Genomic DNA, 72,089 nt, shown 5'->3' with positions numbered 1-72,089 from the left:
GCTAGGGTCATAGATGGTTAGATTTAACTAGGAAATACAATTTGGATTATGATATGCACTTAAATTTCAAATTGGATTTAACATGTTAAAAGCAGTTCTCAAATATATATAGAGGTGATAAATATTCCATAAGGATAATTATGAGTAAATGATTGAATTTTTTCAGACTATTATCAAGGATAGGTTTTTAATACCAATATTTGAGACAATAAAATAATAAAGTAAAGTGAAATAAAATAAAATTCCTCAGCTCCTGGTCTTTGTGGGCCTCTCTACTGGCTGCCTGAATGTCGTTCTGACATGGCTTTCATCAAAACAAGTGACAGAGAGCAAGGAAGAAGCCTGTGAAATGGCCTATCATCACCTCCAATGTATTCCAGTTGTTACAGAGACCAATCCAGATGCAGTGTGCGAGGGGACAACACAGGAATGTGAATTCTAGAAGGAAGGCATTACTGTGGGTAATCTCAGAGGCTGGCAACCCATGCTAAATGGTTTTCATTTGAAATAACTGTAAAGTCTTTGGCAATAAAATACAACTAACCCAGCAGTTATAAGTAATAGCTAAAAGTTTGTGACACTCATTGTATATACCTATTCTCTATTTCACACTTTACAACAAAATATTAAAGCTGGAAAATACAGTTTTTAATTTTAATCTTCTTAGACTCATGTAAGTGTTGACAGTATATTTACTAAAGAAAATACTTTTTCATTAGGAACTTAGTTGCGAACATCAATTCTCTTCACATACCATAGAGTTCTCAGATGGAAGTACTTTTAAATAATTGTTAATCTCCACTGTGTAGAAACTTAGATGTAACAGGTTTCAATTAATACCTTTTGATGATTCTTCCTCTTAGGTTTTAAAATTCCTAATTTCACCTGAAAAATGCTCTCAATCACAGAAAGAAAAAAATTATAATTATAGATAGATCTATTTTCTGCTAGGATCATTCAGTAGGAATTTTTCCATACGTAGGGCAAACTGACTTTGCCCAAAGAAGAAGAGAAAATATTAACAATTATCACCTTTTAAAAAACATTATTGAGGGGCGCCTGGATGTCTCAGTCAGTTGAATCCTACTTTGGCTCAGGTCATGATCTCCCAGTTCATGAGTTTGATCCCCGCATGGGACTCTGCTAACAGCTTGGAGCCTGGAGCCTGCTTCATATTCTGTGTCTCCCTCTATCTCTGCTCCTCCCCTGGTCACACTCTGTCTCTCAAATATAAAGCAATGTTAAAAAATTATTTAAAAATACAGTGATGAGATATTAAAGAGTTGTTGAGGGAAGCACTAAGAATTGTGCTATTTGGGGTAATATACTTCACTCTTTGGGGTAATATACTTTTGGTATTTCAGAACCCAGTTACTCTCATCTAAACTCTTCCTTTAACTTGAAAAAAAAAAAACACAACAAAATGGGGTGCCTGGATGGCTCAGTTGGTTAAGCTTCTGACTCTTGGTTTTGGCTCAATTCATGATCTCACAATTTGTGAGTTTGAGGCCCACATGTGGCTCTGTGCCTGGGATTCTCTCTCTTTCCCTCTCTCTCTGCCCCTCCTGTGCTCTCTCTCAAAATAAATAAATGAACTTAAAAAAAAGATAAACAGGACACTTGGCTGACTCAGTTGATAGAGCACACCACTCTGGATTTCAAGGTTGTGAATTTGAGTCCCATGTTGGGTGTAGAGATTACTTAAAAATAAAATATTTTAAAAAAGTAAAAACAAACTCTTCCTTTAAGTTGTTATTTAAATTTCAAAGTCTTAATTAACATTAGAATTTGTGACATTTTACATAAGCCATCTTTTTCGTATTCGGTAATTTGTGGTTCAAATCACTGGCCTTCATGATCAAATAGCTTGACTAAACTCTTCACTGGATCAGCTTCAAAGGACAGTTAAAAATTGATCCTTTCAAACATTTGAAGGCTTCGGTTATTTTAGCATTATATCCCCCATCTTCACACTCATAATGGCTCAGTAAAACATATCATGTTTATAATTAAAAAGAAAAGATGAGTGTTCTGTAACTTTTATGAGCAAAGGATGCTTAAAAATTCAAACTAACTTGGTTTCTTTCCAAGCAAAATGTTGGGAATGAAGTTTACCCTTAGAACTATATTAATTTTTAAAAGTATAGGTAATATCCAAAATCTAGTATGTAGGTTTCTTTGTTCTTCCTTCTTTAACAAGAGAGCAGGTCCACTTAATACATTATCATCCACTATTACCTTTCACAGCACAGCTACGGATCATGAGGTGAGAAAGATATTAGTGCCATTAAGTATTGCACTTTGATATTACAAGCCTAAAATATAATAAGGAGAATGGTATTATCCATAATAGTTTATAGGAGTCCCTGTCCAGAATTAAGTGAGAAAATCTTCAGATTTTTATCATCTCCTTCCAACACATGTACTATTTTAGAAATGGAACTGGCTCTTTCAGATTCATTAGCATATGTAAAATCAAAACAATTTTCTGGATCAGGAGCTTCATTTGTTTTACTTTTTTGATTATTTGATTATACAGTGACATTCTCTGTGTTTATTCCCCAAATCTGCAAATGTGATTTCTGGCATAGGTGCGGTTCTGTTATGAGCTGAATGTTTGCATATCTCCCAAATTCACAGATTGGAGCCCTAACCTCTATGGTGATGATATTGGGAAACAGGGGGCCTTTGGAAGGTAATTATGGTGAGATGTGGTTATGGTGGTGGGGTCCCCATGATGGAATTAGTGCCCTAATAAGAGGACAGACCATAGACCTTGTTCTTTGTCTACACACAAGGAAGTCATGTGAGCACACAGCAAAATGGTTGTCATACAAACCAAGAAGAAACCAACTATGTTGGCTCCCTGATTTTGGACTTCTAGCCTCCAAAACTGTGAGAAAATAAGTTTCTGTTGTTTAAGCCACCCAGTATATGGTGTTTTGTTCAGGCAGCCTTAGCTAAGACAGAGTCCAAGAAATCTGAATAAAGGAGAGAACAAAGGTATTCAAAAGAAAGGAGAGAATAACTGCATTCCGTTCTCAAAGTGAAACATTTTAATAGGAGCAATGTATTGTGTCCTCCCTCCTTGGAATGTATTCTGTGGTTGAAAAAGCACAAAACAGCTAAAGCAAGTGGAAAATTAGGGTTGTATGGTATAGATTCAGAATCTTCAATTTTGGGTTTGGGTCCAGGACCCTGCTCTGATCAGCATCTGAACCAGTTGTGAATTATCCATTGTTGTGGACTGAATTGTGTCCCCCCAAATTTATACATTGAAGTCCTACCCCCTAGTACCTCAGGATATGGCTGTTTTTGGAAACAAGGCCTTTAGGTTAACAAAGACATGAGGGTGGGCCCCTAAACGAATAGAACTGATGTCCTAAGAAGAGGTAGAGACACGTGGGATGTGTGTGTACAGAGAAAAGGCCAAGTGAGGAGACAGTGGGAAGGCGGCCAACTGCAAGCCAAGGAGAGAGGCCTCAGGAGAAACCAATCCTACCAACACCTGTATCCTGTACTTCCGGCCTCCAGAACTGTGAGGAAAGAAATCTCTGTTGTTTAAGCACCCGCAGTCTGTGGTATTTTGTTATGGCAGCCCTAGCAAACTAATAACCTATCCTTTCTAATCCTGCGTCACTAAGCATTAGCACAGTGTCATGCAGGAAAGTGAGTCTGAAGACAGATGGCTTGGGTTTATATGCCAGCTCTACCTGCTTCTTGTCCCAATGGCCTTACATGTAGAAAGCGATTACTAGTGGCAGCTACCTCATCAAGTCCTGAGAAGATTCATGAAATGGAATTCCATAATGCATGAAGGGAAGAGATGCAGAGGAATGGGAAGATTTTGATGGGAGGTTATGGAACAGGAAAACATTGACTATGAGCTCGTTTACTAGAATATTAGATTATTAAAATAAGCATTACTATTTCAAATTGTGGTCTCAATAACCAGAACAGGGCCTGGTCCATTTTAGTATTAAAAATCTATTTAGAACAAATGATGAAAGAAAATAGAAAGGAAAGAATGAAAGGAGAAAGGAAGGAAAGGAAGAAAGAGAGACCATAAATAGTAGTTGTTGGATTTAAGTGTGGAGATAAGAAATTGCATAACATGCTCAGGTAGGGTAGAGAATAGAGTGTATTAAAATGAGTAAAATATAAGAATGGAAATTAAATTGGGTCCTAAATGTGTGGCACTTTGAAAAACAATGGTAGACAACTAGAGATTTTTGAATTTTTAATTTTTTGTAGGATATTATAATAAACTATTTGGATTATTCTTTTTGTAATTTTGTGGATACTGTATTAATGTCAAAAGAAACTTTTGACCATCTGTTCCTAAAGCAAAACATATTGAAACATTCCCAATATATGCATACTTATCAATCTAGTATATACACATCGTACTATAATAATATTTCATATGTGTTAAAACATGCAAATGTAAAAATGAAAATAAGAAGATAAAAGTAATTAAAGAAGAAGTTCTGGCATTTGTCTTATAGGTTATCATGATTATCCCTCAGGATGTGTGCATTTCACTTTGGAAATCTTCAGATGTACTATCTTTCTCACCTTTTCTGTAAACTGGTTTTCTAAATATACCCAGGACAAACTTCGTGCATTTAAGCTGCTAGAACTTTGTCCATGCCACTTTCCTTTTAAAATTTAATTTTGTCAGTTGAAGCCCATCTATGAAACAAAACCTGCCCATTGAACCCTGCAGTAAGTGACTTCTGTGTCTTCTGAACAACAGAAAACACTGCTATGTTATCCAAATTATTTCGTACTTAGCATAAACTGTCTTAAATTACATGGTATTAAATGAGTTGCATTGTTTTGTATATGAATATGCCATGTCTTTCCAATTAGATTGCAGTCTTTTTCAGGACAGAGATATTTTTTGTTTGCTTCAAGTTTTTGTTTAAATTCTAGTTAGTTAACATAGAGTGTTGGTTTCAGGAGTGGAATTCAGTGGTTCATTACTTACATATAACACTCAGATTCATCACTTATATATAAACCCAGTGCACATTTTATGCTTTTTTAAAAATCCATGGAATAGATAACTCTATTTAATAAAGACTTACTGATTGATTGTGGTGAGCAATTAACAGCATTTGTAACTCTCCTGAGCTATTCCTTCATTGATGTTTCAGTTGGTGTTCTTTAATTGAAGCAGAAACTAACTCAAACGATGGAAAAGCCAAAGGAATGACAGGAAGAACAGCTCTGATTCAAGTACAGGCTTCCTCAGGAAGATCAGTCTTATGATTCATTTTATCACTTTCTGCTCTTGTACCACCCACTGAAGATCTACATTTTTAGGACAGAGAGTGTGAGATATCTTTTTTGGACCATTTGGGCATTCCCTTGGTTTTCAGTTTAATTGATATGCCATTCTCCCAAATAAAGATTAAAAAGGGGAACAATACCAAAAAAAGTGGGGATGGGTGCTGAAGAGATAGAAACAGACGTGTCATGTGCCATATTTCAGAAACGGTGATGGTATAATTGTCTACCTAAAGATGATAAGTCTTAGTTACAGAAAAATGTCAGTAGTTCATGTAGATAGCTAGACATGCAGATGTACTCTGGAAAACAGTATCTGTAGCTGTGAGCTAAAGTACTGGACAATTAACCACATTAAATATTTTTATGGGTTGCTATGTTGATTTCTTAATAAGACAGAGTAGATTTGTTCTTATTTACAATGGGCAGAACTGCTAAATCATCTGGGCAAGTTATGTAACATTTCTGAACGCATTTTTATAATTCTCCAAATTATAAAATGGGAATAATATCAATATACTTAAATTATTATGAAGATTAAATAAATTAATGCATATTTAGTGCTTAACATAATGCTGGCCTATAGTAATTTTTCAGCTTATGTTAGCAATGACCATTGTGATTATAGAGGTAACATATTCATATGATCAATGCATCCCATATTTCATGTTTATATTTAAATACCCTTATAGGGGCACCTGGGTGGCTTAGTCGGTTGAGTGTCCGACTTTGGCTCAGGTCATGATCTCGCAGCTCGTGAGTTCGAGCCCCGCGTCGGGCTTTGTGCTGGCAGCTCAGAGCCTGGAGCCTGTTTCAGATTCTCTATCTCCCTCTCTCTCTGCCCCTCCCCTGCTCATGCTCTGACTCTCTCTGTCTCAAAAATAAGTAAACGTTAAAATAAAAAATTTGAAATACCCTTATAATTGGCTTATTTGCATTTCAACCAGAGACCCATCTAAACTCACCAGTGATCCCATTTAAACACTAGTTCTCTTGGACATTAAATTACTTTTCTTAGAACCAAAACTTAATAAAGAATTATAAATTTAAAAAGTATTTCTTATCTTTCTCAAATATGCTTTTTTTTGTCTAGTGCAGGGAACTATAGAATAATATGCATTTCAGACAGCTTATTCAAAGATGTTAAACTAACCATTACTGCATAAGGGTTTGAAAAGGGAAGGAAAATAGATTTGGCCAGATCTACCTATAGCTTCATATTAGTCACCAGTGGAAAAATCACAAATTTTCTGAATGCAAAACAGGAAGATCTCATAAGTTGAAATATTTGTAATGTTTGCAATGTTTGTAAATATTTGAAGGAGCCAGAGAAATGGAAAGGGACATATTTATCTTTGAGACATGTACATAAAGTTAAGATTCTAGAGATCTGAGGTTACAGAACTTTAATATTAATAATAGAAGGTGTAATACTTCAGCTTGATTAAAGGAAATGCTGAAATACATGTTTAAATTGCCATAAATGTTTCATTTTCTTTTACGTTGTCCCTGAATGGCCAGAAATTTCATTTAATTCCTTTTTTATTTTCAAGTAATCAAATTTGAAAGTCTGTTCAGTTCTGATATAATTTTGGGGTCCCTATAGTTCTCCCATGAATTACAGAAATAGCAAATAAAATGGTAAAATAAGAAAGAAATATGACTGTATACTTTTTCTCTATTTGGTATAAATAGTCTACTTAGTTTAAGATTTTCATGTGTGCCATTATATGATGAAGAGGCTTTCCTAGTCTCTTCAGATACAATGTGAATGAAAAAATTGGAGGGATATTGGAGAAATAAATATAAGACACAATATAAGATATAAGTTGGAGCTTACAAAATCTTAACAAAAGTTGTTTTTTTCCCCCCCTTTTTTTTTTTAATTTTTTTTTAACGTTTATTTATTTTTGAGACAGAGAGAGACAGAGCATGAACGGGGTAGGGTCAGAGAGAGGGAGACACAGAATCTGAAACAGGCTCCAGGCTCTGAGCTGTCAGCACAGAGCCCGACGCGGGGCTCAAACTCACGGACCACGAGATCATGACCTGAGCCGAAGTTGGTCGCCCAACTGACTGAGCCACACAGGCGCCCCTCCCCTCTCTTTTTGACTAAGACATTGTCTGATTCCCATGGCATGGTGGATGCCAGGGGTCTATCAAATCGCCTAAAATGTTTTGAGCCTAGATGTTATGTCTTTTTCTAACTTAAATAGAGATCCCAATTCAATAATTCTCAAGCTCAAGCGTACATCAAGATTTCATGCTGTGTCTATTTAAAATCCAGATTTCTGTGGTCCATCTTCAGAAGATTCTGATATAGTAAGTCTTCACAGGGACTTAGGAATTTGCACCTTGTAAAGCAGGCCATATCATTGTGATATTGGTGCTCTAGAGGTCACACTTGAAGAAACACTGCCATAGAGATTATGGCTTCTCTCTGCTATTACTATCACTTATTATAATTATGATTATTGTTATTATTTCCCTACTAAGATATGCACTTCCAATCAACTCTATAATTTTCTGAATTAGAGAACAGTAATAAGGAAGATCCAAAGCATTTTATATATTACTGTAATTGATTTTTGTATTTATATATGAATGTGAGTATTTAATTTTGGCTGTGTGTCCCAAATTTTCGTTCCATTGGCCATTAGTGGGTATTGTACAAAAGAATTCCATGGTCAAATTGCTGACATAGTATGTGATAATACTTTGTCTTCTCTTAAGAAATTTCAGACACATGCTTGCACACAGAATTATGTAGCTTTGTTTTAATCAGGCTTCCCAAGATTCTGATTCTGGAATCTTCTTAGTAAGGGTCAACTATTAATATCTTGCAGAATTTCCTCAGAGAACTAAGCCCCATCTTGCTTTCTTGTTAAGCCTGATATCTTTTCAGCAATTCAGGCTACTGCTTTGGTCTAAAAGTCCTCTCATTGGCACACTTGCAGCTTACATGGAGAAAGATCAGTCAGATGGCAATGTCGACAGCAGCTGAGACAAGGTGTCTTCCAAAGTAAATCCGATTATAGGAACTAAAAGATTTTCATATGGCTAAAGATTGTCTGTGACAGGTGCAGGTACTGTAAGAAGCCTTCCTGAGCCCTTCTTTTTGAAAGAGTTGGAAATAAAATCAGGTAGCCTTTGTGAGTGAAAAAAAAAAAGAATTCAACACTTAGTGGATGAAATTAAAAATATGTAAAGTCACATTTAGTAACAACTAGTGTAGACTGGACTATGGTCATATAAGCTTTATAACCATATTTGAAGAAATGTTCCTTTTTCATCACAGGGACCTGCAAAACAATGAACAGAAATAATTGTCAATGTACACAGCATTAGATAGAAGAATATGTTGTCAAACATCAAGAGTAATATTGTCTAGCAAGGTTCTGTCTTTTGGGGGAGAAAGGTGTTAAGTTGAGAGAAGCTTTAAGAATCATCCAAATTCCTAGTGTTGATTCCTTGGATAATAAGTAAATTTCTGGTTTAGTTTTTATGTTATTCTAAAGAAAGCCTATCTTGATCATAGCAATGTATGCATTTTTGTCAGAATAAATTCAAAATTCTTATTGTAAATGAACAAATTAGTATTCTCTATTACATTCCAGTCTCTCAGTTTATAGTAAATTAACATCCCTGAGTTTGATCACATCTAAGGAACTACACAATTGATTTTCTGGGTAAAGAAGTTTCAGTATAACCCAGAATCACTGGGTAATGAATTCATGCTTTAAATGTAACCCCAAGAGATTTTTGGTAAACCATTACAAAACGCATCCCAGGCAAACCCCCATCTCTCTCTTTGCTTCTCTTCAAAATGCAACATATTCAATATAAAGATTTGTATCAGACCATTAGTCTTATTTCTAATGAGGGTATTTTTGTTGTTTGGAGAAGAAAGTAAATTTAGTTTTTGCCATTTGCTGTCAGCTCCATGTTTAACAGGCTTTATTGAAGGGATTATTCACTTGAGAATTGGTGTCTTCGTTTATTGCTTTTTTTCAGAACTCTGGCAAAATAAAGGAATAAAAGGAAGTTACCCTGAGTGAATATCTTATACTCTATTCTTAAATCTTGCAAATATAATTCCCACTGTTCCTCATCTAGAATCATTAGGTTAAACTTGGCTCATTCATGCAATTCCAACGGATATCTCTGTTGGGACTCAAACTGCTTAGTTCAGTCAGTGTTAACTTTAGATGTTTTCTCTGCAGGTCATTTCCACCCAGTGGAAAAATATGTAGTTATTATAGACAATTGTAATGTGAATTAAAGTATACATAATTTTTAATACTTCCAGCGGTGAGTTCTTTCCTAGGAACTTCCTGAGATAAAAAGGTCTTTTCTGCTTTACTTCTCCCTCTAATCCAACATCCGAGATTATATAAAATTTAGAATATTTTTAGTACCTGTCACAAAAATATTAACCCATCAGATTTTACAGGAATTTGTGAAATCTCCTCACATATAACTACAGAATAATCTCAAAACTGACTTTATCTTATTGCATTTCAATTGAAAGATTATTTCATAGTTCTTTAAATACTTTTTATTTTGTTTCCTGGTCATTACTTTTTTATTTTATATATTTTTAAGCATTTATTTTTAAGTTATCTCTATACCCAACATGGGGCCCAAACCGACAACCCCAAGATCAGTCACATGCTCCACTGACTGAGCCAGCCTGGTGTCCCTCATTATTATGTTTTTAAAGAGAAATATCTGCTTACTGAGTTTCCTGATGTACACATCTGAAAATTGGGAAATGAGACTGTTCTTGGTATTTCTCTTAGCTGAGTTAATGGTAAATATCACTAGAGTATTAATCAGTACTATTAGCACTGAGATTTGTGTATAGAGCAATTTAAATTAACCATTATCCCACAGATTTGCTCTAATACTATAATCAGAAAATCTTTATAGCTATTCCAATAGGCAGGAGCCTCTTGACCCCCTCCCACTTGCCACCTGTTCTCTGGAAGGACAACTTATATATTATTTCATGTCAAAATGCAAATTCATTGCTTTCTTTTACCAACTTATAAGCAACTAAATTTATGTGGAATGAAAATTAATATTTGAGTCAACATCTATTTACATAAGTCTTCAAAAATATACTAAGACAAAAATTTATAATCAGATAAACTGCTTGTCAGAAATATTTATTTTGCATAATAAAATAAAACACCTGGGAAACATTTCCAATTGATAACTTTCAAGAAAAGAATCATGAAAGCGGCAATTGAAAAAGTGTCCTTAATTTTCAAGAATAATTTTTCTTAGTGTCTTATTTAACATGGCTTCATTATCACTGTAAGAAATCACTACCCTTTTAAGAAATGAAGAGATATTTAAAAATCAATGGTTAGACCACACAAATAATTCATGATTCACTTTGAAATAACTCAGGGGACTATCTCTTCAGTTATTTTTCATATGTATTTTGAAATGTAATTATTTAGTACTTACATTAGGCCAAGTCCTGGGCATGGAGGTATGCACTAGAGACATATTAATGGATAACGGTCAAATGGGTTTTAAAAACTACCGGAGGAGTCAGAGTATCACACAATGATTTACACCATTCCTAATTACAAGGTCCTTGAGAAGAAGAGTGTGCTCTTTTGTAAAAACTGACAAAGAAGGATATGATTAGAAAATGGTATATGAAGAATAAATGACCTGTAAGACTTAGAGCTCAGGGAGAAATCCAGGCATGTGGAATCTTTATTCCATGTTTATTAATAATTCTAGAGCAAATCCTAAAACCCTATTATAGGGTTTTAAGCATGGAGACAATGCAATCCTGCCAGATTTATACATTTCCCCCCACATATTGTTATGGGAAAATTTCAAATATCCAGAAAAGTTAAAATCATTGTTCAGTAAACTCCCAAATATCCAGTACCTTGATTCTTTAACTGTAAATATTTCACTATATTTACCCTAACCCTCTCATCTATCCATTCATTTAGCCATCTACTGATCCACCTTATCTTTTGAGGCATTTTAAAAGCTGAGGTATAATTTACAAATAGAAAATTTTACTCTTTTTAGTATACCTTCTATGAACTTTGACAAAGCATGGTGTCTTGTTGCCACCACAATCAAAATACACAATTTAGTTTATTTTTAATGCATTTCAAAGTTTTTTGAAACATAAATACATTTCACCCTATGCACATCAGTATGCCCGTGCCTGCACACACACAGATAGACCCCAGGGAGCTAAGCAGTGCCAACAAGTGGAGAATGGAGCCATCACACCAAGCCCCACCCACCTGCCTCCTTCATGCACATTCCTCAGAAGACCAGTGTTTAGTCTACCCACTATAGTGTGCTGCCAAGTTTCAGTTCTAGGGGAAACTGGATGTAACTTCATTCAGCTTTCATTCTGTTTGCTCGTTAATTTGTTCAGTTTCTTTGCTTCTGTTTTGCTTATGTTATTTTTTTTCTTTCTTTTTTTTTCTTTCTCTTTCTTGGATATAGAAAGAGCAAATTTATTTTAGTTTTATTGATTTATTTTATTTTCTTCATTTTATTTCTCTCTATTCTGTTATTTAAAAACTTTTTTAAATGTTTTTATTTTTGAGAGAGGGAGAGAGAGAGAGAGAGAGAGAGAGAGAGAGAGAGAGAGAGAATGAGCATGGAAGGGGCAGAGAGAGAGGGAGACACAGAATCTGAAGCAGGCTCCAGGCTCTGAGCTGTCAGCACTGAGCCCGACATGGGGGTCGAAGTCATGAACTGCAAAATCATGACCTGAGCCAGTTGGACACTTAAGTGTCTGAGCCACCCAGATGCCCCCAATTTTTTAAACTTTTATTTTTCCTTTCTCTTTTTTCCCTTTTCTATCAAGGTTCTCCCAACAAGCAGACAGAATTCCACCTAGGATCTAGCTTCCTTTATTTGATTTTTTGGCTTTGTTTTGTTTTTAATTTTTTTATTTTATTTTATTAATTTTTTTCTTCCTCCAAAATGACAAGATGGAAGAATTCACCCCAAAAGAAAGAACAGGAAGAAATAATGACCAGGGATTAATCACCACAGATAAAAGTAAGATGTCTGAACTAGAATTTAAAACCATAGTAAGAAGAATAGTAGCTGGGGTTGAAAAAAAGCATAGAAGACACCAGACAATCCCTTTCTGCAGAGATAAAAGAAGTAAAATCTAGTCAGGCTGAAATTAAAAATACTATAGCCAAGATGCAATCTCGAATGGATGCCATGACAGCAAGGATGGACAAAACAGAGCAATGAATCAGTGATATAGAAGATAAAATTATGGAAAATAATGAAGCAGAAAAAAGAGAAAAATAAAGGTAAAAGATCATGATACAAGACTTAGAGAACTCAGTGACTTATTAAAGAGGAATAACATTCATATCACAGGAATCCCAGAAGATGAAGAGAGAGGAAAAGCGGCAGAAGGTTTGTGTGAGAAAATTATAGCTGAAACCTTTCCTAATCTGGGGAAGGACACAGACATCAAAATCCAAGAAGCACAGAGAACTCCCATTAGATTCAACAAAGCCCGACTATCACCAAGGCATATCATAGTTAAATTCACAAAATATACAAGCAAGAAAAGAATCATGAAAGCGGCAATTGAAAAAGTGTCCTTAACCTATAAGGGAAGACAGATCAGGTTTGCAGAAGATGTGTTCACAGAACCTTGGCAGGCCAGAAAGGAGTGGCAGGATATATTCAGTGTTCTGAATCAGAAAAATATGCAGCCAAGAATTCTTTATCCAGCAATTAGAATAGAAGGTGAGATAAAGAGTTTCTTAGACAAACAAAAACTAAAGGAGTTCATGACCACTAAACCAGCAGTGTAAGAAATTTTAAGGGGGACTCTTTTTTTAATGTTTATTTATTCATTTATTTATTTAATTTTTTAACATTTATTTTTGAGACAGAGAGAGACAGAGCATGAACAGGGGAGGGTCAGAGAGAGAGGGAGACACAGAATCTGAAACAGGCTCCAGGCTCTGAGCTGTCAGCACAGAGCCCGACGCGGGGCTCGAACTCACAGACTGTGAGATCATGACCTGAGTCGAAATCAGACACTTAACCGAGTGAGCCACCCAGGCGCCCCTAATGTTTATTTATTTTTGAGAGGGAGAAAGAGAGAAAGAGAGAAAGAGAGCAAGCAATGTGGGCATAAAGAGATAGAGACAGAGGATCTGAAGCAGGCTCTGTGCTGTCAGAACAGAGCCTGATGCAGGGCTCAAACTCATGACCAGTGAGATCATGACCTGAGCCAAAGTCGAATGTTCAACTGACTGAGCCACCCAGGCATGCCTAAGGGGGACTCTTAGTGGACAAAACAAAACAAAACAGACCAAAAGCAACAAAGACTAGAAAAGACCAGAGAAAACCACCAGAAAAAACAACTCTACAGGTAACACAATGGCACTAAATTCATATCTTTCAATAATTATTCTAAATGTAAATGGACTAAAGGCTCCAGTCAAAAGACATAGGGGTCAGAATGGGTAAATGCAAGAAAAAAAACAAGACCCAATATGTATGCTGCCTACAACAGACTTATTTTAGACCCAAAGACACCTGCAGATTGCTACTAGGTGTTTATCCAAAGGATACAGGTGTGCTGTTTGAAGGGGCACAGACACCCCAATGTTTACAGCAATGGTATCAACAATAGCCAAAGTATGGAAAGAGCACAAATCTTCATCAACAGATGAATGGAGAGAGAAGATGTGGTGTATATATATATAGAATGGAGGATTACTCGGTGATCAAAAAGAATGAAATCTTTTTGCAACAATGTAGATGGAACTAGAGTGTATTATGGTAAGTGAAATTATTCAAAGAAAGACAAATATCGTACAACTTCACTCATATGTTAAATTTAAGATACAAAAGAGATAAACATAAGCAAAGGGAAGCAAAAATAATATAAAAGCAGGAAGGAGGGGCAAAACACAAGAGACTGTTAAATACAGAGAATAAACTGAGGGTTGCTGGAGGGATTGTGGGTGGAGGGATGGGCTAAATGCGCAAGGGGTATTAAGGAGGACACTTGTTGGGATGAGCACTGGGTGTTATATGTAGGGGAAAAATCACTGGATTATACTCCTGAAAGCATTATTTCACTATTTGCCAACTTGGATGTAAATTAAAAAAAAAAAAAAAAGAAACTGGGAAGGCAAAACAAAAAACAAAAAACAAAATAAAAACAACAAAAAACAATACAAAACAACAAAAAAAGAAACCCAAAAATCAGACACCTGCAGATTGAAACTACGGGAATGGAGAACCATATATCATGCTAATGGACATCAAAAGAAAGCCAGAGTAGTCATATTTATATCTGACAAACTAGATTTTAAACCAAAGACTGTAACAAGAGATGAAGAAGGGCATTATATCATAATTAAGGGGCCTTCTATCTCCAATAAGATCTAACAATTGTAAATATTTATGCCCCAACATGGAGAAACCCAAATATATAAATCAATTAATCACAAACATCTTTATGAGTTTCTTTAAACTCAGTGATAATAATACCATAATAGCAGGGAACTTTGACACACCACTTACAGAAATTGATAGATCAGCTAAGCAGATAATCAACAAGGAAACAATGGCTTTGAATGACACACTGGACCAGATGGACTTAACAGATATATTCAGAACATTTCACCCTAAAGCAACAGGATATACATCTTTTAGAGTGACTATGGAACATTCTCCAAAATAGATCCCATACCGGGTCACAAATCAGCCATCATCAAGTACAAAGAGATCTGTAGCATGCATATCATTTAATTAGGGTTCAAGATTTACTAAGATTATTTCTATTTCTTAAGGTAAGAAAAAAGAACTGTGAAAAACACAAGTGATATCCTTTCTACGAGCATTGACAAATGCATAAACCTAAACTGCAACCCCTATGAAATGATCTGAGTTCAAAAAATTGTAACTATATAGTTGATAGATATTAACTAGACTTATTAAGGTGATCATTTTTCAGTATATACAAATATCAAATCATTACACTGTACACATAAATCTAGTATAATGTCATATGTGAAATGTCAATAAAAAAAGATATAGTACATTTCTATCACCCAGAAAATTGCTGTATGCTCCTTTGCAGTCAATTCCTGTTCCCACTCTCCCCTTCTCATTGGCAGCTAGTATTCTGATTTTTATTTTTTTACCATGGATTAGTCCTGCCTATTCTAGAATTTCAGATAAATAGAATCCAAGAATATGCTCCATGTAAGGCTTCCTTCAATTAGCATGACATTTTTGAGATTCAGACATACTGAGCTGATCAGTTTTTTTTTTTTTTTTAACTTTTGAGTAGTAGTTTGTTGTATCAATATATAACACTCTTGTAGGCTACCTGAGCCATTTCCAATTTGGCTATTATAAATAAAGTTATCATGGACAGTCTTATACAAGGATTTTAGTAAAATATACATTTTTCATTACTCTTAAGTAGATATCTAGGATTGGAATTTCTTGGTTATGGGGGTAATATATGCTTAGTTTTATCTATTTTTTTAATCTAGACCTTATTCCAAAGGAATTGTATCATAAACTTAATTGTTTTCTTTTTTAAGTGTATTTATTTTAAGAAAGAGATGGGTGGGGAGAGACAGTGGGAGAGAATATCAAGTAGGTTCCATGCTGTCAGCATGCTGTCAGCTCAGATCTAGTTGTGGGTCTCTATACCTCAAATGGTGAGATCATGACCTGAGTTGAGATCATGACCTGACCCCAAATCAAGTCAGATGCTCAACCAACTAAGCCATCCAGTCCCCTCATAAACTTAATAGTTTGTAGAGTGATGTTGCCTATAGGATAGAGAATGGCCTGGAGACAGGTAAGTGTAAATAAGGGAAGAGAAATGCAATGTTTGGGCATAATAGCGGCTAGTGGAAATAGATAAGAATGAATATAATTAAGATGTATTTAGGAGATAGAATCAACAAGCCTTGGTAGTGGACAGGATTTAGGGCAAGGGAGATGGATTAGTCAAGTTTCAGGTATGAACAAAGGGTTGATGGTGGTATGATTAAACCAAGATGGAGTTTTAATGAGGTACCATGTTTAGAGGACAAGTCCTGAGCTCCATTTTAAACCCGTGCACTTTGATGTGCCCATCTTCTCTCTTGGAATAGCAATTAGCTGATTTGCGTCAATTTATACATTGTCAGAACCAGAAAAAAAAAATGAAGTGCAGCCCGTTTTGCTAAGTACCAAATGGATTTGTATTTTCCAAATCTGCCCTTCCCTTGAACTAAAATACTAAGTAGTAGATCCTCACAATTTACCCAAAAAAGGGAACACAGATTTATATTATTTCTTAATGTTTAAAGCTATCCTATTAAAAATATAACCTATTAAATTATATTTATTTCAATGCCTTGGAATGTATGATGTGTTTGAAAAAAATCAGAGCACTTTGACTGGACAAAAAGATGATTTATTACATAAGACCTAATTAGGATAAATGAGGGCCATGATATGGTACAATATTTTCACAGATGGTTGAAATCACTTTGGGAAAAGCTTGGATTCAACTTCATCTATATAAGCTGCTTAGAATAATTTACATGGAATTCAAAATAAATAAGTTTATTAGCAGTTTAACGCATTAAGCATAAAAAATGCAAACGCTAATTATAACTCTTGTTGAAGTTATTGCAGAACTAAAACTCTTTAACCAATAATGTCAAATAAATTTAGTCTTTAAAGAGACTTTTAAAGGTCTTTGTAATTTGTGTTTTGCTAAAAAATAATGTGACTACCTAATGTTACAGAGGATTCCACTAGAAGTGATTTTAGGTACCATCTTAGCCAGAACACACTCTTCCAATTTAGGTATCCTTGATATAAGGTAATGATATTTTTAATAATTATGCAAAGCTATATATATATATATATATATATATACATATATATATATATATATGATAACAAAAATGATAAGATATGCTACATATAAAAAAGGGATCTCTACAAACCATTGAATCACTAAACATGTTTTTATTACTCACAGTTTTCTAAATGTTGAGAAAAACAATTCAAAATCTGCATTAGCAGATTAATCTCATGTTACACCACCTAACATAGTTATGTAAAATAATAGGAGTTGTCATTAAAATGTAATTAAAGATTCACTATTCATGCCAAGCTGTCAACAAGCCTCATTTTGCTTAATTATCTACAGATTTTCAGGACCACCTGTTTTCAGGAGGGCTTTTCATTTTGAGGAGGTCAATAAAAGGAAAAGAAAATGAAGATTGTGCCAACCTCTTTGTCCATGATCCATTTGTTCCTGACTGAAGAGTGACTCTAGCTGTCGTTAATGGTTGGTATTTCACTCTGATGTAGTGATCCTAGGCTTTTAACAGACATTTGCAAAGTCTGGCTCTAAACTAGAAAGCAAAAGAACTATTTATTTTTTATTTTTATTTTTTTACAATGGCACAATTTGGTTTTATTAGTAAATAAATTTATATTTAAACACAAAATGCATATTCTTTTGAAACATGGAAAACAAACAGATGCCAAGTCACTGGGTGATGACGCCTTAGTTTCCTAGGGTCCACTGGCAGTAATCACTATGTTAAAGTTGAAAATGTGAAGTTTAAAGTGCCTTTTTCTGTCTATCCTTCTCTCTTGGTTATCATATTTTAATTAAAAAAGAAATATTTAAACAAATATGACTTAAATCCTGCAAAACCTGATATTTGGTAATAGTAAATTTGGTGATTTTTTTTTTATTGGCCTGTGAAAGGCTCCTATCCTATACTTCTCTCTGAAAGCTACATAAAGTTTTTATTCATTAGTAACACATTGTTTCCTACTTGCTTTACTAGGTCAAGAAACCTATGAATTTTAATTAGAAAGATTATATTAGTTTCCTATGATGTACATCAATATATGTAAAATGATGTTTAAAATTAAAGAATATTAAATGGATTATTTACAAGAGTTGACAATGAGAGAAGATCCTTGACTTACATAAAAAAGTAATCTGTAGTAGCTGCATAGTCAGCATTTTATTTGTTTTTGGTTTTGTTTTCCAAAACACTTGGAGATTCACTGGCATTTAAAAAGTAAATATTTACAAACTTGTTAAATCACATATTGTACATTTCTTGAATTAGCACATTTGTTATGGGGATGCAGGGTATGACATTGGTTAAGAACCAGGCTTTAGTACCAAACTGCTTGGGTTTGAATCCCAGCATTATCATTTTCTAAAAATGATCTTGGAGAAGTTACTTAATCTCTCTCTGATTTGATATCCACATCTATAGAATAAAGATAAGATCATCCCCAAATGTTTAACAATGCTATGAACAAATAAGGACACAAAAAGTGGCTGTTCCAGGTAAGAAATGAAGTCTTGGCGAGAGATGAAGCTCCATGACAACAGGTCCTGGCCGCAGGTCATAGCACTTGCATTCATATTGGGCATGGGTGGTGAGTAGGAAAGGATCACCTCTTCAGCCATCCTGTCTGGAAATATTTTTCTGGGGCCACATATTAATGAGAATGGCACATTCAGGCAGGGAAAATGGAGCTCAGCTTGAGACCAATGGAGTGCTGGGGATAAAGTCTGAAAAGGGAGTTGAAAGTGTATGGCCTCCTGGTTATGAGAATCCACCCCAGAAAAAAGCAAAAGACTTGGGCTGGTATGGCAAGTGAGTGTATGTGTCAATGGACTCACAAAATGAAGGTTGTTTTAACATTATCTACTACATACCAAGCACCCTGCTGAGAACTGGTGAGACAAAGCAGAACATGCTAAAGGACCAGGAGTTACCCTGCAGGAGAAGGGATAGACATGTACACATAGTTATAATACAATCTTGCAAACGCAAACATACAATCTGCCAAAAAATCTTCGGAGGGTGCCATTAGAATTTATATCATGGGGGTGCCTGTGTGGCTCAGTCGGTTAGTGTCTGGCTTCGGCTCAGGTGATGATTGCATCGTTCATGGACTCAAACTCCATGTTGGGCTCTGTGCTGACATCTCAGAGCCTGGAGCCTGCTTTGGATTCTGTGTCTCCTTCTCTCTCTCTCTGCCCCTCCCCTGCTTGTGCATGTTCTCTCTCTCTCTCTCTCTCTCTCTCTCTCTCTCTCTCTTTCAAAAAAAAGAAACTTAAAAAGAATTTATATCATGGGTCATGCATTCAATTTACATGTTTCCCTCCATATCACCTTATTAGTGAGAAAAACAATGACTTGAAAGAAAAACAGTTAAAATATCTGACTACCAATACATATGGTGTTTAATTTTAGATGTCCAGACATTTCTACTTGGAGACCAAGACAACCTTAACATTCCCCTCACCTTGACAAAACTTTACCCAGTTTCTTTCCTGCCTCTAGGTTCCAACTTCCCTTTTCTTGAACATTTACTTTAGAAAACTTGTAATTGTGAATCCTTCCTCTGTCCCTTTGAGATATAAGTCTTCTTAAAAAGTTCTTGCCACTTATAGAAGCCAGGAACGTCTTTCTCAAAGACCTGGGAGCCATCCTTTTGAAATAAAATCAAGGAAGATAACACCCCAACTTCTATTCTATGTAGGACCCTACCAACGGAGGAGAAAGTTTACTTTTTCTTGGGGGTAAAGCTACTTAGGAAGTGCAGATGGCTTATGGTTCCCTCACCTCAAATCCCAAAAACTCTGCCCTTTTTGTCTCTGAGAACATGAGCGTCCTCATTTGGTCTGTGCTTTCTCCTCTATCACTGGCAACAGTATTAGAATAAAATCAACTTCTGTTTGCTCATCTTGTCCAAGTTGATTTTTAACAGTGACCAATACATTTTGTCAATGTTGCTTTCAGAATTTCTTAAAATTCACCATGTTTAATTTGCCTATCTTTTGGATGCTGCCCTATGTGATCCTACTTCCTCTTTTTTTGGATGAAGGATTTCTCTCTACTGAAAAAGATCCATTTTTTCCATGCATGCTCTGATTTCTATCCCCTCACTTTTTAAAAAACTTGGCTCATTAGTCCTTCATCCTCTTTCCTGCAACACCGATACCACTAGATAAACTAGAACTTTACAAGCAGCTTATAAATGTGCTTTAGTATTTTCTGCTTTTAAAATAAAACCCTGTCTTGATTCCCACCACTGTTTTCTCGTTTCACCATTCACAGAACAAACTTCTCAAGAGTTGTCTACACAGTGAATCCATTTATTGACCTCCTATTCACTCCTCAACCTTAACCCACTTATAACTGGCTTGTGCCATTTGTCCACTGAAACTGCTGTTGTCAAGATCATCAGTGATCTCCCTCATATAAAATGCAATGGACACTTGTCAACAGCTTTTGACACAGCTGGGAAAATTTTCCATCCAAAGATGGAACGTTCTTCTCTAATTTAAATTCTACCTTAGGGAGCCTGGGTGGCTCAGCCAGTTAAGCGCCCGACTTCAGCTCAGGTCGTGATCTCACAGTTCACGAGTTCAAGCCCTGCGTTGGGTTCTGTGCTGACAGTTCAGAGTCTGGAGCCTGCTTTGGATTCTCTGTGTGTGTCTCCCTCTGCCCTTCCCCCACCAACACTCTGTCTCTCTCTCTCTCAAAAATAAAGAAAAAAATTTAAAAAATTAAAAAAATTCTACCTTAATGATCACATTCATTATCGTGCCTTCAGATACTGTTTCATACCTATAGTCCCACCCTCTCTTTTGGACTCACTATCCGTATAACCTCTTATTAACAAAACAGTTCAATTTAGATGTGTTACAGATATCTTAAATATAAGACATCCAGAATCAAACTTTTTATTTCTTATCTTTAATCCCTTCTTTAAATATTTTTCTCTCAAGTCTATTCTTTTCCAAGAATGACAATACCATTTCTATAGTTTCTCAAACTAGGAGCTTGGGCTCATTCTCAATTATTCCCACAGAATCCTCATACTTAATTTAATTCACAATACCTGTTCATTAATGCCTTCAAAATATATTTCAAATCTGTCCATTTCTGTCCATATCTATTACTGAATTCTAGTGTAACCCATCATTTCTGACCCATTTTTCATAATTGCCAAACTTTAATCAGTTTATTTCCACATAGTGATCACACTGATATTTTTAAAATAAAACTGATCATTTTATTTCTCTGCTTTAAATTTCTCAATGGCTCTCCCTTATGTTTAGAATAGAATATACACTCCTATAGAGGCCTACAAAGCACACCTTGCTCCCCACCTCCATTAGAGTAAAAACTAATTTCCCAATCTTATTTCTTTCTCTCTCTCTTTTTTTTCCCATTTCCCTGTGATCGCCATGTGTCAGCTGTACTCTTTTCTGTTCTTCTTTTAGTTCCTATACTCACCCCCAGGGCCTTTATACATGTTATTACTTAGATCACTCCTCCTCCCTCCCCTCTTTATTGTGCCATCTCTCTAAATAGTTGTCTCTCTCAGTTATATCTCAACTAGTTCTCCCTATACTTACTATCATAGAAAATTGTTCACTTTCTTTATGTCATATGTCCTGATTTGTGATTACTCTCTTTCTGTTTGTTTTGTTTGTTGCCTGTCTAGCTCACAAATCTGAATTGCCATGACTTTTGGGACTGTGTCTGCCTTGTTAAATAGTTAAACACCAAACCTCCCATTACCTTGAAGATACTCAAAACATTTATTGGCGGAATGAATACTCCTGTCAGAAATCCCTTTCTGGCTCTGGTGTGTGGGTGATATTTGCATGTATGTGTGTGACCAACATGGACTCAGAGTAAGAGGATACAACCTTTGGTTCAGAATGTTCTTGCTAGTTCTTTGATTTTTAAAATTAGAAGTCACTGTAAGGCAAGGAATGCCTTTTTCTAAAGTACTTTCTGCTTTTAGTGCTCTTTAAAACCTGTGCCTAACCAAGTTCTATTAAGAGTACATTTTGTAAAATTATCCTGACTGAATGCAAGTGGGCAAGGATTGGGCTGAGTTTGGGTACTGTTCTGCGGTAATAATATTTTTACTACGTACCTGAGATTACATGGGATGCACATTCACAGCCACAGCTATTCAGTGCTGCTCTGTGGCACTACTGAGATTGTAAACAATAAAGAGACCAGAATCAGAGCTTCCCCTGAAAGGAACAGGAAACAAAACCTACTTAGCACAATTCTTGGAAATTGTTCCCCTGGAGAAAGCAGATGCTGAGGAACACAAATTAGTTATTAGAAGAGATTTATTGTACAACACATGTATGAGTGTGTTTATATACACACTTAAATGTCCAAACATAAACCCCTTAAATAGCTGAATTAGATCTGAAATCACTTCTATTAAGTACTCAACATTATATTCTATGATTGAGCTATCAGCTTCAGGAAAGTTTATTATTATTATTATTATTATTATTATTATTATTATTTCTAGGATGAGTTATTCTTTTATCTCTTATGTGGCTGAAACAGAGTGGTTTTCTACAATTGCTCACAGGAATAATAGGCTCTGAGCAACAATACTTAACACATGTATTAGGTTAAGAAAAATCAAGTATAATTATATTGACTTGAATGTTTATTCCCATTTTTTATTGTATGGCTCAGTGAACATATATGAACTGATGGTGTGAAAGTTGTATGCAGCTGGTTTTATGTTTGCTTCTCAAAATAAGTATTATCTTCAGATTAGTTTTCAATCCTCAGCTGGTCTGCAATAAATTCTATAAACTCAGAAAAAATAAATGTCCTATTTTGCTTAAAGGTTTTCTTAGAGTCCAGGTCTGAGTTGGGTGTTCATTTCTCTGTGTCTCATAATGATTTAGATATGTATACTTTATTGTTATGTTTAGTCCTTCATTTGTTTTACAAGACCAAAGGCAGCAAAAATAACTTTTATTTGTAGGTTTTTACTGCATAAAACAGATGCTAAATGAAATTTTAAATTTTAATGGTGGTTGAATAATATTTCCACAAAGAAGTTTTTTGCTTTTAAAAATTCATTATTTGTAATAATATATACATTTCTAATTACAGTATATTAATATACAAGGTTAAGAAACTAAAATTGGGAAAATTTCTAATCATGTAAAGAAATGATTTATACGAAAATGAACAAAGCTCAGAAAATTTTTGAAACATAAGCAATTAAATATAAAATAATAAGTATACAGTAAAGACACACATTATACTTATATATTATGCTGGTAACCAGACTGGGAATTTTTTTAATAATAGAAATGCAAGGGAGAATATAGAGAAAGAGCTATTACTATAATCTGTTGATAGAAATATGGATTTTTTAAACCACTTTTAAAAGTAATTGAGAATTATGTAATAAAAATCCATCAGTGATAAGCACAAAGATTATTGTTCAAAGATATTCATAGTGTTCATTGTAGTAAATCCTACTTAGTGGGGGAAAAAACTTAAATAGCCAAAATAAGACTTCAGATTCTCTAAAGTAGAGTTTGTGCTATTTTAGTATTATGTTTTTGAATAATTTTAATGACAGGAAGTACTCATCAGTTAAAGTTATGTTAATAGGAACCATATACAATTGTGTGTGTGTGTGTATGTATTGGTACAACTTCTAAAAATTATATGAAAAAGAAAACCTTCTGGTTCAAAATTGCAGAATGATTTTTTTTTTCATTTATCACTGCTCCACTAGAGCAGTTGTTAAATGAACATAAAGGAAATAAAATAAAATAATTATAAATTCAAAAGACAAAGGAAACAAGAGAAGGAATGACACATGAAAAATACTGGGAGATAGAGAGGAGTTGGTTAAAATTTAACTTTTGGCAAAATGACAGACAAATTGCTCAGAGGGACCGCTTTGTAATGGAACAATTAGGTCCTTGATATGATACATTATATTTCAATGGATTGCTGAATTTCTTCACAGAAAACTATCCACCCCTCTTGAGAAAACAAACAAAATAAAAAGAGCACACTCACATACACACACACACACACACACACACACACACACACACACACACATTCACACAAATCAGTGATCTGGGGCTGAGGTTGGGAGCAATGAGTAGATTTGAAAGCAAGATTCCATGAGTTTGGAAGCTGCTATTAACATTGAACTAGAGGCTGAGCCTCGGGCAATGGTGAAATCATTGAACAAATATTTTTATCTCATATTGAGGAGCTGTACATTTTGGGAGCTGTACAGTCATCCCAGATTGGTGGCATTCCCTAGATCCTGTCAGAAGCAAAGACCCTCAATTTAGGATTAAGATTTCTGGGACACCTGCTGGCTCAGTCGGTGTGGCACATGTGACTGTTGATCTTGGGGTGGCGAGTTTGAGCCCCATGTTGGGTGTAGAAATCACTCAAAAAAGTAAATAAACTTTAAAAAAAGATTTCTTATAGATCAGATCATCCAAGAAACTCATAATCAAAAACCACCAACCACAAAAAGAGACAAGCCACCACAAGTAGAGTCAGAAGAGGAATATTAAATAACAGATTTACTCTCACATATTGCATATATTGAAGTTTACAACTATAGACTATAGAACAAAAAATAAGAAGTATTTAAATAAACAAAAGATTGAATCACAAAGATTAGAGGAAAATCAGGTATAATCAGGCAGTTAAAAGATCATTAAATGAATCTATAGAAATGCAAAACACTATTGTTGATACTCCAAACCTAAAGAATAGGTTAAAAAGTATTTAATTCAGCCAAAGAGGAAATTCATGATCATAAGATACATTTGAATAAATTAACCAGAATTTGCAATTTAGAGAAATAAAGTTATGAGAAACACTGAAGAGAAAGTAAAATACATAAAGAATCAAATGAAAAGGTCTGACAGTCCTTTAATAAGAACAGACAGAATAGTTTTCAGTTCTGACCAAATGGACTAAACCAACTATAACCTGTGTTTTCCACTAATCATAATGAAAAACGCTGGATAAACTACAAAAAGTATATGAAGACTCTGAAAAATAAACAAAATCAGGCAGATTAGAAAGGGAAATCCAAACTCAGAGAAGCAACCCTCAAGGACAAGAGTCCTCCATTTTTTATTTATAATTTTCTCATGGCTCTGCCTGAATGTGGGCATGGACACAGAACTTAAAACAATATAAATTTATTATCTCACAGTTCTGTAAAACAGAAATTTGGAATAATGGGGTGGAATTCTCTGCTCCGGTTTTCACTGGACTAAAATCAATGTGTTAGCCAGTGTGGGCTTTTATCTGGAGGCTCTGGAATAGAACCCTCCTAGTACTTTATTTCAGACTTTCTCTTCTGCTGTTAAGAGCTGATGTGATTTCATGGGCTCATCTAAATAATTCAAAATAGCATACCCATTTAAGGTCAAGTAATTAGTAACCTTAATTACATCTCATAGTTTCCAAGGATTAGAGCACGGGATCTTTGGGAAGCCATTTTAGAATTCAGTTTATCACACTTCACAGAACTATTAAAAGATGATTCTTCTATTCTCTGAGTTTGTATAAGGTTATAATTAGCTATTTCTGGAATATTTGATATAGTTCACCTGTAATAAATTCCTGCCCCCATGTTTGCTTAGTGGAAAGGCTTTAAACTATTAAGTTTCTTCAAAGTTAATAGGTTAATTCAAAGTTCCTATTTCTTTTTGAATAATTTTGGGAATTTATATTTTTCAAGCAATGTATGCATTTCTTCTAACTTCTAATTATTTTGGACAAATATTTTATTATATTATTGAATTATCTTTCAATATCTGTTATTTATTCATTAGTAGTATATTATCCTATTTATTCATTAATACATTATATGGTTTAAGATATTTATCTCTTTTCTTCATCCATTTTGAGATACTTTTCAATTTTATTGATCATCTTGAAGCATCACCTATTAGTTTTTTTACTCATTATCTTCTTTTCAGAAATAGTTACTATATTTATGTATATTATTTCCTTCTTTCTATTTCTTTTTGGGCTTATTCTGCAGTTTTTCTAACTTCTCAAGTTGAATTTTAGGTTAAACATTTTTTTTCAGTCACGTTTAAAAAATATAGTATGTCCTTGATGTATATTTTCCAGCTTTTGAATATAGAAAGGATAGGGGTGCCTGGGCGGCTAGGTCAGTTAAGCTTCCGACTTTGGCTCAGGTCATGATCTCCCGGTTTGTGAGTTTGAGCCCCGCATTGGGCTCTGTGCTGACAGCTCCGACCCTGGCGCCTGCCATGGATTCTGTGTCTCCCTCTCCCTCTCTGCCCCTCCCCTGCTCATGCTCTGTCTCTGTCTTAAAAATAAGTAAAACATTAAAAAAAATAAAATGAATATAGAAAGGATAGGTAGCTATGAGATAAAGGTTAAATGTGTTGTTTGAATATTTCTATCCTTGCTGATATTTGTAAAAATAGATTTAGTCATCTATTTCTTAAAAGTTCATTAAAATGTTCTGCTATTATTATGAGTATCTCAAGTTTTCCTATAGTACTTTTAAGTATTTTGAAATCATTTTATCATACATAAAATATGACATTTCACTTCAAACTTTCTAGTAATAAATTGTTACCCTCCCTTTTGCTATCTCTTATATTAATTTATGCCTCAGAATGACTTCATCTAATAAAATTGAAACCAAAGACTTTCCTGGAGTATTTTCTTTTTTATATAATATCAGCTTCAAAATTTTTTCCTTTTGCTTTAATCATGCCTATGGCATATATCATATGGATATTTTTCTTAAAATTCTGTGTATAATTTTTTACTATTAGCTGGAGTTTAGTCCATTTATACAGATCATAACTGCTAATGTAATTTAACTCATATCTAATATGTGCATTTATATTTCTTTTTCCTGCTTTTTCTGTTTTCTATTTTTTTTGATTAATCACATCTTTAAATCCATTTATTTATTTCAATACTTGCAAAAACTATGGAATCTATTTCTGTTCTTCAAGTGTTACCCCAGAAATTTTTGCACGAATATTTAACTGAGCAAAGACTTACATTAGTCAATATCCTCACCCTGTGGATTTGCTCTTTCATCTTTCATTCCCAGCTCAGAAAGACTTTACAAGGGATTATTTGAAATTTTTGGCAATTTTTGCTGGGAAAGGTTTTTATAATTTGTCGGAACCAGTAGCCCCCAAAGGCAGTAATATTTACTGTGAAAGAAATCCTCATTTAAAACTTCTTATAACTTGTTAAGACAGACATTTTAACAAAAAATAAAGAAGGATTATGGACCAGGTAATATGTTTGAAAACCAAACAAAATGGAAAAATGCTAGAAAGATACAAAATGCCAAAATTTTCCCAAGAAGAAATAGAAACCATGATTAGATAAATAAAACTTAAAAAAGAGAGGAAGAAACAGAATCCTTTATACATAAATTCTACCAAAATTTAAAGGAATAACTAATTATATGTTATATGACTGATTGCAGAAAAAAATTATTTCTACTATCAAATTCCTATTGTATATTAATTTCTTTATTAGTTTAGTCACTTCATTTTAGGTCAGTGCCTTATATTTGGAGATTTTTTAAAACCAATCTGAGTCTTTTTTTTTCTAATTTTTTAAATGTTTTATTTATTATTTTTGAGAGAGAAAGAGACAGAGCATGAACAGGGCAGGGGCAGTGAGAGAGGGTGACACAGAATTCAAAGCAGACCCCAGCTCAGACCTCTGAGCTGTCAGCACAGAGCCCGGCACAGGGCTTGAACTCACGAACCAGTGAGATCATGACCTGAGCTGAAGTTATAGCTTAATCGACTGACCCACCCAGGTGTCCCTGAATGTCTTTGTACTTTAAGAGTATAAATAATAAGTTTGTAGTTAAAACACACACACACACACACACACACACACACACACACACACACACACATTTGTTAATGGTCCTATTCCAGTTTTGGAACAAATTATTTCACAAGATTAAGGATAGTCCAGATACTTGTCCACTTTCTAACAAATATTTCCTGATCTGTGATCATATTTTATAATTGTTAGAAAAGGGGCATGTGATCAATGAATGTTCTCATCCACTTAAAGTTATTGTTGTAACTAATTTATCATCTTCCTTCACAAAGCTAATCTGATTAAAGTTATTTATAGCACTGTTGTGATTTTCTACAGTCGACATTAGTACATTCTGAAATCATGGGTACCCGGGTGTGGATGCTAATCTTTGTGGTCCTGATCAGTTACATGTTGAAGCTAATCCAGAACTGGGTTGTGAGGGAAATCTTGGTTTTGATCTTAATGTCATGATGCCTGGGTAAAAATAAATTTTAAATTTACCTTTTTTCCTCATTCTTTGGGACAGTTTAAGTGCATTTCTGTTTTCTAAAGGATCAATATCATTTACCTAGCTAGCGCATTCTGGGGGACAAAACTTCCAAATATGTGATTGATTCAATAACCCCTGGTCTATTTAAAGTTTCTAACATCTTAGGGTTGAATTTTGGTCATTTATCTGGAAAATAATTAGCAATTCCACCTAGATTGCAATTGTTATGTATAATTTTTGTAGAATGAATAAAAGTATTGTCATGTTATTTCAAATATTTTATAAATAGGTAGTTATTTCCTTATTATTATTTTTTTAAGTTAACACACTCTATTTTTTGAGTTTTAGGCTGACAGAAAAATTGAGCATATACAGAGTTTCCAAATATCCTTCCCCCAAACAAATCCCCTACTATTAACATCTTGAAATAATGTGCTACATTTGTTAGAGCTAATGAACCAATATTAATACATTATTATTAACCAACTCCAGAGTTTACATTAGGTTTCACACTTGGTTTTGTGTATGCTACTGTTTTTGACAAATACACAGGTTTCTCTACATGTGATTTCTTCTTTTTTATTATTATGTTACCTAGAAGTCAATTTATTTTATGAGTTTATATAATAAACTGCTTTTTGTTTTATTTGTTAGTTCTATCAGTCTTCTGTTTTCTAATTCTTCACTCATGTTTGTCACTGTTAAATTCTTCTAACACCTTTCCTAACAATATTTTCTGCCTCCTTCTATTGAATATTCAAGTCAATTATTTTTATATTCTTTGTTAGTAATGGAGACACTAGGCTAAGATATTTTCTTTTGAGCTCTTTTTAACTATATGCCATGAGTTCTGATATATAGTATATTCCTTATAGTTATTTTTGTTTATTATGCCATTTGTTTCTATTTTTAATTCCTAGCTTTAGTTCACTGTAACCATAAATTGATCTAATATTTTCTCACATTTTTGAAATTAGTTGAAATTTTATTTGTGACTTATAATGTGGTCGGTCTTTGTAAATGTGCCTGCACACTTGAAGAAAATGTAAATTATTATTGTCCAATGTATAAAAGTTGGTTTTAGTATTTGATTCGATGTGGATGTCATTTTCATAATCATTCTTTTATTGTGATGATGGATATACTTGCTCTTAGGCCTGTTTTCAAATTTTTGTTAGAATGCTTCTTTTGTCTTCAACACTTTTATTACCAATATTTGCCTTTCCCTTTTCTGTTCTGTTTCTATACTTAAATTTATTCAATTATTATTCAATTCTTACCATATTTCCATTACCATGCTTTTCCCCTTTCTCTTTCTTTTGTTTTGACTGGAATTCCTTATCATTTATTATTGCCAAAAAGGGCTATATTTATGAATGCTGTATTTCCTGAATTGTTCTGTACTCAAAATTGCTAACATAAGTAGAAAGGCAGATGTAGGGCATGCTTTGGTATTGCCTAAAGCACAATTTTTCCATTTATCATCTTTACCCTCGTGCCTGGAGATGCCTACAACTTCTCTGAGCTTCATATGTACATAAAATTATAATATCGAGAGGAATATGAACAGCTCTCCTCTCTTTCAGCAGCAGCCTCTCAGGAGAAAGATAACATTCCCCCAATATCCCTATCACACTCTTTGCACATCATTGAATCAAACTGTTGCATGCCCATGGCTGAACCAATTGGTTTTTCTAGGAGAAGAGCATGTGATAATTGCATAGAACAGATGTACTGAATATAGGTGATAACACTGACTTCTAGCAATATGGGAGCCACATGGGGAGGGATGGCTACTTAGAAATATAAGACACAATTTGGAAATAGGGAAGTGGATGCTGGTTAGGGAACCAGCAATACCTCCATGGTATTTTCTTTTTGATTATTACCCTGCTTTGAAGGTGAGCATTCATTCTGCACCAGCTATTAATTGAAGCTTAGAGATGGCCAGAAGACTGTGCAGAGTAAGAAGCCAGCTTACATTTAGATATGGTATTCTGGTCATTTTCTCACTACCTTTACTAGGTATTCTGTCCTTGGGACAGTGTCTTATTTTTCCTCTTAGAGTTCTGTGTCACCTTGCTTTGGGACGAGCAGGTACATGGTGGTCTGGTATGTGATGTGACTGTATGTGCTTGTATATTTTGTTTTAGTATTTATTCCCACCCATGTGACTGCAGAGTGGTTGCCACCCACACCTTGATCCTTTGCTCTGCCACGCTGACACTCCAACAGTTGAAAAGAGGCTATATCTTTCATTTTTTTTTTGTTCATCTTCACATTCTTTCATAGGCTACCATCTCGAATTTGGCTCAGGTACACTCCTAAGCTGCATGTCCTATATGTCCTATGACCTTGCACTGTAGAGTAAGTGACTGCTGGTTTGGTAATTCCGTTACATTCAAAGTATGGAATGGAACTATTATACTGCAATTTTCCAATTTTTTTCAGTGTGCATTTTAGTTTCTAGGAAACTCAGTATTTAATACTAAGTCCAATTTAAATGATGGGAGTATCTTAACTAAATGACGGTTCCCCTGCATTTTCTTTAATGGCAAGATAATGCTTCTACACTGCACTCAGCCATCTAAAATCATGCATTAGGAGCCTGACTATTGAATGAAGAATGGTACACATAGGTGACTAGGCTTCCAACCTCTTCTCACTTTACTTAAGATCCCCAAATTGCAGAAACATTATTAAGGACATTTTCTGTGAGACACATTATATTCATTTCCCCTAAATTAAAAAATCCTGTGACAGCTCATAAAACTATATTTCATACTATAATGCCAATTTTTTAAATGTAAAAATTCAAGAATTTTTCCAGAAGTGAAATAAGCTAATTTGGAGAGTAAAATCTTTGTGAAAATAACTTTATGTAAAACTCCTTACATGAAATATTTTTAAATGATACATTATAAATATATGAAAAGAGTTGTGTACATAAGGAAAAATAATTTTATAATGCTTGGATTAATTTTCTTAAAGTATTATTTCACTTAAATGTTTAATTCTGCAATAGTTTTCAGGAATTTGAGGGGTTGAAGCAATGAACGAAGCAGGTCATCACAATGTTATTCTACTTAGAAGGTGCATCCATCTGACCTCCCATAATTTTTCTAGAGAGGCATATATGAAGCAAAGATGTATTATTGAGCATTAATTCTTAATTGGATGATTTGTATCAACATGCCATAAATGGCTAAAGAATAACTAATGGCTAGCTGAAAAACTCTGAATTTAAAAAATAAAGACCAAAGATTTTGGTAAATGCGAAATAAAAAAATATCACCAAAACCTCAAGGTGGCACTTTATTCTAGAATTTGGTGTAAGCTACATTTTACTACTTATTCAGACATGTTTCCAGTTATTAACTGAAGCTTTTCAAGGAACTTAGACTGCAGTGCTTTATCTATAAAGGCTAAATAATGATTAGTTTAATGCCTAGGGTATAAACAGCGAGGTACACTTCTAACTGCAGGATATCAACAAGTTACTCTCACCTTTCTAGATTTTTTAATTAATATTTTACTTGTAATTTTATGAAAAGAGTGTGAGTGTGTGCATATCTTCAGGCACATTGTTTTTTAAGGGAATATGAACAGAAACAGATTGTGTGCCATAGCCTATTATATAACCTTATAAGCTGAAAAGATTACAATCATAGTTTTTGTGATTTTTTTTTGGTGTTTCATTACAGCAACTTTCCTTACAAATGAGATAAGACCTACATTTTAATTTTCTAAAAGAACTGCTAGATCTATGGATACAAAAGTGAACGCTCAAGTCTACTATTAGATTGATGATCACACTTTTCTGTAGTAGAGTTTTATAAAAACGGAATTTCTTTTAAAAATAAACTCTTTTTTATCCTAGAGAAGAAAAAGGAAAGTTTTTCAAAGGAAACCTGACCTAGACTCTGAATAACTTTTGTATAGTATTTCTTTCTGGATAGTAACAAAACACATTTCTCTATTTTTCCATCCTGTCTCTATACAGTCATCTCAGAACCTTATGTTTTATTTCATAACCACAGACCTACAGAACCCTAAGTGTTCCTGAACACTAAGCCACAATATTATGTTTTCATCCAAAACCCAAAGCCGGTCCCCTAACAATCTCCTTTGCTATCTCCCACATTCTCTCCTTCCAAATGCCTCCCTCAAGCTTCCCAAGATGGCACGGGCTGGCCTCACTTATAACCTTCTCTCCATTGCATGAAACTGTGTTAGGCATCTTCTCTCCTTTTCTATAATGTCTTGGAGATATGTTCCCTTGAATTCACCAACTGAACCCATTCTATGAACTGACCCTGGTAAGTTTTTTCTTTTACTACAAGAAATTGCTACTTATATTAATAACCAACATACATAGAATGCCCTCCCCCGACAATTTCTCATTTATGCTTGGTGAGTCCCTATTCATCCTGCAAAATCCAGCTCAAATATTACCTCCTGGACTTGGCAACCAAAGATATTGGTAGTTATTTTTCCATATGGTTGTAACATTTGTTCACTATTCACCGTGTTTCTTATAAATTTATAAAGTTTTTTTTCACATTTCAATTTTATTTATTTTACTTACATAACTCATGCAGGTTCACCTTTTAAAAATCAAACACTGCTCAAAAAATTCATTCATAGTTATCTCCTCGCTGATGCTGTTTTATAGAGTAAGTCCCATGTATAGGGACTATCTCATTAGAAAACAATTTCTTACCAACACAGACAGAAACAAAACAAACTCTACAGAGTCCTCTCATTAAGGTACTTAAAGAATTTTATTCAGTATGTTGTGATATAGTGATATAAATGAATAATCTTCTATATTTATATTCTGTAAGTACTTTATACTATGTCTAACAGATAATAGTTACACAATACGTGTGAAATATTATTCTATATCACAGGTTTTTTTAAGGTTTAACACAGTTGGTATTTTAAAGCTTGAGAAAAAAACCAAACTATACTATGTTTAATGAGCTAGTTTCCGTGTGGGGTTAATTATCTGGATAGAAGCATTTAGCATTATTATTATTATTATTATTATTATTGTTATTATTGTGGCCTTAAAAGATAATATGACATGCTAGGAAGCTGAAGATACTATTGTCTGGAGGTAAATATCATTGAATAACCTCAAGTGTTTAGAAAAACTCAGTTGGATTTTGTAAATAATATTTCAGTAGTCACCATTTGGGCACTGTTTTAAGACCTATTATGTCTAAAAAATATGAATAGATATTTAGTTTCAACAAGAAATAAACTTAGAGAAAAACAAGATCTTTGTGCAAAATTTATTTTGTCATTTTAAAGCTGCCAAGAGGAAGGCAAAATGATTTGTCTCCTCTAAACAATGCCAATTACTGCTTTGCAAACAGAAATGGCAAAATACTCAGGAAACAATTGGGGCTGGATTAATTGCTGGACAACTGCCATCCCTGCTTTATAATCTTTATTCTTTCAGCCATTGTGACTGAATGCTTATTCCTCAAATAGTTTCTGATCACCCATCCCTGTAAAAGTGCAATAGGTTACTGAGTTTCAAAGCTTTCATTTCTATGACTTTGTTAGGAGTTAGTCTGGCATGAATTTTCACAGAACATTTAGGAATATTTTAACAGGAATGCTCACTAGAATTGATGAGATCATTATTAAATTTCAAACAAACATGCACCTAAGTGGACAACGCGGGATGTGTGGAAATAGATTAAGATGCAGAGATCAGAAGCTGGGCTTTTTAGTGTAGGCTTCACTGAAAAATGCTGGTCCCCAATCAGTATCCATTTATTTGTCTTCCCAAAGAGTTTGATCTCCCATCCACATGACTCTTCTGGTTCAGAAGCACTGTCCCCATCCTGGACTCTCAGAATGGGCTTGATTGGTTTAAGGGCAAGCACCAAGCATCCTTATATCCATTTGAGGACATGTGATCCAATTTGGCTTAAGGAAATACAAGAAGTAGTTGAGGGAGGCTTCTGAGAAAGGATTTTCTTTCTCTTAAATGAGAAATGCCAGAAGAGGAAACATCTTTCGTTTTCTCTGCACATCGTGTACACACTTGAGGCTCTGAACTCAGCAATTTAAGAATGAATTTGTGCCTACATATATGAGTTTAGAGAGTTCCTTACTGATCATGCCACTTTGAAACAGATTTTCCTGATGCTTTAGAGGAACAGGGATTTCCTTTGAATGTAAGCACGTTTTTACCTCATATTTAATTTCTCTTATGAAAAACATTTCAGAGGCATATGGGGATTATAACTCTTCATTCAGATCCTCAAATTATACTTTTGTTTTAGCAAATAACTACAATTTTCCTCACACAAGACCTTTCAGATAATATTGTACTTCTTTGTATATTGATTTCATCAGACAATTAAAAATTGATTTGTTATGTGATGGTAGTATTTATATTGTGTTATCTTTTTTCTATCTCATGGCCAATGATATCCATATGTAGGAATTATGATGACCCAGGGAATGGTATACACACATAATCTTGAAATAATTGGATGTTCTCCTCTTTAATACAATATTCCTGATATTTGCACCTAAAAACTTCGGAAAGCCTGGGTTTGATACTGTTCAGTGCAAATTTAGGTTTCCCACAAGTCCAGAAACTAGTTGAATGCAGAAAAAATTTCATTTCATTAAGTATTTGAGTGAGTTATCTACTATAGGCTAGACATGGTCTTAAAACTGAAAAAAGGGATATGAAGAAGAGAGAAATATTCTTAGCCATTAAGAATAATATGTTCTAATTTATGTAAGCATATATATATATATAAGCATATATAATATATGTTTATATTATATAATATAATATATATAATATATAATATATAATATATAATATATAAGCATATAATAATATGTTCTAATTTATGTAAGCATATATATATATATATATATATATATATATGCTTGTGTGTGTGTGTGTGTGTGTGTGTGTGCGTGCGTGTATTGAAATAAGTAATGAATGTACAGATTAACCCAACAAACCCAGATTCTAGTAAGTGCTATGAAAAACAAAATAAAAGGGGTGGTGGGATAGACAAATGAATGGAGGAGGAAAGCTTGATATGGAATAGTCAGGAAGGCTCCTCTGAGGGAGAGGGAGCACCTATGTGAATAGCCAAGGGAAGAGGAAGTTTCTGCAGAGACAAGAAAGTAAAATGAACCACGAAATGGGTAAGAGCTTGGCATTGTCAAGGAACAACAGATTTTGAAAAGGGACATGGTATGCAAAGGATCAGACATTTGGTTATAGCTGCAATAATAAGCCATTTGGAGGTGTAAAGGGGAAGAAAATGAGATTTATATATTTTTAAGATAGTTAATCTTGCTATTTTGTGGAGAAGGGATGGAGGAAGCAAGAGAAGATACAGAAGAGCCACTGTGGAGGCTGTCGTAAAGTCCAAATACAGGATGATGATTTAGACCTTTATGTTGGACCTGGTGCAACCACTCTGGAAAACAGTATGGAGGAGCCTCAAAAAGTTAAAAATAGAGCCACCCTACAACCCAGCAACTCTACTACCAAATATTTACACAAAGGATACAAGAATACTGATTTGAATGGACACATGCACCCAGATGTTTATAGCAGCATTATCTACAATAGCCAAACTATGGAAAGAGCCCAAATGTCCATTGACTGATGAGTGGATAAAGAAGATGTGGTGTATAATAGATAGATAGATAGATAGATAGATAGATAGAGATAGATATATGCAATATATATATATATATATGTATATATACAATGAAATATATATTATTTATCCATTAAAAAGAATAAAATCTTGCCATTTGCAATGACATGCCACTTAGCTAGTGTGTTATGCTAAGTGAAGTTAAGTCCATCAAAGACAAATACCATATGATTTCACTTACATGTAGAATTTAAGAAACAACAGATAAACATAGAAGGGGGAAAAAAGAGAGAGAAAGGCAAACCATAAAACAGACTCTTAACTATAGAGAACACATTGAGGGTTGCTGGAGGGGAGGTGGTCAAGGGAATGGGCTAAATGGGTGATGGGCATTAAGGAGGGCACTTGTTATGATGCACACTGGGTGTTATATGTAAGTGATGAATCACTAAATTCTACTCCTGAAACTAATATTACACTATATGTTAACTAACTAGAATTTAAATAAAAACTTGAGGGGCGCCTCAATGGCTCAGTCCATTGAGTGTTTGACTCTTGATTTTGGCTCAGTTTATGATCTCGTGGTTGGTGAGATGGAGCCCCATGTCTGCACTGTGAGCACAGAGCTAGCTAGTAAACAAACTAAAAAAATTAATAAGTAAAAACTTAAAACCTAAGAAAAAGAGATTTGTATGTTAGCATAAGAGAAAGATAGTAGTGATGGAACTAAGATATACTTTGGAATTAAAACTTTAGAACTTGCTGATCAACTGAATTGGAGTAGAAAAGAAAGGAAAAAATTAAGTTTGGGGATGAGAAGGGTACATAAAAATAACATTTGCTATATTTAAGGTATCTAGCTTTAGAAAAACTAAAAAAAGAAAGAGGTGGAATTTTTGCTGAGGTGATGTTACATTTAGATATCAACTAAGGGAGTATTGATATCTTCATGATATTGAGTTCTCTTTAGGAACAAGCTGAACAAGCTTGCAGCTTGTTCAAGTCTACCTTTAGACTTTTCAGAAACGTTTCAACTTATCCTCATTTACATTTTTATATTTTGTTACATTTCATCAAAAGTATTTTTTTAATCTGTCTGAAATAGGTTCTCCTTTCTCATCATATCTTAATTTTCAATCATATTTCACTAGCTTAGTAAATAATTTTATTGTTTTTATTATACAGTAAAACCTTGGTTTTTGACCATAATTCATTCCAGAAACATGCTTGTAATCCAAAACATTTGAATATCAAAGCGAATTTCAAGAACCATTGTCTCAGTTGTGATCATGTGGCATTAGTGTAATGTACTACTTGTATTGCAAGACATCTCTTGTTTATCAAGTAAAAATTTATTAGAAATGTTTGCTCATCTTGTGGAACACTTGCAGAATAAGTTACTCGTGATCCAAGGTTTTACTGTATTTTTTTGGGAGGTTTTGCAGGCATGATCAAATCATCTGCAAACATTTTTACTTCTTCCTTTCATATTATGTCTCTACTCAGTACGTTTAATTTTAGCAATTGATAACCTAATGCTATTAATATTATTAACAGTGTTTGTGTCTTGTTTCTGATGTGGACTGCCTTCAAGACTGCCTCCATTGTTTCACTGTTATGTAAGAAGTTGACTGGCAGACTGAGAAATAATTATTTTATCATGTTCATTGTATATGTACCAATGTTTAATTTATTGACAGTTTTTCATCAAGAATAAAGAATCATTTTTAATGTTTTTATTTTTTTTAGAATAAAGAATCATTTTTATTTGTCACATGCATTTTCAGCATTTCTGGAGATACTTTCAGGATATTCTTAATATTTTATGATGTTAATATTTGATGCAGATATTTGATCTGCTAATATGAGTAATTACATTAATGAACAATACAGTACTGAAGGGTGCTTACACCCCTATTTTAATGTTATGTATTATTATGTTTTGAATATTTAGAATTTTTTTCACATCAGCTTTCACAGGTGAGAATGATTTTGATTTCTTTGTGCAATTTTTATCAGGTTTTGGTATTTACAAATAATTCAGAAATTTTCCTTTTTGTTGTTTTGTTTTGTTTCATTGCTATGGTTTGGAACAATTGACAACAGTATTGGGATTATCTGGTCTTTAAAAATTGGGGAATTCCATTATGAGTCCATCATAATCTATTGTTTCTTGTGCAAATAGATCTTTGATAATTTTTTAAATGAAAATTGGTTTCTTCTATCACTAGTGAGGTCAGTTTAAGTAAGTTATTTTTTCCTAGAAAATTACCTATGTCATGTAAATTTAAACATTTATTCATGAGATTCCCTACTAGTCTCTCAGGATTAAAAATAATTGAATTGGTGTTATTTTCTTTTGTCATCTCTGTTTCATTATTTTAGGTACATATGTTCCTCACTTCCTTCATTTTCCTAATATGGTGGTATAGTAAAATGTCTCCTTTTGTTATTTTTTTAAAATTAGATTATTTATGACTTTGCTCGTTATTTCTTTGCTTTCTTTTGGTTTCCCTCCCCTACCTCCTGACATTTGGATTGAATATTTATTATTTTCATTCTTTTGCTTTTAGTCATACTAATTTTTAATATGAATTTTTCTGTGCATTATTTTATATAAATTCCATAATTTCTGATATGTATTATTTTACTTACTGTGTTCTATTTTAATTTGTACTTTACATTATTCCATTAGTTATTTTATCAAGGCCAGTTCATCTCCATGTAAAAGATTCTAATTTCATTTTAATTTTGGTGTCATATTATGATTCTATTGCATTGTAGTCAGAAAATGTTTGCTTTTCAACTTCTTGTAATTTGTTGAGGTATTCTTACTTGTTTTAAGTTTATTTATTTTGAGAGAGACAGAGTGTGGGAGGGACAGAGAGAGAGGGAGAGAGAGAATCCCAAGGAGGGTCCACACTGTCAGCACACAGCCCAATGCAGGGCTCAGACTCATGAATCATGAGATCATGACCTGAGCCAAAACCAAGAGTTGGACACTTAACCGACTGAGCCACTCACACACCCTACCGGGGTATCCTTTATGGCCTGAATAATTTTTAATTTTCAAGATTGTTTCATGTACAATTGATGAGAAATTATATTCTTTATTATTAGGATATATAACAAATTATATACAAATAAATGTGAACTATAGATCCTCACATAATACTTTTGTTCTCAACCTATCTTGGACTAAGATAGTTTTACCGTATTAAAATATTTTTTAGTACGTTTTTAATACATCTTCTGTAGAACTTTGTGAAAATTGTTGGTATGTTATATGCCATTTAGAGATTCATAACGCTTTTATCTTTACTGTGATGATATAACTGTAACATAGAGCTCTTTTCCTCATTTAATATTTTTTAGGCTGAATTATACTAGGTCAGATATCAAGTTGCTATCCCTGCTTTCTTGTTTTTCCTGTTATTCTTGTTTCCATTCTTTAATTTTTGTGTCAGAAAACATGTTTTCAGGTGGTACTTTTGCATATGATATAAAGTTTAATTTTGCTGTCAGTGTATCTGAAATTGTATTTTTAGGTAGGTGAGTTAAGCCTATAAACATTTAGCAATTAGACATTCACTATGTCATCCGCATTTTTAAATTTTTGTCTTTCAGTATTAGAAAAACTTGTTATTTTGGTTCTAATGTTTACCTTTATGTGAATATCTCTGCCTCCATTTTCCTTAGGAATATATGGGGCCTTTTATGGACAAATATAATATCACGTGGTAGCTTTTCCTTCTCTTTCTTTCTCTGTCTTCCACCATTTCCACCATTTAATTTTGGTCAATCATATTATCTTTCTTAATGTTTATATCCTTATTCTTAAATGTACTTGTGATGGATAATTTTATGTGTCACTTTGGATCACAGGGTTCCAGATATTTGACTAAACATCATTTCTGGGTGTGTCTGTGAGGACATTTCTAAATGAAATCATCATTTTAATCAGTGGACTTAGGTAGTTTGCCATCCCTAAAGTAGCTGGGCATCATCTAAACCATTGAGGGCCCGGACAGAACAAAAAATTGGAAGAAAGAAGAATTTGGCTCTTCCTACCTGATTGGTGAGCTGGGATCTCAATCTTCTCCTGCCCTCAGTGCTCCAGTTCTCAGGCCTTCAGAACCAGACTGGAATCTACATCATCAGCCATGCTGTTTCTCAGGCCTTTGGACTCAGAGATTGCACAGGCTTTCCTGGGCCGCTGACTTGTCATTGGCAAATCACGAGACTTCTTAGTCTCTGTAATTGTGTCAGCCAATTCCTTACAATAAATTTCTATGTACATCCTGTTGGTTCTTCTTCTCTAGAGAATTTTGACTGATACAACACTTAAGCTTCTTGTACTCAAATGTTTTCCTTTGGCTCCCAACCACCACCTATAAAGCAATGACTTACAATACTCTTTTTTCTTTTTCTCTCCCTCTTTCCTTTTTAAAATATACAATATATGCAAACTATTTACTCTCAGCCCCCACCTTTGTTTTAGTGTTACAAGTATAATTTTACAAATTCAATACTCAAAACTAAAATTTAATGCAGAATGTCTTCAATCAGCTCCTAGATTGCTCCAGCAGTCTAGAAGATTGCTCAGGAAGGCCTCATATACTTGAATTCTTGCACGTTTAACAGTGTTTTCTTGTAATCTTGATATTTGAAAGAAAACTTGCCTGGACACAAAATTATTGGCTCACATTTTCTTCCCCCATGTATCTGGTAGATACTGCGCCATTATATTCTTGCCCCTAAGTTTCCTCTGAAGGAGTCTGATGTCAATATGATTTTTTTTTGGTCAGTGCATTGATCTGTGTTTGATTAGAGACTTATAGTTTTTTTTCTGCTATCTTTAAAATCTCATGATCTTGGTAAGCTAAGTGTTAATGTTTAGCATCCCAAGGCAACTTTCTCAGGTACACTGTGCAGTTTCTATATACAAATTCAGGTATTTAAAAAATTTTTTTTTACATTTATTTATTTTTGAGAGACAGAGACAGAGCACAGGTGGGGTAGGGGCAGAGAGAGGAGGAGATACAGAATCCAAAGCAGGCTCCAGGCTCTGAGCTGTCAGCACACAGCCCAATGCAGGGCTCAAACTCACAAAACGTGAGATCATGAACTGAGCCAAAGTCATACACTTAACTGACTGAGCCACCCAGGTGCCCCCAGATTCAAGTATTTTAAAAATGAAGATTTCCTGTATTCTGATTAAAATATATCAGTTTTGTTTTTGTTGTTGGTGTTATGTTTTGCTCTTTTTTTCTTTTGGTATTCCTGCTATGTGTACACTGTATTCCCTTTGCTGTTTATGTGCCTTCAATCTTCTTTCTCTTTCTGCCTTCTATATTTTTCTCCCCAACTCTATTATTTATTTTTTTCTCATTTATATCCTTCCTATGTTATTTCCTGTCCTTTAAGTAGTTTATATTTTCTTTTGGGGACCTTGAAATTTAATCTTAATTTATAAATTAATTTTGAATTATCTCCAAGTTTTATCATTTCACATTTAACATCATCTATTATCTATTTCTCATTACTGATCTCTTTTTAAAGTTTGTGACCACTATCTTTTAGTGTTCTTTCACATCTACAATTTCTTTATTCCATTTTTAATTCTGGGAGAAATCCTACTTCTAGGAATGTTTGCTTTTGTTGATTTATGGAACTGTTTTAATTCTTATTTTAGCTTTTTATTTTATAGGATGAATGCCATGATTTTATCTTTTTTTGCATGTCTTATTTTTCTGGAGTAGTGACTAGGAGGATATTCATTTTCTGTGAGGCACACTAGGAAGGTTGCTCTTTCATATTCTCACATCAAGGACTCTGCTTTTGTTGCAATAAGGAATGGCAGTTTTAATATATTTAATCATTATCTAGTGGTGGGGTAGTTTGCATTTTTATATTCTATTTTGTTATTGTAGGATACTTGTCATCAACTGCTTCTTTTCCTCTCTTTAAAACCAGCTGATGACTCCAAATGAAATCACTGCTGCAGAAATCACACACCATCAGATAATTGAAAGACCTAATGAACCTCCACAGGGTACAGTTACGTAAAACTTTTATAAAGGGAAAGGACACATTCAGCAGGAGAGAGAAAGTGTAGACATTCATGGATAGGCCAAGATGTACAGGTGCAGACCTCCAGGGTCCTACCTCAGTCACACAGGATGTGCTTCATGTTTCGTTTGTGAACCACTGAGATACGTCCAAGATACCTCTGTTTTATCTAAACCAAGGAGCAAATTTACTGTGGAGTCTTTTATACCCTGCTGGTCACATAGCTAAAATGAAGCTTTATAATTCATTAAGCCAGATGTAACTATCAATCTATATGCTTTCACTAACCAATGTCGATAACAAGCTAGCACAGCATGTCTCCAGTAGAATTTGACTTTACACACCACATTATAAATCAAGAGCTAGTCTATTTCATCTTTTCTTTGGCCAAAGGTTACTCCTAGATTTCCAGGTTTCCCTGGAGATAAGCTTACAGATACCCAAGCAAGCTGCAAGGCATCCCTTTGAGGGAGTTTAACAACTCTCTTCCTGAATACTTTCCTAAAATTGTCTTTTTAAGCCTCTTCTTTTTGTTCCTGTTGCCTGTGCTATGATGTTAGAAGCCTGAGAACTGCTCTCTGTAGTCTCCACTCAGGGTGAGGTTCTCTGTTTCTGAAGATGAAACCTTGGTAACATTTCCTGGATTTCACCACTACTGCCCACTACCCACACTTCTGATTAGCTCCCAGCCGACTCACATAAAACTGTGGACTCTGGTACCAACTCTGGTCTCCGTTGCATATTTCCTCATAAATTTGAATTTGTAATATTCCTTATTCTCTGGTTATGCTGTAAATATAAATTATTGGTGTTTTAATTTAACTTCTCTTAATGGTTGTGGTATTTTGGAAAAGGTGTGGAATGATTGGGATCTATACAGATTCCGTTATTATAAAGTAGCTTGGAACTAGCTGTAGTAATTTTTTAGTACCTTCAGGAGTTAATGCTACTTCAGTGAAAATAAACATGTCATGTTTTGCCACATTTTTTTCCTATAGCCATGGATATGCCAATCTTCTCTCTTCTGCTTTTCACTACTTTTTTCAATTTCAGAAAATTTCAAAATTTAAACTACTTCCCTAAATATTTTTTCTTTCATTATCTAACATGGTTTTCCTAAAATGTCCTCCCAGATTCTGGTTGGGTGATTTCCATCGGAATGTGTATGGATTCATTACATTGTGTCCCAATCAAAAGCATTCACTAATTGAACAAATGATGACATCCTCACCTCCTTTAAGTAATATCCATTCAGAAATTACCTCCCATCTTGAGAAAGAAGAACAAGGCTAGAAGTATCACAATCCCAGATTTAAAATTATACTACAAGGATATAGTAATCAAAAAGTAGGTAGTGGCACAAAAACAGACACATAGATCAAGGGAACAGAATATATAGCCCAGAAATAAACCCACACTTAGATGGCCAGTTAATTTTTGATAAAGGAAGCAAAAATATACAATGGGATAAAGAGAATCTCTTCAACAAATAGTGCTGGGAAAGCTGGACAGCCACATACAAAAACTAGACCACTTTCTTATACCATACACAAAAATAAATTCAAGATGGATTAAAGACCTGACCATGAGACCTGAAACCATAAATGTAGGCAGCAATCTCTTTGACATTGGCCTTAGCAACATTTTTCTAGATATGTGTCCTCAGGCAAGGGAAACAAAAGCAAAAATAAACTACGAGGACAATATCAAAATAAGGTTTTTCACAGTGAAGGAAACCATCAACAAACAAAATGGCAACCTAGTGAATGAGAGAAGACATTTGCAAATGATATATCTGATAAGGGGTGAATATCCAATATACATAAAGAACTAATACAACTCCACGCCAAAATACCCAGAAATTATTTGATTAAAAAGTAAGTAGAGGAGGGGCACCAGGGTGGCTCAGTCAGTTAAACTTCCGACTTTGGCTCAAGTCATGATCTCACAGTTTATGAGTTTGAGCCCCGTGTCTGGGCTCTGGGTTAACAGCTCAGAGCCTGGAGTCTGCTTCAGATTCTGTGTCTTTCTCTCTCTCTGTCCCTCCCTCCACCCTCAAAAATAAATAAACATTAAAATTTTTTTTTAAATAATGGCTAGAATCAAAAAGACAACAAATAACAGGTCTTGGTGAGGATGTAGAGAAGAAAGAACCCTCATAGACTGTTGGTAGGAATGTAAATTGGTGCAGCCACTGTGCAAAAGTGTATGGAGGGTCCTCAAAAACTTAAAAATAGAAATATCATATATTCTAGTAATCCCACTACTGGGTATTTACCCAAATAAAACAAAAAGACTAATTCAAAAAAGATAAATGCAACCCTATGTTTATTGTAACACTATGACGGCCAAGATATAAAAGCAACATATCTACATCCATTGGTAGAAAAATGGAAAAGGAAAATGTGATATACACATACATATGAATATTACACAGTCATAAAAAAGGATAAGATATTACCATTTGTGACAACATGGATGGACCTAGAGAGTATTATGCTAAGTGAAATAAGACAGAGAAAGACAAATACCATACGATTTCATTTACATGTGGAATCTAAAAACTAAAGAAAACAAACAATCAATCCAAAAACACTCTTAAATACAGATAACAAACTGGAATGCCAGAGATGGAGTGGATGGGGATGGGTGAATTTGATAAGGGATTAAGAGGTATAAATTTCCAGTTAGAAAATCAATAAGCCATGGAAATAGAAAGTACAGTATAGAGACTATAGTGAACAATATTTTACTAAAGTATGGTAACAGACGGTGACTACACTTAATGTGGTAAACACTGAGTAATATATAGAATTGCTGAATCAACAAGTTGTACACCTGAAACTACTACACAATTGTATGTTAATTATACTTCAATAAAAAGAGAAGAAATTACCTTCCATCAGACCAAGATTTTTTTTTTTTAATATATGAAATTTACTGTCAAATTGGTTTCCATACAACACCCAGTGCTCATCCCAAAAGGTGCCCTCCTCAATACCCATCACCCACCCTGCCCTCCCTCCCACCCTGCCCTCCCTCCCACCCCCCATCAACCCTCAGTTTGTTCTCAGTTTTTAACAGTCTCTAATGCTTTCATCAGACCAAGATTTAATCCAAGCCTGTTCTAAACGTAAGGCTGCTTCCTAGCACTTCCCAGAATTGCTTCTATATCTTTCTTGCACCTTCTTTTAGAAACCTAACACTGTAAATACCATGGTTTCATCCCCTCAGTATACTTCCCATACTTACCTCATTTCAAACAACAGCTCTGTCAATTTGAAACTTAATAAATGATGTATAAATAGTCTATGTCTATTATTGAAGACTTTGTTTCTAAAATATGTTCATATTTTATGAAACTGCTTAGTTATCTATCCTAATTATCCATGGGAGTTTTCCCAGTACCTCTCTGGCACTCCAAAAGTTGTCTTCATTGGCTTCTTGTATTCAAATTGCCTCTGAAGGCAAATTTGGACTCTTGAGGTCTTCCCACAAATGGTGGTCCATTCACCTGCCATGATACATGCCTTTTTCCTAGATCCATCCTTAACAATAATTAGGAATGTTCATATATCTTCTCTATGTCTAGGCTGGCCAACTAGATAGAAATTTTATCCTAAGCAAACTCCCATCCTTGAACATGTGTTCCATTATAATCATTGTTATTTCTCTTACTACTCTTATATGCATTATAAGAAAAAGAAATACTGCTTTTAAACCAATCTTGTGTGTCCTTGAGAAATGCTAATTTCTAGAAGCAAAATACAGGCATACGCTTTAAAATTTTTCTGCTTAGCATTGTAATTAATGCCATATTTTTTCTATACCTCCGTTCAAGATTACTTGTCCAATAAGGACCAAAAATGTGTCAGTCTTGTGTTTGAACCAGTCTCTCTATGAAATCCACAAGTATCATAATTTTGTCGATTTAATTTGTGATCATATAGCAAGAAATGTGGATGTGTCACAGTGGGGATTTTAAGACAACCCTGATAATTTAAGAAGTAAATCAAGTCATATTCACCCTTTGGCCTTGGATACAACTTAAATCAAAAGAGAGAGAGAAATACTTTTGGCAATACATACTACTTGTGCAGCTTTTGAAAATGAAAAGGTAATGTAGAAATGACTTCACTGGGCTAATATTCCCCAGCCTGCTGTTTTATCCAAGACACACAGTAATGAGAGCAATGTTCCTTTGCATGAGCAAATGATAGAAAGAGCCTAAGTAATTAAATGCTGTCTAAAGTGAGAAATGCTATGGATCCTGACTTCTCAATGTGGGGGTCTAAATTCCTTTGATAGGTCTTCTTCCAAGGTACCTAAGAGAGCCCCTCCTAACTTCAGGGTCTGTTAAATACTAGAAGTTTCAGAAAAACTGAAGCCTTCATAGATTTCTAACATCAATCTTTTGCTTATTACACAGAATGTAAGGGATTTTTGTCACAGCCATTTCTGCAACACCAAGAACAGTGATTGGCATATATCAGAGGCTTGGGGAATGAATAAATTCAAGGGAGGAACCACTGATTGTCTTTCCAAAATAAGAATCATTGTGTCACGTTATGAGTTTTTAATTTTAACTGAAAAAAATTACTTAATATTGTGATTGAGATTAGCCTCATGAGGGGTGCCTGGGTGGCTCAGTCAGTTAAGCATCTGACTCTTGACCGGCTCAGGTCATGGTCTCACAGTTCATGATCTCACAGTTCTGAACCTCACATCGTGTGGAGCCTGCATGGGATTCTCTTTCTCCTCTCTCTCTCTCTCTCTCTCTCTCTCTCTCTCTCTCTCTCTCTCAAAATAAATAAATAAAGTTAAAAAAAAGAAATCAGCTTCACGAAACTGGGGCTATACATAAAGAACGAACTTTAAAAATGTGACCTGATGATTCCCAGTCTATCATCATCTCCACAAGAAGGTAAATTTCCTTTCCCATAAGAATGTGGGAATGTGGTAGAGAAAATAAACAGAGGGTGATTCTATTTCATTATAAGTAATGGAGGAAGTATCTTCAGCCCTCTATGGTAAGATAAAGGGATAAAGGAATAACTTGTACCATGTTTTGAGGCACATAATAAGTTTTCCCATAGACCAGGCACATTTAGTTGGTTGGGATTTGGACCATCATTGAAAATTAAGTCAATAAAATGATTAACACTTCACAGTTCAGCTGAAGTGGCGTAACACAAATTTTATGAAGTGGAATTTTTGTTAATAGCGTTATAGCACCATTTCTTACGATTATAAAGAATCACTTCCAAATTTAAAAGCAAGGTTATATACAGCTTTGCAAACAGCCCCAGATTATGGTTACTATAGTAACATTTACCATGGTTAATACTGGAGCTGCAGAGATTATTAGCTAGAGATTTTAACCTTGGCACAGAGTCCTTTTAAAACGAAAGTATGAAACACACACTCAAAAAATAAACGTCATTTACCACATGCTTTCCTCACAATTGAGGCTATGTTGGGAAATAGATATTTAAGAGAACATAGTGTGCTGGTGTAACCTTAATAAATATATACATTCAAGCAGTTCTTTCTTTATGTAGAGAATACTAATCAGCAAAAAAAGAAGATACATAGGTAAGAGAAACATATTTGGGAGCTGTAAATGACTATATATTAAGTCCACTATCAATTTTCAGATGGAAACCAAATAAAACATATATTAAATGATTTGCTCAATATGAAACAGCCTGCTGGTGGCAATACAAAAGTCTAGAGCACTCTCTCATTCCACCATCTTCTCATTTCAACTCTAAGCAAAATCTATCATCTGAATAAATCCATTGCATGTTATAGTTGTCTAGAGCCCAAGCTGCTGGGGCACACAGCTGGATCAGTTGGGAGCTATTTCCTCTCAGTCCTTATACCCCTCCCCATCTAGCTCCAAATAACTGCTGAATCCTACCTGTTAACACTTCCAATTTCTACTCGTGGTTTCCATTTTTCTCTATTCCCATCACCACCTCAACATACAAGCCATCATTAAATTCCAAAATTATGATTACAGAACACTGCAAACATATACCAAAATACAGAGAACAGTATAATGAAGACCCTCATCAACTATCTTTGATAATTCAATAATTACAATGTAATTGGTTAATCTTATTTCATCTCTATCTTCAGTTACGTTGAAGCCAATCCAGATACTATATAATTTCATTCATAAATATTTCAGAATCTATCCACAAATATTAATGACTCTTTAAAAAGCAATCATAATACCAATAATTCCATAATACTATCAAATCTTCAGTAACTGACACAGTTCCCCAATTCTCTAATGCATTTGTTTCACAGTTTGATTGTTTGAATTGGGATCCAAATAATAATAGTAATGCCATAACTGTCATAGAGTGATATATTTCCAAAGTCTTTTTTAACCCCTTACAATTACTTCTTGCTTTTTAGTGTTGTTTTTGTAATTGTTATTGAGGAAACCAGGCAATTTGTCATGTAGTTTCCCACAGTCTGGACTTTGCTGATTGCATCCCCCATCATATCATTCAGCATTTTCCTCTTGCCATTTATTTTTAATGAATTTTCAGTGAAAGTAGAAGCTTGATTTTATTTATGTTTGGATCAAGCAGTGTGGTGGTGTTCCAAAGCAGGCACATCGTCTGCTTTTCTTGTTTTTATTTATGTTAATGAATTGATTATCATGGCCTATATCCATTAATAAATTAGGTACGGCAGAATTGTGATATTCTGGTATAAACTTCCAGTTATAAAATAAAATAAGTCCTGGATATGTGCTGGAAGCCGAGCTACCCAACCTGAGTGGCAAAGCCCGGGCTGTGGACGGATTGGTGACTGCAAGGCGGCCCACCGACAGTGAAGCTTCTTGTACTCCTGCTTTTAGGTAATTTGGCCTTGAAAGTACCTGGGGTGTTGTCTGTTGGGGAATTGCCCTTGGCAGGCCCGCTGGGAAAAGAACCATTAGGGAAGAAAATAAGGTTCCGCAAGAAATTGTGCGGCCTTATGTGTAGCCCTTGCCATTCCCCATGGAGACTCCTCTACTTGCAGGAAGGACAGCCTCGTGCAGTTGCCAGCAAAGGCGGCCAACGAAGGAGAGACATAGGGATCCGAAAGCCCCACTCCGGTAACTAAGGAGTGTATCTATGGACACAGGTCACTCTGACCCCTGGGCCCACCTGGCCCCCAGGAGGCATTCCAGATGATGATTGAACTTAGTCGGTTAAAGTACAGAATTGTTCATTGGTTCCTAGGTGCATTGTCTCTCTGAGAATGTATAAGGCGTGGGTTTCTAAGGCCCTCTTGGCCCCCTTCCTCGGACTCAGGCGAACACTTTTGTTCTTCAAAACCACGAATGGTTCAGGGAAACAACTAAGAGGTCATGTCCCTGTAACTGTTGCACTTGAGATGTTGAGAGATAAATGACCTTTCGTGAAAACAGCAAAGCAAATACTTTATAAATTATAGATAAACGTAGATACATAATAAAAACAATAAAAATTAATCAATAAGCAAAGGGCAAGAGGGAACAGTATGACAAAACAATCAAGTTATTCCTTATTGGATGATTATACAAAAGAACAATTTTAGACTTAGGTAATGTTAGAAAAACACAGATGACGTATGTTACAAAGAAATCACTAGCAAATATAATGCCACATTTACTGCAATAGATTGGCCAGTTCAACCACTGCTGTTGTCTGTGTCCATTTTTATTTTAGTTTTTTATTTTTATTTTTATTTTTGTTTTGTTTTATTTTCACTTTTTCGCCGACACCGTTCATTCTTTGGGAACCCCTGGACCTGGTGGAGCTGGACTCTGGCAGATATGTAAAGTACAGCACAGGCAATATTAGTCAGTAATATTGTATTAATGTTGTATGGTGACAGATGGTGATTACATTTCTTGTGGTAAGTGTTGAATAATGTAGAGAAGAGCCAAATCATTCTGTTGTTTACCTGAAACGAATATAACATTGTATACAACTATACTTCAATCATAAAATTTAAAAAAAATAAAAATAAAGTTTAAATTAAATGAAAACCAGAGGATATGGTTTGTAGAGGGAAGGTACAGATTCTTGTAGAGGGAAGGTACAGAGGGACTGCCAGATTCTTTTCTTTTATTTACTTGTTTTCATAATACTGATTTAGTTTTCAAGTGTCTACTAAAAATGACCAATGAGTTTCTTATTTTGATTTAGCATTATTATTAATTTGTCAATTTAATCATATTTGATGTTTTTTAATACTTTCAATGTATTATTCTTAGGGGTACTAAAATTTTCTGATTTGGGGCTAGTGGAGCTCTATTCAGGTTGGCTTCTGGTTTTTTAGACATAATTCTAGAAGGCTTTGATGGCTTGCTTCCTTGCCTGTTTAGAACAAGAGTTTCAGTCTAATGTTGATATTTCCTGTCCTAGACATGGAATTAACTATCTTTCTAAGGAGTCTGATTTCTTTTAGTGAAAAGTATTAGTTAGATGACAAAATCTGGGAATTAGGAGAGCTTATTGTTACCATTATGATCATTATTTCTAGGCTGTTTCAACGGGTAGAATAATAACATTTTTCACACTGATACTTCCAAATCAAAATCAGAACTACATGATTTTTACATGCATTCATTGATTGCTTTTCATCCATGTTGAAACTCTTGATTTTCATCTCTACCACCATAATGGCATTTAATGTATCTGACACTACATACAAACAAACACATTTCAGAGTGGCAATATCAACATTACCCCCCAACAATATGGTTATAGAAATCGGTTTAAGGTTTTGCAGCCATTTTTTCTTCATCCTTAGGTATAATTCCACCAAGAATACACGGACAAATTATTGTGTTTTAGGCCCACTCATAATATTAACTCTCTATGCGGTTGATTAGTACATATTTAGGCTCACCTGTTTTTAATTTGCTTTTGCTTTTTGGAATTTTTTAAAACTCAGCTTATTTTTGTAGATATATAAAATAGTTATATGTGTACAAAATAAAATCTACAAAATATGTTATATTAAGGAACTCTAACTTCTGTCCTTGCTTTCTCCTCCCTATGGCCTCTCTTAATATCTATAGGCAATTGGCACACTTATTTTACTACAGTGGATCTACACTGTCAGGGCAGGTAGCCCTTACATTCTACACTGCCTCCCTTATGTCTTTTAATCTTACATTGTTAGGTATATACACTCTTTTGCTTAATACCAGTCCTTATACTAGTCATGTTGGTTGTTTGAATCATGTCCTCTAGTAAATTTCCTAGGAGTGCTCATAGAACTATTTTCTCTGAGTTGTGGTTTTCCTAACTGGTACTCTGCAATCTTTATTCTTGATTCTAAGTTTGGCTGGTATATAGGCTCCACACCCAGTGTAGGTCTTGAACTCACAATGCTGTGATTAAGTCATGTGCTCTATCAACTGAACTAGCCAGGAGCCCCTGTGAATTTCTTAAATATGTTGTTCTTTTATCTTTTGGCATAATGTGTAGCTGAAAGTCAGGTTTTCTTACCATTCTATGTGACTTTTTGCTTGAGTAGCCAAATAATATATTTTCTTTTTTTAAATTAACAACAGATATTATAGCATGTGATTATCTTGGCTACTTTGGGTCTGTTTCAAGGTTCATGGTCTCAGTATTTAATTTCAAATATTTTTTTTAAATGGAAGTTTTCAAGGATTATAATTTTTATTATTTGATCTGTTCCATTCTCTATCTTTGATATCTATCATTGTATATCAAGTTCCTGTTGCTACATTATTCACCCATTGTTGACATTTAACAATGTCCATCAAGACTGTGGTAGTCCAGTCTCTACAAAAGTAGCCTAAATTATGTACTTTTTTGTGCTGCTACATTATTCCATTTTTCATGTCAGAAGTTGAATTTTATCTCAATATTTCTCCCTACATTTTCTCTTTAAAAAGAATCACTTTTCACTTCACTCTGTTCTAATGGATCTACTGAACCACCTAAGAGAATGGTCTCAGGAATGAATTACCCTAATACATTCTAATATTTCTCTCCCACAAGTTTTATACTTGTGATGCATATTAGTTTGCTTGATATTCTATGCTTAAAACTACTTAAAACACTGAACTGTGCTAATATAGGTAATGATATTAAAATTAGAAATGTATGCCAAATATTGCTTTAAGGCATACTATATTTTTCCTAGCACACATATTTGAGGACCTAAAAAACATAAAAATTAAGGAATCAGTTTGAATTTTTATAAGTTAAAAAAGCTTTGAAAGCATACTAAAAGAAGCGATGGTATTTATTCATTATAGAAGTCAAATTAGTTTTCCTTCAAAAATGAAATAATACACTGCTCTTTGTATTTTCCTTTCTTACATCTGTATTTTTGCCCTGGTTTATATTTTTGGGAGGTGGGGACCCAAATGGGTGCTCAATGCCAAGTGTATGCTATAATTAAAGCATGGGGAACATTTAAGCTTTCTCTGATCTTCCTTCCTTCCCTCTTTCTTTGTTCCTTTTTAAAGTTTTATTGGTTTAGTCATAAAAACTGATTACAATGAAAACCTCCTTTCCATCTTTGGTATGAGGCTGCTTATTCTAACCTCGTTGCAATCCTAAAATATGGCTCCAGTAAATGCTTTTGCAACCTTTTTCAAATATTAAGTTCAAAGTGAAGATGTTCTTACATTCTTGAACAACACTTTTAAGATTTTTTTAATATTAAAATATTCAGGGGAAAATATTACATCAAAGTAGAGGCAATCATAGTATAATATGAAGACTCATGAGGAATGAATGTACTTGAATTCTTAAGTGTGGCAAGTCAGTTATATATTAGAAATTAGACAAAATAAGAATTTAAGGACATCAAAAGGAATTCTAAAACATGTGATGTATAAGGACATCAAAAGTAGAGGATAAGTGGGTGTCTTTATCTGATAAAGGTATAAAAATGCTCTCTTTGCCTAAAAGATTTGAAAGATGCCACTTTCAAATTATTATTACTCTGGAAATATTTACTAGCACTGATTTATTAAGACATGTTTAATATGTAACTGTTCCAGCACTAACACAAAAATGAAGTCCTCTAGAGATTTTGGAAAAACTTTTGGCCAAAATACACAACCAGATTGGGGGGGGGGGGGGAGTAAAATTGAGCAACTTTTTGAAAATCCTTGAAATGATAGTTAACATTTAATTTAAGGAGGATTAAATTAATATGCACAAATTCAGTCTGAGAGGGAAGTAGGCCTAACATGTAGCCTGGGTGATCTATGCCTCTCCCATGTAGCTTTCTTCCCTTCAACCAGGAAAGCCACAGTAATTCCAAAGAGAGGGTACCTAGTGCTCAGATAGTTGTGTCTGAGTACTATTCCCCGCGAAATGAACTAGAGTCCTTAATGACATGCTTGATTATAGATCTTTGGCATGGAAACGGGAAAGTGAGCTGGAATATCTTGTTGTTCTAGAAAATAAGAAAATGTTTAAAGACTAATAGGGCTATGCTAAAAACAAATGTTTACTGAAGAATAAAATAATATCTGAATAAATGCAGACATCTGCCATGTTTCTGGAGTAAAGACTCAAACCAATCTATACATTTTATGTAATTCCTATCAAATATAACTATATAATTTTAAACATAACTGGACTGGATGACTTACAGCTTATGTGAAGTAAAAAATGAACACTTTGAAAAACAGAGCTGTGATATCTTGACCTGACAGGAAAAAAAAAAAAAAGAAAAGAGAATTCATACCTCATAAAAGAATAACAGTTTGGATTGTTTAGTGGCCATAGAAGAATTAAAAAATAAAACAGAATATCCAAAAATTAATACTATAAATATGGGCATTTAAATAAAATTCTTGGGAAATTAATTATATGTGGAGGAACATCCCTACATCATACCATACAATAAATTCCATGTAGAGTATTTATTTATACTTTTGACAAAATTTGAGAAAAATGGCTAATATTTAATGTATATAATAAAAGAATATACTCTTAGAAGGAATATTCTGTTATTAAATGAGAAATATAACAGAATTTAAGGAAAATAGTGTTTTGAATTTATGATATAACAAAAATGGTGGTGTTGAAAAAATATTTTAGCCTTTTTATATACAATTCAAAGTATCACATACATAATAAATATCCAATTATAAATGACAGGAACAACTTCTGTGGAGTTCACAAACATGATTTTTCAAAAGGTCTCACACAGGAGCACCTGGGTGGCTCAGTTGGTTAAGCGCTCATCTCAGGTCATGATCTTGCAGTTCATGAATTTGAGCCCTGCGTCAGGCTCTGTGCTGACAGCTCAGAGCCTGGAGCCTGCTTCAGGTTCTGTGTGTCCCTCTCTCTCTGCTCCTTTCCCACTTCCTCTCTGTCTCTGTCTCTCTCTCTCAAAAAAATAAAATAAAATACAAATATAAATAAATAAATAAATAAATAAATAAATAAATACATTTTTTTCTAAAAAATAAAAAAAAATAAAAAAAAAAGAAGGTCTCATACAGTTGGATGGATATGCAGCCCTTTTTAGACACAAATTCCCAGCTGAACATTAGAGGAATACCCACACACAGTTGGAGATTCCTTTGGATGACATTGGTGAAATGGTCTGCAGGCAATCTATCCCATTTTACAGCCTTGGCAACTTTGTTTCAGATAGTTTTTGTTTCAAGTCTTGCCCTGTCTCATTCTTCTAATTGGCCCTCTACTCTCAGCTACTCTTCTGGCATTTGACCTCATGGATTAATTTCCCTAACTTTCCTTGCTTAATGTTCTCAGTTAGTTAAAGCCAGGGGACCCACCAACTGTTAATTTGATAATATATATCCTTGAAACAGACCTAGAAAAACCCTCCACCCATGCACTAACACCCACAATACCAAACACTTGAGCTCAGACTTACATTGGCCACACCTATATCACAGTCTAGCCCCAGGTAGGCTGATTCTCCATGGAGGAGCATTATCCACCTTAAGAGTTGCTGAAATTTATTAGAGAAAGTCATACAACCTAGAAACTCTCAATTCATGGCCACCAATCTCAAAAGGACCCTAACATGCTCCAAGCAATCTCATTACAGCAGTCTATTGCTTTTCTACCCTCACCAATGTTTAATACTTTCTGCTTTCTCCTCAGTCTCTCCTACCTCATTTCCCACTCGATCCAGTTTTATGTTGAGAAAATAGATGTAACTAACACTAATTCATCCTCTTACTGTTTGTTCTATGTGTGTGTGTGTGTATTTATTTTTTTCTGTCTTTGTCCTATAACCATAGAAGAATGTTTCTATGCCAATCAAAAACTAAAACCAGTGCTTGGTCTCTGAATCTCGTCTTCCTTTCCTTTCCTAGGACTTGGCTCTTCAACTTACCTATCCTCTTTCATCAACCACTTCACCTTCTTTTCTCATTCCCATTAATATTCAAATATGATTCAGCAGTTCTGATCTTAAAGACAATTCCTCCATTGAGCCCCCATTTCCCATTTTTCTGTTCCCCTTCATGGAAAAGTATATAGAATGAGTTGAGAACTCAAACTCTCTCCACTTCCTTAACTCCTTTTACTACCTAGACACTCCTTTTGTCTGTGGAACCCCCAGTCTAGCTCAGGTCTTATATTCATCAACTCTCAGCAGGATTGCTATTGAACACATCTTTCTTATTTAAACTTTATTCTTTTATTTTCAGTGACAACTCTCCTTGTTTATCTTTGATCTCTCTGGCTACTCCATCTCACTTTGCTTTGTGGGCTTGTCCACTACTTTTTCGCTTCTAAATGTTGGAGTGTTCTAAGAATCTGTTTTGGATACTCCTTTCTCCTTCTTTAACACTAGGTAATTCCACTGTTTTTTTTGTGTTGTTTTTTTGTTTTGTTTTGTTTTCAGTTTTAAAATATAGAGTATGCACTGAAAATTTTCAAAATTATATCAATATCCCTGAACTCTTTCTGGAGCCAGAGTACTATATATTCAACTATCTACTTGACATCTCTCATTATATATGTAATAGATAACTCAAATATAGAGCATTTAAAATAGAACCATCTATCTATGTCTTTTTCTCCTCTCGTAGTCTTTGCCATTAATAGTAAATGATGTCATGCTTCAGGCATGAGAGTTTTCCTTTATTCCATACCTCAGATTCATCATTAAGTCCTATAGAAACAACCTACAAACAATAACCAAATCTTTCTATATATCTCCGCATCTTTATACCATCAATTTGGTCCAAGACACCCTTATTCCCACTTGAGTCATTATAATATTTTCATAACTGGTTACATTTCTTGCACAGCTGCAAACCGCAATTGATTTGGCACAGAGAATCTAGCTTGTTCTCTGTAAATAAATATAATCATGTCATGTCTCAGCTTAAAACTCCTTAGGAACTTCCTTTTGGATTTAGTCTTAATGTTCAAAATCCTTATCATGACTTATAAATACTAATGTGATTTGACTCCTGCTTACATTTCCAATCTCTTCTAATAGAACTATCCTCTTGATAAATATATTCTATCCCTACTGTCCTCTTTGCTAATCTTTAAACCTATTGGTGTCGTTTCCGGTTTATGGTTTTTCCACACCTTAATACTCTATCAGAAATGTTTTTTGCAAGACTATATGGCTGACATTTCATTCAGGTCTAAGTTTAAGGCTGATTCTGACTGTCCATCTTCATTCTACCCCTTTAATCTGACTCCCTGACTTCGCTTGGTATTGTGAATAAAACTGTTTAACAACTGGCAGAAAGAAAGAAAGAAAGAAAGAAAGAAAGAAAGAAAGAAAGAAAGAAAGAAAGAAAGAAAGAAAGAAAAAAAGAAAGAACACTGATATGTAGTATTTGCTGATTTCCATGGTGTAAATATTTCCATAATGGCTAATGTCACCTACCAACATGACCTTATTGAATGAATATTTGGAAGAAATAGACACAATCAGTTTTCACAAGCAGATGCAAGCCTTCAGAATATCACTGGACTACTACTGGTTAAGAACTTTACTCACCTACTAACTTAATTAATGTTTTATCTAATACCCATTATTAGTAAGGCATAGAGCTTGGGGATCTCTTACCAGGTCTATGGTGACATAAACATAGAATCAGAGGGAATCAGATGATGTTCAGACATTGTAAAACCATAATAATTGTTTATAGTCCTATAAATTTGTTTTCTAATTCAAAAACTCCATTCACTTATTTGAATCTTTTGTATATAAATAGAAATGGTTTTAAGAAAAACAGCCACAGAGAATCAATCTATAAGGAAATATATTATAAAATACAGATATCTTTTTTTTCCTGGAAAAATAAATCTCAAACTTAACCAGAGCTATTCCAAACATAACGTAAAATATTTTTCAAAAATGTACATGTTTGTAGATCTGGGATGTCATTCCTCTTCATAGTGTGAACATAAAACACTATGTAAATAAAAAGAAATCAAAACTCTCTTTAATTGCAAATGCTTTGTGTTTTATGAATAGAACCTTAGAGTGTTGTAGCTGAAAGATTTTCTTTTCCAGAAATTTTCAGTACAATTCCCTCATTTTACGGTTGAGAAAACAGACCCCTGGAGATCAGGGCTTATTAAGATACATTGCTTGATTGCAGCAGAATTAGGACTTAAATTTAGGAATCCTAAATTACAACTAAGGGCCCATTCCTGACACCAGGGATGAAATTATTCCTGTGAAATGGCTCTTCCTTATACAGCTCCCTGAAAGTACTCAAACTATCTTGTGTTTGATTCAAAGAAACTCTTCTACGTTCTAAGGGCAAGTCATTAACTTGCCAAGTATTTGGCTGTCTTTCTTATTTCCTATATGGGAACAAAAATGGGTTTGTTTTTCAGACAGAAAGGAAATGGCTTGTGTTTAACTAAAAACATGCTTTGTGAAGATGATGTTGACAATTTATTAGCTATAAGCTATAGTAATTTGAACTGGGGAAAAGATGTTTAAATTAAACAAGAAGTTCCAGCTAACCTCCAGGAAAAACATAATCAAGGTAATAAAACACTGAAATTAGATGATTCAGATAATCTATAATTCATTCATATACGAACTATGCAGTTAGTGCCATCTGCATGGGTAGTACTGAGGTACATGATAATCTGTTATGATACTTCCCTGTATTTACATGTTTTGTAGTCTAATCCTCTTGAATTTGAACATGTTTCCTAAGCAACACAAAATGGCAGAAGTGATAGGACACTGCTAGTTGTGGGAGTTCTGGGCTTAAGCTTGGCAACATCTGCTTTTGCACTTTGGGGACAGTGCACCATCATGCACAAAATTCAACTACACTAAGACGATGATGCTGTGAAAAGCCCAGCCTAATCACATGGAGAGAGCTCATAGAGGAGAATACAAGCCTCAGTTAATAGCTTTAGCTGAGCTTCTAACCAAGAGACAGTTTCACTTTGCCCTCACCTTATAACTGAGGGTATCTAGGAGTTGAGCTTGGCACCAGTCAAATTAGCCTAACTGATGCCAAGTAAAGGGGAGATAATCTGTTCCCCTATAGCCCTGGCCAAGTTACAGGATTGTGAACAAATAAATAAAATTATTGTTGTCTTAAGACACTAAATTCTGGGGTGTTTTTGTACACAGCGACAGGTGACAAGAGAAATTTAAAAACCTGGTCTTTGATTGCCAAAACCCTCTTACCTAAAGATCATAAAGAAGAGAATAGACCCATAAGCAGTGCAGATGAGTAGACATTCACCTATTGAAGATAGCCAGAGAGAATTATATGGTTGTTTAGTTTTTACCTAGGAAACTAAATTTTAAATCTAGACAGACCACTGTACTTTTTTTTTTTTTTTAATGTTTATTTAGTTTTGAGAGAGAAAGAGAGAGAGAGAGGGAGGGGCAGAGAAAGAGTCAGACACAGAATCTGAAGCAGGCTCCAGGCTCTGAGCTGTCAGCACAGGGCCCTACATGGGGCTCAAATCCATGAACTGTGAGATTATGACTTGAGCTGAAGTCAGACGCTTAACCAACTGACCCATCCAGGCGCCCACAAGGAGATTATATTTTGGTAGAATGTGGAATATTGAGAACACTTCCCACTTCAGCGTAAAAATGAAACTATTACCCTGCTTCTGTGATATTTTAAATTCTATACCCATTTTGCCAAAAACTGAAAAGAAATTTTATTCATGACCTTCAATTTATTTTCTTTTTTGAAATGGAAAACAATGGTAACACTTCACTATTGTCCTCAGAGGAGCCATAGTCAATAACGGTTTAAGTGTAGTTTCCAGTTTGATGTGAATGCAATTCAAGATATTTCATCAGAAAAAAGTATTATAAGAGCTAGCATGGTTGATTTATGCTGCATGGTTTTATCATGCAACAATAGAGATTTACTTCAGTTCAAATCTGGTAATAATAATGAATTTATTGTTTACTATATTTATAACTGTAATAAGATAATAGGCTTCATCCCCAGCAGGATTATAATTTCTACATACGCCCCTATAGCACATTTAGATACGACACTCAACTGCATTTCCAATCAGCTTCACAGATGAGTTTGCTTCCAGAAAAGCACATGCATTCAATTTAGTTTTTAGTAATCTGTGCCTTCATGAATTCCAATAAAATCCAGTTAACAACAACAACAAAATTCTCTGTGAAGTATGATGTTGTTAACTGTCATATATTAAAATATGCTTTCATATGAAGAATTTTTTGGCAGAATTATTATCATTTTTTATTTTGGTACTTTGACCCATTGTACATATTCACAGAAATTTTACTTATCACCACCAAGGTTGTGTTTGATACATCGGGCACTGGGTTTGCTTCATTATTTTAAATAATTCCTTTAAAAGCTTTACGATTTCACAAAACTGTTTATTTGAAATGTGACATTGCTGCTGTCACCCTCTTTGAGATACTGAAATCTGTCAAGCAGCTTATATATGTGCTGTTTTAATTTTCTCAATTTATATTTCCTTTTCTTTGAAAAATATGTAAGATGAACATTTTATTACTAAACTCTAACCTGAATTTTGGTCTTCGGTCTATTTTTTTTAATCTTTTTTTCCCTTGCAGGGAACTCAAATTCAAAGATCATATTAAAACTTAAGCAATATTTTTCATCAACAACTTTGCTTCCCCAAAATTTATATTAGAGATCAAAAAATGAAAGGGTGAATCTATAAAGAAATACTAATATTTAAGTGGATCTTTAGTATAAGTTTTTAAATGAAATCAATATTAAAGATAATTTGTCCCCATGGCAGGAATATGTGGACCATTCTGGACCATAATGAGTGGTTTGATCAAGTAAAATCTTTATGCATTTTCTGTTGAGATTCACTTGTGCTGTGTTTCTATGAAATCCATCCATTTCAAGTACAATTAGAAGGAAATATCAGCTAGAAATCCTCAGCAAATCCCTTTGTTTTTAGGGTCAAACTATTATGTACATAATATAGACACTCCACAGATAGGTTCTTTGCCTCAATAGTGGTAAACTGGGCAAAAGTGCCAGGCAGAAGCTTAAGGAAAGAAGGTATGCATCATCAAGACCCAAAGATTGCATTTAAAACCTGACATGCTATTAAGTTTTATGAGATTACAGTTCAGAGTACATACTGAGATTAAATATTCATTATTATAGTCATTAGGAAATATAAAGGACTGATGGGAAATGTAAATGTAGATGGAAAGGATAAAGATGTTCTGAGAGATATTTTACAATTTTTTTTCCTCTTTCATACCACTTTAGAATCTGAATGGTTTTTCTAGAGAAGGAAAGAGTAGAGCACAACTAGGTTCATACTCATTGAATCAGATCAGGATAGAAAATGTGTCCTTGTGCCAAAAATACTAATTCTTTCATCTGCATTTTTAAACAACTTCTGGCATTTTTTGTCTTCTACATTTGTGTCATTATGTATCAAAAATAGCAAGTTTATATAAAGTGAAAATATATTTATTTTTGAATCAGGTATGATTATCTTCCTAGCTAATAGGCTGAGAAGCAAATATATATTTAATTCTGTTAATTTTTATAAGAATTTCCAACTCTTAATCTTAATCTTATAAGTAATATTTGAAAATTAATAATTTTCCTAACTTCTGAAATACAGAATTTAGTCATGTAAAGATTAAGCAGATCCATTTTCTGCAGCTTGGGAGAATGACTACATTAAATGACTTCCTGATTGAAAAAAAATAAAAATAGGGGCACCTGGGTGGCTCAGTTGGTTGAGCAACCGACTTAGGCTCAGGTCATGATCTCACAGTTTGTGAGTTCGAGCCCCGCATTGGACTCTGTACTGACAGCTCAGAGCCTGGAGCCTGCTTTGGATTCTGTGTCTCCCTCTCTCTCTGCCCCTCCCCTGCTCACGCTCTGTGCCTCTCTGTCTCTCAATAATAAATAAACATTAAAAAAATAAAAAATAAATAAAAAATAAAAACGTTTGATAAAATATTTTAAAAGCCTTTTAAAAGTCAATGTTGAGCTGCTAAGATATTAAAAACAACTCATCCTTAAGGGCATTTGCTAAGAGTGATCTTAAATTTTACTTTTTGTTCCCAAGATATAGGGAGAAGGACAAAGAGAAGAAGCCCAAGAGCCACCTTTCCACAGAAGAGAATCTAATAGCAGACAAACACACTCCTATAGCTGGGACACTAAAAACCCATAGCTTACGTGTAAAGGAACAAGAAATAAGCCTGCTTCTTTAAGAATCTAAGTGCTGAAAGCAGATCTGAGACAAAATAAAACTTCTGTGATAATTCATAACCACAGGTCAGTTCTCCAATGGAATATGTTTATCCTAACTGGTCTAAAAAATACTAAATAAACGAAAACTCAAGCTGAGATTTCAGTTTAAAGTATCTCTATAGTGTCCTAGGAACCTAAGAAAAAGCAAATTAAGATCCGATTTGGGGAAGCCTGTCTTCAAGCCAGGTTTCAAAGAGTCTTCACAGAAAAAAAAAAAAAAATTCCAAGGAATAAGAACGTCCCATGAGACTCATGAACGATGGGGCACCTGTGTGGCTCAGTTGGTTATGCAACTGACTTTTGATTTTGGCTCAGGTATGATCTCACAGTTCCTGAGTTAGAGCCCTGCATCGGGCTCTGTGCTGACAGTGGGGATCCTGCTTGAGACTTTCCCTCCCTCAGTCTCTGCTCCTCCCTTGCTCGTGCTGCTGATCTCGCTCTCTCACAAAAATAAATAAATGTAAAGAAAAAAAGAAAGAAAAGAAAGAAAAACTCATGAACCAGAAGAGAAAAAACATACTGATTTTTAGAGCCAATGGGGAACACAAAAACCAGACAGCTTAGTAAAAACACATATATTATTCAGAGACTTGGATATCAAACAAAGCATAAATTAAAAAAGAAAAAGAAAAGACACCAAACACTAGCTATACTCAAGTAACATGATTTTTCATCTAGGAAACACAAGAGACACTACAGGTTAATTATTAAGCTACTGAAAGAATTTACCGTTATTGCTGAATTTAAAATTGTTATTAAAGAAGAGCTTGCATTAAAAAAAAAACAAAACTAGTTAGGGGGACAGGATGGTGTCAAGAAACAGACCATGTTCATATGACAAAAATGGCTTTGAGGATAGTGGAGAAAATGAGTTTCCGTAAATAATGATGAGATAATTACTTTTCCACAAAATTGAGTCCTTGCCTCAAATCACATGCAAATAAATTCTGGGTCATTTCATCAAAATGAAAAGTCAACCAACTGGATGTTATCTAGACTTATTGTGGTGATAAATTTGCAATGTACACAATTCTCAAATCATTATGTTGTACACGTGAAACTAATATAATATATGTCGATTACACTTCATTAAAGATATATAAATAAAAGGTAAAATACATGTTTAGAAAACAATAGAAAATAACAATTATGAACACAGAATAGCAACAGATTGCTTATATTATACATAGTAAGCTCAAATAATAAAAAAGACATTGAAAAACATAATTACCTTGAGAGCTTCCATTTATCAAAAGATAAAAAAGTATGCAAATAAATGCTACAGGATATTGCAATTGGTAAATATTATAATGATATCCAAATCAATAAGAAAAGGCAAACAACAACTGGTAGATGCTATTTATTGGCTCATTCAACTGTAATTCCTCTATTTGTGTTTCTTTTTGTACCTTAATAGTTACCAAACTAAAGACAACATTTAGGAGATTCTCAAGCAGCTAAATTTTCTAGATGCCAAGTGGATCCTGCTAATCAGAGGACTTTGTTCAGCAGAAGCTTTATTGTTCTTTTTGGCTGTTTTTCTCTGGTCAAACCAAATGGGTGGAGAAGTGCATCTTTTTTGTCTGCCTTGGCTAGCCTTACAAGTAGCTTACTATAAATTCATTTTTTTATGCTTTCATTTTTTGAGAGAGAGAGAGAGAGAGAGACAGTGTGAGCCCAGGAGGGGCAGAGAAAGGCGGAACGAGGATTCAAAGTGGGCTCTCGTGCTGACAGCAGGGAGCCCAGTGCTGTTTGAACTCATGAACTCACAAACCCTGAGATCACGACCTGAGCTAAAATACTATGCTCAACGGATTGAGCCACCCAGGTGCCCCTATAAATTCCTTTTTGTCTGTCAGATAGGCTTTTCAGTACTTTATAAGGACTTAATTATCAAGAGTTGGATATACCTCATGGTCCAATCCAGTTCAAGCCTTAATCTTCCCAATCGTCTCTCTCTCTCTCTCTCTGTCTCTCTCTCTCTCTCTCTCTGTCTCTCACTACAAATTTACTAAAGTGTATATTAAATATAATAAAACTCATCCCACATTTTAAGTGTACAGATTACTAAGTTTAGGTAACTGTGTGCAGTTTTGTAAGCATGACCACGATACATTACAAAACATTTACATTACCTCAGAAAGTTGCCTCGGGCCTCTTTGAAATGAATTCCCTTCCTCAATTCCCAGACCCAAGCAGTACTAATCTGCTATCATAACATTGCCTTTTCCAGAATTTCATATAAATGGGACCATACAGAATATAATGTTTTACCACCTTCACTTAACAAAGGCTTTGAAATTCGCCTAAGTTGTGTGTATCAATAGTTTGCTTCTTTTCAGCCTACAAAGGTCCACCACCACCAACCTAGCTCTCTGGGCTGTTAGGAGCTTGCCACCAGTGTTCCAGCTGGGCCAGTCCCCATCCTCTGAGGAGGTAACATCATCCTGACTTCAGTCCCAGTCACAAGATCGATCAGCATCCATCCACAGACAAGACACCACTGAGAAAAATCCCAGAACCCAGGGGTAAGGCTGAAGCACCCCCCTGCACAGCAGACGCCAAGACAGACCATATTAGAAGGGTAAGAGAAGTGGCTCCACTCTGGCCCCGTCGTCCCTCCCCCAAACCGGGGCGCAGCTCTGCCTCAAGGCTGCTCTGGACGTACCTCGTCACAAGGGGTTAAAGAGAACCAGAGGTGGACATCCTGTTTCCCCAGCGTTGCAAGACGCTTCCCAGGGGCCCACTGGGTCTCGCCTGGGACGGAATCACTGAGGGAATGGGCGGGAGCTGACGATGGTGGGGGTGGGGCTTACAGCGGCCAGAACCCAGAGCTTACTTACAGCTGTGCCTGGGCAGAGATCCCAGCAGGTGTCTCTGCTGGTCATCCCTTTTCGCCAGGGAGCTTGGTTGGCAGAGTTCTGCCTAATTCGGGCCTCTAGTCAGGGCCCTAGCAACTCGTTTTACTGCTGCCCCTTGGCAGGGAAGCAGATTTGGATCCTCTAATCCTACCCATCCCGGAAGTCTGGCCAGAGAACCCGGGCAGTTGCAGAGCAAAGCCAGGCCCGCCGTCTTGCCCAGCTGTTGAGCACGGTCTCTGGTCCCACATAACCTGGGAGCCTGAACAGCGACCCTGGGCAGCCTTGGAACACAGCCCGCTGTACCACTGAACCGTGGAGCCGTCCACAGCCTACCCAGCAGGGGAGCCCAGCCTATGAAACATACCACCTTGAAAACATAACTACCTTTGGGACTTACATCTATCAAAAGACAAAAAAAGTATGGAAATAAATTCTACAAGATATTGTAACGAATAAAGTTTATTATCAAGGTATGTTGGTAGAAATGTTGGTTGATACAACCAATTTGTAAAACCATGTGGCAGTTTCTTTAAAAGTTAACCATATACCTCTATGTGTGCCAGCCATTCTACTACTATGTATGTACTAAAGAGAAAGTATAGTTTACATAAATATTTGTACATAAATTTTCATAACAGCTTTTTTCCTTGTAATTGCCAAAAACTAGAAAGAGCCCAAATATCCATTAACTGATAAATGGGTTAACAAATTGAGGTATAGCCATAAAATGCATTAAGTCACTAATAAAAAATAATGAACTAACTGGAAAGAATTCTAAAGGATCTGATATTTCACTGCATTTGCCAGCTAACAAGCTAGAGTCTCCCGGGTCAGAGACAAAGGACTTTCTTATGCACAACATTAGCAATAGCAGAGTAGCACGGTTCCCTTAGCGCCAATTCAAGCAGGACAATATGAAGATGGGGGATGCAATACAGTATGTTACAGAACAATGACCTCAAGCTCAGGGACTCAAGTATTTTATACTAGGCAATAAACCTGCTTAACCTTACCCTGTAGGAAGGCAATATCTTTATCATACTGGACAGTACACAAACCTGCCCTTTGCTCTGGAGGGAGACTCGCCATCTTCCAAGTCTCTCCTCTATTCAAATATCCCTGCAAAGATAATCCAGAACAAAAGCAGTTGGTGACTCTGCTCACAAGACATGTAGAAAACATGGGAGACCCATGGAGGATTATCTCCCAATAGCAATAACATGGATGCATCTTAAAAAAAAAAACAAAAACAAACAAAAAAAAAAAAAACAAAAAAAAAAAACAAAACGCTATGGGGCACCTAGGTGGCTCAGTCGGTTGAGTGTCCCACTTCAGCTCAGGTCATGATCTTGCGGTTGGTGAGTTTGAGCCTCTCTTCGGGCTCTGTGCTGACAGCTCAGAGCCTGGAGCCTGCTTCAGATTCTGTGTCTCCCTCTCTCTCTGTCCCTCCCCCGTTTGCACTCTCTCTTGCTCTTTTTGAAAAATAAAGAAAAACATTTAAAAAAAATTTTTTTAAATATGCTGAATGAATGAAGCCAGACCAAAAAAAAAAAAAAAAAAAAAAGGGGGTAGAGGGCATTGCATAGTGTATCGTTTTATTTGTAAAGAATTATAGAAAATGCAAACTAATATATAGAAGCAGAAAGCAGGTCAATGGTTGCCAGGGGATGAAGAAGGAGGATAGGGAGGGATTACAGAAAGGCAGAGAAGCTTTTGGGAGTGAAGAATATGACAAATATGCTGATTTAGTGAGGCATTCACAGGTGTATACCTATGTGAAAACACAAAATTATACTCTATAAATTAGTTTATTATATGTAAACTTTACCCCAATAGTGTTGTAAAAGAACACACAGAAGTCATTCACTGTCTCTACTTCTTTTTACATATTTGTGAAAATAAAGAGTAATAAAATTCCTGTCTGCTCTAAAATTCCTTGAATCTACTATCAAATTGCATATGGGGCTGATACAGGAATCTGCTCATTGCTTGTACATTCAGTAAATTATCTCTCACTTCACTTAATTAATACATGGATTTTCAAGACATTTAAATTTATAATGAGCAAGGAGGCTGAAAATTTAATGATATTAGAATTGATGATTTGTAATGGAGTTGCTGAATTCTATTCTACATTTACCTAAAACAAGTTTATCATCCTTTGTCCCTAAGTTAAAGTCTGTAATCTCTGAGAATTTCAAGGAAAAACAAAAACAAAAACTCGTAAGAGGTAATGGAAGCATACTTGAGGAAACACATTTAACTGAATTAAGATAGATAAAAATAACTTTAGAATTTGACAGTAATTTAAAGACTAAGTCCAAAGCTCTTTTTTACAGTTTAGGAAAGTGAGACCCAGAGAACTGACATTTGCCAAAGGGAAAGTAACTTTGGTGGTTACAGAGTAAGGATTAGAGCTCAGAAGTTCTGATTCCTAGGTCAATATTATCTCCATTATACAAAGTTTCTACTCCTGGTAATAATATGTATATCTTCATTTTTAGGAATACATTCTTCTGTATTCCTCCCTAAATGGAAAACAAGGCAATTACATCACTTGAAAAAAAAATACTCCTCACATAGTAATTCAGAAAATCAGTTCAGGTGGTGTAAAGAACAACTTATTTTTCTACCCAAACAGTAATTGAGATCAAAGTGTTCTCACGGTAGCTTATTTACTTCTGTGACACTAATTGTGAGCAAAGAGAGCATGATTAAAGTGGACTTAAAAAATAAGTTAGTTATTAAGTAGTTAACCTGTCTTCCAATCTCTTTTTTTAGATGTTTTCTTAACAATTTTATAAAAGGCACCATTGACTCCTTGACATACCACATAATTTTTTCTTGCAGGATATATTGCCCAAGAACATATGTACACACACAGATACAAGAGTTAAAAAACATTTGGACTTTGATGGCTCTACAAATTACCTTGCATTTTAGCAGAAAATCACTTATTGGAAGGCTTTTGTTTGGCATGGTTTTTCTTAAACCAACAAACACGACACTGTTAAGTGGACCTTAACAGATGGAGCAGATGGAAGAGCGACAGAAGCAATAAGGGAAAGCAGGAGGGGAAGCCAAAGAGTCCTGGAGGCAAGAAAGAAATGCTGAGGACTATTTCTAGTTTGGGGCTCTTTATTATATTTTTATCAACTTTCATTTACACATCTACCTTAAAACTCAACTCAGGATTTTGTCAGAAAGTACCGATGTAGCTTAAGAACTCACTTTTACCTTATCAAGGAGGCTTCATTGTTTTACAGTCTAATGATCGAGGAGCCATGAGCAAGTGTGTTCAGCTTGTTAAGGATTTTAAGACCAGGTTTTAGGGATCCACATAAAATAGTACATTCCTTATTATTGGGAGAATTCTGATGTACACCATCTGTTTCTCCCTTTATAGCTATAGGTATTTTATGTCTGGAACCCATTCCTTTATACATGGTATCATCCTCTTAGCCATTTATGTGTCCTAAAACTGAGGAAATAGTTTGCCTTTTGGAATAGAAGTCTAGACAAACTAATATCTGCTGGCATTAATTTCTTTGTGGAATGCCAAGGACTACCACATGAATCTCAGGTATAAATGAACTCCATAGGGAAAGGATTGTTCTGATGTTAAAAACGTGCGAGTTATTTTACATTGAATTATTATATAACTAAAACATAATTTCAAAAATCATTAATCAAGGCATAGGGCTTTTTTTTGGTCGTTGTTGTTATTTGAGCTTTGTTTATTTTGCTTTATGTTTTAGATGATAAAAAAAGTTTGAAAGATATATTTTGAAAACATAACCCAGTTGTCCTTCAATGTTCAAACATTATGACCATGGCTAATTTTTAAAAACATGGTCAAATTAGCACGACCCAGATATAGCAGAAATCAGAATTTCAGATTTTATTCCAATGTTGGTAATGATGCTGTAAGTAACCCTAATATATACATTTTCATTTGTTCTCAATAGTTAATAGTCTGTTTTTCCACTTTTGCTAAATAGAAGTATATTTTAGTTTATGACACATTTCCTGTAAAGTAGTTTGGCCAGTTGAAGAATGCAAGATGAGGATGACAAAGTAAAGATAATTATGACTAAGAGTGAGAATGAGGAAATTCTAACAATTCAAAGGGAATTCATTTACTCATCAGTTCTGAAAAGGAATACCTTCATACATATGTGTGTGTGTGTGTGTGTGTGTGTGTGTGTGTGTGTGTGTGTGTGTGTGTAAAGCCAGTGGTGGTCAAAAAAGCCTACCACACTGCTACTAATTATCTTAATATAAGCATGGTTTATTGATCTGAATCAATTTCGACATGGATTATTAGCCCTGTAATAGTGGCCAGCTTACCAGAATGTCCACTAGACTCATTGTCACATTGCCAAGAACAAAAGAAAGTGAAAGAATGGGGCAGAGAATGAGTAACATTTGAAGTCAGCATCTGCAGAGTTGGATGGATATCACTAGTTGTCTGTACATCAAGGATGATTATTTGGAAGGAAGCAGAATGAAGGCAAAGGAGCACATAAAAAGAGGTGTAGGGGCACACAAAAAAAACAATTTTATTGGCATAAGCAGTATCATAGAATGCATAGGCCTAGGGAGTTAGCATCCGAGACCTGAGATTGAATTTCGCTCTGACACTTATAAAATAACATTGAGGAACTTTGTATTTATGTAAATACATATTGGCAATTATTATTTTCCTTAAGTGGCTCTGCCTTTTAGTTAATGAAATATATTTATTCAGGATTAAAATGTAGTAATGCTGACATGAAATTAATTTGTAAGTCAAAACCTGGTTTCTACTTCCAATCTACTAAAACGGTAGGTGGATCAAATTTTGAACATCAGCTAACAAAGACTGCAAAGTAATGTCAGAATGCCTTGATCATTTCAATTAATTAAACAAAAAAAAATTTTATTCAAAACTAGTGTGTACTTGGCATCATTACAAGGAAGGAACAATTATATTTCTACGTTTTATCCCAATTGGAAATAATCATGCTTCTTCATGCAGATGAGACATTTTTTTAAAGTCTTGTCCATTAAACATGTCATTTATAGAAGTATTTCTTCTTTACAGCTTTTCTTTAAATAAAAGAAAATTGTAAAATCCTTTATGTTGTTCAGTTCATTAATTATGGATAATTTGCCCTTCTGACCACTTTTCTTTCTGGAAACAAAAATAAATGCTTCCCTATATCAATTTAGAGGACAGAAAAGCTTAGTTCGCAATGTAGATTCTTCTAAAATTTTCCCCATAAGTGTGATTTAGACATTCTAAAATTAAATTCTTTCAGGCCAAGTTACACAATGATGCTACTAAGTACAAAAATGAGATTACACTAAGAGCTCTAATGGTATTTTAGAGAGTTCACAAGTTCTGTCATGCCTGCTTTATTACATACATTAATTCAAGATTATTTTACCCACTTGGGAAGCTCATTCCCTTTTAACATATGTTTCTGATTCAGCCGTAACGCCACACTGACCAAGCCAATGGACTCTTCATTGATGCTTTACAAGATCCTAAATATCAAAGCTGCATCTACCACAAATCAGTAAAAATTACTAATTTTATCAGAAAGAATTATTTTGTTTATTAAGTGAATATTTAATACTTTCTGTCAGCACTTTTTAAGTTCTAGGAGCTGTTAGAGTTATGAAGAAGAATTAAACACTGACCTTACTCTTAAAGTTTTAAAGTTATTTTGTTGCTTGGTTTGCTTTTATTTCATTTTAATCGTTCGTTTGTTTTTGTTTGTTTGACAGAAAGAGTGCACAAACAGAAGAGGGGCAGAAAGAGAAGGAGAGAGAGATCCCAAGTATGCTCAGTGCTGTCAGCACAGAGCCTGACACTGGGCTTGAACTCACGAACCATGAGACCATGACCTGAGTTGAAATCAAGAGTGGGCTACTTAACGGACTGAGTCACCCAGGCACTGCCCCCGCCCCTGCTTTTTCTATTTTTAGAGAAAGAGAGAGAAAGTGAGTGGAAGCAGGGGCAAAGGTGGGGGGAGGGACAGAGGCACAAGGAGTGAGAGAGAATCCCAAGCAGGCTCCAAGCCCAGCCCGGAGCCTGATGTGGCGCTCTCTATCTCGCAACCCTGAGATCTTGACCTGAGCCGAAATAAAAAGTCAACCTATTAACCAACTAAAACACCCAGGTTCCCCAGTTGGTTTGCTTTTAGAGGCTAGTGGATACGAAGCTCATCTTTACAATACAGTTGATAAGAGCAATAGAAATGCTTTGCATAAGGCACTAGGTGTCACAATATTGGGGTGGTGGATGCTTCCTCATTGGAGATATAGGGTTGAGAAGTATTTTTAAAGCATACTTACAATATGTAAGTATAGTCTTATAACTACCACTTATTCTCTGCTTATATGAGCTCAACTTTTTTAGTAGACTGGGGGTAGGGGAAATGTGGAGATGTAGGTCAAAATGTACAAAGTTTCAGTTATGCAGGATGAGTAAGTTCTCATACCTAATGTACAGAGGGGTTACTATAGTTAATAATCCTGTATTGTGTACTTGAAATTTGCTAATAGAGTTGATCTTAAATGTTGTCATTACCAGAACAACAAAAACAAAGGTAATTATGTGAGGTGATGAATAATGTAATTAGCTTGATTGTGATAATCACTTAACAATGTGTACCTATATGAAAATATCGCATTGTACACCTTAAGTATATATCATTTTTATTTGCCAATTATACTTTAATAAAACTGAAAAAATTTTAAAAACTGAAAGTGGATACAAAAATTATTCTACAAAACCCTTTTTTAAAAAAAAAAAGTACTTACACTTTGCAAAGGAAAAACAACTGAGACACAGAGAAATTAAGAAAATTTCTCAAGTGTACACAACTAATAAAGGGCACAGCCGATGGCTAACCCATTCTGCAAAGCCGTTTGAATATTCATTCTCTGAATAGTCAGCAGTGCCTTTGAGAAACCAAAGATCCCAACAGTTCTCAGGTCAAATGGGATCAAAGCAGTGGATGAATAGAAAAAAAGCTTATTTGTACATTCCTCCTGGTCTTATAATTAACACAGTTGCTCATCTTTATTACTTGGAAAATGTAGCAAATGTGTTGACTTGGCAAAATAGGAGTATGACACAGAGAAGCTCAGCTTTTTGTTGCTTTTATTTGCTTTTGTGTATGTTGCTTTTGTTGCTTTTTTGATGTTTGTTAATCAAATGAAAGTGAATTT

General features: G+C 34.7%; 1 long non-coding RNA gene across 2 annotated transcripts; it reads left to right on the top strand.

Annotated features, from left to right (window-relative positions):
• Positions 1-49,980: 49,980 nt before the first annotated feature.
• LOC109268144 (uncharacterized) lies at positions 49,981-65,217 on the top strand. 2 transcript variants are annotated; one of them, XR_002080495.2, is made up of 5 exons: positions 49,981-50,165; positions 61,817-62,028; positions 62,127-62,319; positions 64,347-64,588; positions 64,988-65,217. It is a non-coding gene; the product is annotated as an uncharacterized LOC109268144 (long non-coding RNA). The 2 variants fall into 2 exon arrangements; XR_002080496.2 differs by lacking the exon at positions 62,127-62,319.
• The last annotated feature ends 6,872 nt before the right edge of the window (positions 65,218-72,089 follow it).

Source organism: Panthera pardus, unplaced genomic scaffold (genome assembly GCF_024362965.1).
Source record: "Panthera pardus isolate Hobbes unplaced genomic scaffold, ASM2436296v1 HiC_scaffold_8, whole genome shotgun sequence".
NCBI lineage: Eukaryota > Metazoa > Chordata > Mammalia > Carnivora > Felidae > Panthera > Panthera pardus.
The sequence above is the reverse complement of the archived record's forward strand: the minus strand, read 5'-3'. Positions and strand labels throughout refer to the sequence as shown.